Raw genomic sequence first — 65,483 nt, 5'->3', positions numbered from 1 at the left:
CTCCCCAACTCATCCAGCCCTTAAGCCTCCATATTGGCTCCTTCCCCAGTTTACAGGCCTTGCTCGCTTCCTCCTGTCCTCTCCAGTTCCCTCTCCTCGCTGACCAGCTCTGGCTCCTTCTTGCTCTTCTTTGATCAGGCCTCTAGATGGTGAAATCTCTTTTAGTGTCCTTATCAGGCCTGGACAGCCTTGTTGGGTCACTTTACACAGGTATGTGTGACCTGTACTCTGTACTCTGTCTTCCTCAGTCCTGTCAGTGGTTGGGATCGCCTCTTCCTGGCATTCCCTTTCTCCAGGCCTTAGGAAACCTCTGTTCCAGGGGCCAATAACCAAGGTCAGTCAGAGCCTGGACTTTGGCTCTGTACATGGGGATCCTTATGTGTGAGCTCTGAGAACTCCCAGTGTCCTCCAGAACCACTGCTACCTTCTGCAGATTCATCCTTCCACTCCCAGAACTCCAGGGTCACATGCATTTGTGTGAAATAGATACTTCACCCCCTCTCTGATCCACATGGTCCCTTTTAGGGATCTGCTCTGGTTCTGAAGTTCTTAGCAAAGAGAAGTCTCATCAGTTTTTCAAGATTTAGTCCAGCTAGCACCTTTAGTAGGGCACCTTAATCGCTACCCTAGGCTAGCCCCTTGATCACTACCCTAGGCTAGCCCCTCTCACTTATACTCTTTTGTATCTGGCTTTCTTTTGACTGCCAACCAGCTCCCAAATCATGACACAGAGACTTATTATTAGTTATGAATGCTCGCCCTTAGCTTATGCTTGTCCCACTGGCTCTTATAACTTAAATTAACCTGTTTCTCTCCATCTACACTTTGACTTGGGCTTTTTACCTTTCTTTCATTCTATGTGTCCTACTCTGTGTCTGTCTGTCTGGTGGCCCCAGGTGCCTCCCTTTCTTTCTCACTGGTTCTCTCCCCTCTCTTCTCTCTCCTCTCTAGATTCTTCCTCCTATTTATTCTCTCTGCCCCTCCTATCCCTCTGCTGCCTAGCTATTGGCCATTCAGCTTTTTATTAGACCAATCAGGTGCCTTAGGCAGGCAAAGCAACACATCTTTACATTGTTAAACAAATGTAACACACCTTTACATAGTTAAATTAATATTCTACAACGTAAACAAATGTAACACATCTTTACATAGTTAGAGTACTATTTCACAGCACTCTTTAGTGCTGGTTTTGAGCTGACCGGATGGCTCGGTAGGAGAACATGTTTGCTGCACAAACAAGCCTGAACCTGGGAGTGTGATCCCCAGAACCTAGGATGGAAGGTGAGCACTGACTCCCAAAAGTCGTTGTCTGGCTACCATCCTCCGGCCGTGTACACACACACACACACACACACACACACATACACACACACACACACACCGGCCCTGAATAATAACAATAAATAAGTAAAATAAAATAAATTTAAAAGAAAAAGTAAGCATGGTGGCGGTGGCCCATGACTTTAATCCCAGCACTCAGGAGGCAGAGGCAGGGGGATCTTTGTGAGTTTGAGGCCAGCCTGGGCTACAGAGTGAGTTCCAGGACAGCCAGGGCTGTTACACAGAGAAGCCCTTCTCAAACAAAAACAAAACAAAACAAAACAAACAAACAAACAAAGACTAGTATTCATACTACCTGGAAGGGTCATTCTCTCATTTGGTAACTCCTTTACTCCTTCCATCCCCCATCTGAACTTGGAACAGGGGTCTGTTTCTTTTCTCCAACCAGCCTTAGGCTGAGCACAAAGATAATGTTAATGTGGCCCACTCGTGATTCCCAAGGGACAAAGAGCCCAGGATCAAAGGTGATCTGGCTTTCTGTCATGTTGGAAGCCACAGATCGTGGACACTCTCTGGTGAATACTTGGGAAATGGAGGAGACAGAATCAAGACTCTTTGTCCTCACTTTCTCTAAGTTGGGGGCAAGGTTGGACCAAAGAATCTGTCAGTCTCAACTCTCAGGGACGCCCTAGCCAGAGAAGACTGGCCTCAGAGCCAAGCCAGAAGAGGACATCGGATTCCCCTTGGACTAGACCTTCAGGTGGCTGTGAGCCTCCATCATGTGGGTGCTGGGAACTGAACCTGGGTCCTCTGAAAGAGTAGCCAGTGCTCTTAAGCACTGAATCATCTCTCCAGGCCCACCTCTGCCCATTTTCATGTTTGCACGCATATTTCTCATGTATGAGTGCACATTTGTGTGGGTGCACCTGCTGCGCACCTGTGGTGTGGAGGCCTGAGGGTGATGTTGGACTCATGGCTCTTCTACCTTATTCTTTGGAGCAGAGTCTCTTAATCAAAACCAGAGTTCACGGGTAAGGCTAATTTTGATAACCTTGGCTTGCCCTGGGGGATACTTTGTTTTTGCTTCCTGAGGCTGGAATTACAGGAGGGTCACCAGGCCAACCTGGTATTTACTGGTTTTCTGGGGATCTGAACTCAGGTCCTCAGAGCACTGTGCCCTCTCTCATCTCCATCTGCTTTGATCAGCCTGTACCTCAGGATGCTGTCTGTATCCAGGAGCTGAGTCCTCCTGCCTCTGCACTGGCATTCACAGGGAAGCCAAATGCTGCTTTGTGAAATGAGGTGGCCAGTGCAAGGCCCAGGCTGAAGCCACTGTTTCATACAGTATGGCTCTCCCTTAGTAAACACACACCTCCAGGCATGACCTTCTCTCTTCCTGGGCCCTCTTTTTCCCATCAGAATGGGGATTCTACACCACTCTCCTGACTGGTCAGCATTCCCACCAGGTACAGCACAGAAATACCTAGACAGGGCCAGCCTTGCTAATTAACCGTAGAGGTCAGGAGCTTGCTTTGGAGAACCCCCACCCTAAGGTGCCACAGTCCCCAGGCACCCCAGCTTTGGAAGCCAGGCACAGGAGAAGGCTTTCCTGCTTCTTTGCCCCCACTGAAGCCTCCACAGTCAGGAAGGAACCCCACAGACCCACTATCGGGGACTCTGCAACTGTACCATCAGGGACAGGCACTTTCTACAAGGTAGGAAGGAGGGATACTTCAGAGGTAGAGCAGCCTACCTCGCCATCCCTTCCTATGCTCTGAGGAGGCTAGAGTCGGCTCCACTCCCTCTCAGCTTCTGGTCAGCTGCCCCACCCTCCTGCTACAGCACTTGGAGGGTGAGGCGGGGACACACAGTGAGTCCCTTGGAGGGTGAGGCAGGACTCACAGTGAATCCCTTGGAGGGTGAGGCAGAGACAGGTAAAGAATCATGCTTGGGAGGGGCAGGCTGCAAGTTGTAATGGGTGGAACCCCACTTTCCAACCTACCCAGGAAGTTCAGATGGGATTTCTGCAGATTTGACCTTATGGGGGTTTGTGGGGCATCTGGCCAGGGACTTTGGTAACTTTGACTGTCCAGTGTCAGGATCCAGATATATTTGCATATCACTATAATTTTCATACTCCAGAGGCACACGTTCTGGCTTCCTCATGTTTCTCTTCTGGCTTCAGGGCCCAAGCAGTAGGAGCGAGAAAGCCCTAAACAGACTGTTTCTCTGGGCTGGTAAGATGGCTCCATGGATAAAAGGTGCTTGCCGCTAAGCCTGACGGCCTGAATTCAATTCTCAGGTCTGACTTGATGGGAAGAGATAACCAGTTCCCAAAAGCTGTCCTGTAACACCACACTTGCTACTCTTCCAGGGTACTCAGATTTGGTTCCCAGCACCCGCCTTCAGCAGCTCACAACCAGCTGTAACTCCAGCTCCAGGGGATCTGACACCCTCTTCTGGATTTCTCAGGTACACACACACACACACACACACACACACACACACACCCCAAAGTAAATTTTTTTTAGTACTTTATTTTTATTTTATGTGCATTGGTTCTTTGCCTGCATGTGTGTCTGTGTGAGGGTGTCAGAAGCCCTGGAACTGGAGTTACAGACAGTCGTGAACTGCCATGTGGGTGCTGGGAATTGAACCTGGATCCTCTGGAAGAGCAGTCGGTGCTCTTAACTGTTGAGCCATCTCTCCAGCCCTACAAAAAAAAAAAAAAACAAACAAACAACAACAAAAAAAAAAACCAAAAAAAAAAAAAAAACTCACAAAACAAGATGGGTGACTCCCGAGGAGTACCTCTGGTCCCCACATGTATGAGCACATATGTACATTGCACCTGTACACATATAAACACACACAACAGGAACGTATACATTAATTAATTAGTCAGTTAATTAATTAACCAAGACTCACAAACATAAAGAACTCTCTCAACTCACTAGTGAAAAAACAAATAACCCCATTTAAAAAAAATAGATAAGGCGGATGTGGTGGCAAGCTCCCAGAACAAGGGATACTTACCTAACTCCAGCTCTGAAATAAACAAAGAAGCCAAAGAAAGGGCAAAGTTCCCGAACAGACACTCGCCCGAAGCTACACACATGTCCCACAGACACTTGGAAAGATACTTAGTCATCTTTCCTTAGGCATCAAGGAAAAAACTACGAACCAACCCACAAAAAGCCATCACTTCACACCAGTGGGGTGACTTCACTCTGGATTGGGTGGGGGTCGCTGTCCTTATCCTCACTGCAAGGATTCAGCGACCTCTGGGCCTGTGCATCATTTTTTTTTGGCTAACAGTTCCCAAGCTCGTGTTGGTACTTCATCTTTAATTGCCAGACAGGAGCCTCTCTCACATGAGGAGAGTCAGGTTACTCTGAGGTCCCTCAGAAGCACAGTTGAGAGGAAGAGATGGGATCTGCTTGATGAGATCTGCTCCATGGTCCTGTTAGTTCTGTAGGAGAGAGAGTGGAGGCTGTGCTTATGTATCAGGCCGTCCTGGTGCAGTTCTGTGAAGCACAGCACCTCCCCACCGTGCTGGATCTCTGTCTCCTCTCCTCTCCCAGAGGCACCTTCTCTTCTGTATAAAAGTCAAACAGCTTTCTCAGGATTCCTCACACCTCCAGCAGCCCCACCCTAAACTTTGACCTCCCCTTTATCAAGACGGAGCGGATAGAGCTCTGGACATGCTTCTCCCTCTCCTGAACTGAGACGCCTCTTAGGGTTGAGGCTCTCGCTGGGCTAGGGTATGATCATGGTTGGCTGCAGGTCCAGAGCCAAGATTCTTAGCCTCCCCCAGGCCTCCTGTCACCCTATCTCCCGAGGGTGTAGGTCTGAACACACAGCCTGGTTACAGGCCCAGCTTTGATAGCCCCTGTGGTAGTTGTCAATTAAGGCTGGGTGACTGTGGACCCAGAGTTATAAGGGCTGCTATCCAGTTTGTTCAGAGCAAGAAGGAGGTGTCTGCCCCAAATCAGAAGTCTTCAGGGATTAATAAGTAACTAGTACATTTGGTAAAGGTGGTGCACACCTGTAATCCCAGTCCTGGGGGTGTGAGGCAGGAGGACTGTGAGTACGAAGTCATCCCAAGTCATATAGCAGGACCTTGTCTCTTGATGGGTCAATGTGGCAGGTAAAATAGTAACTAGTAATTAAAAACATAGTTATTGTAACAGTAGTACGAAGTCATCATATCCGATGGTTGGTTGCCCAGTAACTGGACATCTATGTACTCATGGTTTCCTCCTATCGGTGAGATAATTTTTGCTATAATCTTTCTCTTTACCTAGCTGCCTTCAGGTGTCGGCTTCGAGGCCTCCACTCCAGATTGAGGCATCCATCTGTCATGTGCTGGGTCCCTCCAGTTTCCCGAGCAATTAGCAAGTCCAGGGACCAGGGCAAGACTAACCCTGACAAGGGCAGGGGACTGACCTCAGTATGAAGGCTAGGGACATTCTGGCTCATGGGTAGGGTCAGGAATGGAGTTCTGTCTCCTCAGGTTGCTGATGGGTTCCTGAATCTTAACACCCAAAAACTAGGTCCTGGGGTGCATTGAGAACTGCAGGTGGGCTCCTTGGCTCTATGTTCCTCTTCCCAGCTCTTGACCTCTGTGACTCTGTGATGTTCCTGGTGTGCCCAGAGTGCCCTCTGCTGGGACATCAGGAACAGTCCGTCTGGGCTTTGATGGGACTGACTGTGGTTATATGTCTGCCCCTCCCTTTTGCACCTGTCCCTGGGAACGATTCTCCCCCTCCCCAACCCCGCCCAGGGCTAATGGAGCCCACCTCTCAGTCTTCGGTCTGCATGGTGGCCACTTTAACTTTTTTTTTCTTTTCTTTTTAAAAATTTATTCTCTCACACAATACATCCTCTTATATAATGCCATTTTTCTGCTTACATGTATGTTTTCATACCAAAAGAGGGCGCCAGACCTCATTACAGATGGTTGTGAGCCACCCTGTGGTTGCTGGGAATTGAACTCAGGACCTCTGGAAGAGCAGTTAGTGCTTTTAACTTCTGAGCCATCTCTCCAGCCCCTATAATGCCACTTTTAAAAGTTACATTTTTCAGGGCTGGAGAGACAGCTTAGGGGTTAAGATTCTTTGCTGCTCTTACAGAGGGCCTGGCTTTGGTTCCTAGCACCCACATCAGTGGCTCACAACCTCCTGTAACTCTAGCTTCTGGGCATCTGACACCCTCTTCCAGTCTGCACAGGCACACACAGCAAAGCATGCACACACATACACAAAAACTTGGAACCCGTGGGGAGAGTCAGGCAGTGAGGAGGTAGAAAGCAAACTAAAAGGATACCCTTCAGTTCCAACCTTTAAGACAGAGGAAGGGGGCCTGGAGAGATGGCTCAGAGGTTAAGAGCACCGACTGCTCTTCCAGAAATCCTGAGTTCAATTCCCAGCAACCACATGGTGGCTCACAACCATCTGTAATGAGATTTGGCACCCTCTTCTGTGTACATAATAAGTAAATAAATCTTAAAAAAAAAAAAAAAGACAGAGGAAGGGAAAATCCATGGTTTAGCACATGGGTGGAACTCTTAACTAATGACAGGAACATTCAGCTGCTGGAATTGGGGAAGGCATTTTAACCGAAATTGATGGTCTTCTAGCCTGGTGTGTGAGGCTGTGGAATGGGGGACTGGTGGACTCTGAGTGCACAGAAGCACAGGAACTGGGTGACAGGACCACCCATCCCTCCTTGAGACAAAGGTTGTGGAAACTCAGGCAATATGAAGAAAACTGTAGAGGTGATGCCCACGCTATTACCATGTCCAAGCGAGGGGCTGTGGATCAAAAAACAGAGACAAGAGACAGTGGGTCATTTGCCTCAGCAGAATGCCAAATGCCGTTTATTGAAGGAGGGAGGAAGCCTTAAATACAGGTTTACAGCACAATGGGAGAAACCCGGAGGTTAGAAGTTCTCTACTGATGTTTTACAATCTTGCATCTAAGCTGTTAAGGCCCAATATGCAGGTTACACAAACAAGGAACTTCCCTTAAGCTTTCAGGAGGGTGGAAACTGGCAGGGAATTAGCATTGGGAGGACATCAAGGTCAAGGTCAGCAAGCAAGGCAACAACTACCCAAAAGGAGGGCCAGGGACCTACAGAAAACCAATCCACTGAGGGACTGGCTCAGCTGAGGTGGGTTTTTGCAGGCTGAGGTCCCCACAGATGACAGGGACTGGAAGTCAATACTGAAGGACAGGCTGTGTGTGCTGCTCAGTTCACTGGGTCAGCTAGGACTGTGCATACCTGAAAGTTAAGGAAAAAATTAATTCAGGGTACACCTGTGAGGGATTTTTGCTAAATTTGAACTAGGAAGGTCCACTTCTAATCCAGATCTTGAGGTGGGAAGACACACCTTTACTCCAGATCTTTTGAGTTGGGAGAAGATTCACCTTTAATCTGGATCTGGATATTGAGGTGGGAAGACACACCTCTAATCTGGGCCACATCTGCTGGGAGCTTTGTGAGGACGTGGAAGAAGGAAGTTTTTGCTCTTTGCCTGCTTGCTCTCACCTTACCAACAAGTCCACTCCTTCACTGGAATTAGAGCCTACTTCCTGGAGATTCCAGAGTATACTGAAGACCAGCTGAGACATCCAAGCCTTGTGGACTCAGCAACTACCCTTCTGTTCACATCCAGCCATTGTTGCATTAGCTAGATAAATGTATCATTCTATAAGTTCTGTTACTCTAGAGAACCCTGACTAATACAAGCAGGGACCTCTGGGTTGAGATGAAGGCTTTACTGAGCTCCTGGTGAAACATTCTCTTCCTGAGGTCGGAGAGGTTCTGGAAGATCTAAATGACACAGACTAGCACAGTCAATTAAATTCAAAGGTGCCGGTGGGGAGGTCTCTGCAGGTGTCATACAGGGAAGTGAACCCCACAAAACCTGGTGCAGAGTGACTTTGTCAACCTGGATCAGACTTCAGGGAGTCTAATGACAGGTGGTTTATTCCCAATGTATTTAGTTCAGTACAATTGGACAAAACAAAAAAGTTTCCTGGTGTAATACAATCTATGGTGCACAAAGACACATAATTACATTGAAACTCAACTCAGGGTACATGTCATTCCCTCTAAGAAGACTGGTTCTAGAGATAGGCTACCTATTCTAGCTTAAAGACTTAAGGGTCTGTCCTGGTCTTAGTCATACAGATAGCATAGAGGTCATTTGGTCTGTTAGCCATCTCTGGTCTGGGTTGGGGGAGCTTGGGGGAGCCTCTGGCTATCAGGGTCATTTAGATTACTACAGTCCTGGTTGTAGGAGCTTGACATGGCCTGGCCCAACAGATGACAGATCACCAGACTGCTAGTCACTTCTGATTCTAAGCTTTCTGGATGGAAGAACAGGTTTTTCATCTTTCCCACTGGAAAGACAATCCTGTCTGTTTAACACTCCTGGTTTCTCTGGAGATCTGTGGGTGCAAGGACCTCTGTGCTATGCTCCCAACAGGCGCTCAAGATTTGAATGACAGGCTAGCATGTCAGTTAGGTTGAAAGGTGAAAAAGCAGACGGTGGGGATTGAGACAGAGTTCCTGGGGAGAAAACCAACAGCCAGCTGTGTGTTTGAGAGTCTTTGGGAGGTGTGAAAGCCTGAGCTACCACCACACGCCAATAGTGTGAAAGAAGGAGGGAATGATACCTTGGTGTAGGCGAAAAGCTCTAAGTTTGTCCTAGGAGTAAGCAGTGACTTCTTCAGAGTATGCTGTGCGCATTTCTCCCCTGAAAGAATGTACTCAGCCCAGGGCCCCACCAACGGCCACGTGTGGCTAATAGAGTCACAGCACCAGCCCAGAGCCTGTGAAGCCGGCTTGAGCAGCAGGTACATCAAGCAGGAGCACACATTTTTCGTTCCTGCCACTCAGGCAAGGGCAAGCCTGCTCCACCTCGCCCACTGGGGCCAGGAGGTGCACAGAAGACACCATGTTAGCACAGGAGTGCCCACAGGCGGTGGTGGGGGATGGCTGGATGGCTTATGGAGGACTGGATGGGCTGACTAGTGTCTCCTATCCATGCAACCGGATCTAATGTTCTGAAGAAACAACTGGCACAAGCCATGGGATCTTTCACCCTGTGTTGATTGTTGCTAACATTTTCTTTTTTTGAAACAAGGTCTCACTCTATAGCCCAGGCTGGCCTGGAAAACACTATGTAGACAAAGGTAACCCGGAACTCACAGAGATCCATCCACCTGCCTCTTCCTCCCAAAGGCTGGCATTAAGGGTGCCCCCCCCATGCCCACCACACCCTCTTAAGTGTTACTTTCTTAAAATGTCATATTCTTCTGTCCATGTTTACAAACCAAGGCAGCATTGCCCCGTGACAGGTTGTTAGTCAGGACAGTGTCTGAGGCCCCACAAACCACACTACCACACAGCTCTCGATTGCATGCCAGAACCAGATGTGACAGTCCCATTGCTGAAGACACCACACGCTTTGGTTCCGGACATCAAGAAATCATGCTGCAACTAAGCCAATTCAGAAGCTCTCTTCCTATTGTCTGGCATTCACAGTGCCAGAAAGCACTATATAGATTGCTAGATAGTGGTCTCTGACAGATCTTTTCCATTCTGGACCCTGTGAGCTACACTGCCAACCATACCAGGCAAGATGTCTCCACTTACGTTTCTTTCTTTCTTTCTTTCTTTCTTTCTTTCTTTCTTTCTTTCTTTCTTTCTTTCTTTCTTTCTTTCTTTCTTCTTTCTTTCTTCTTTCTTTCTTCTTTCTTCTTTCTTTCTTTCTTTCTTTCTTTCTTTCTTTCTTTCTTTCTTTCTTTCTTTCTTTCTTTCTTTCTTTCTTTCTTTCTTTCTTTTTTTTAGCTAAGGATCGAACCCAGGGCCTTGAACTTGCTAGGCAAGTGCTCTACCACTGAGCTAAATCCCCAACCCCTCCACTTATGTAACAGTAGCACAGCTACTGTGGGTACAACCAATTGCTTTCTGAATGGATTTAGGACTGCTTCACAGAAGACTGATGTCTGGTACTGTAAGTCAGGAAAGCCTTTGGATGAAGACATCATCGGCCCCGGTGGGGAAGCAACTACTACATTGTTTTATTAAATGAATGTAATGCACCTTTCAAAATGCCTTCTGATCATTTGTGTTTATGCCTGTGGAATATTGTTACTGTTGGAATATTGCCTTAGACATGAGGGGACCTCCCCTCCCCCACAGAAGTTGGTAGTTACTGTGGAGACTTGTAATTGGTCAAGCTGTGAGGGTAAGTGACGGTTGCTGTGGCCCAGTGGCCCAATGCTCAGTCTTAAGTGGAAGAAAACAATCAGGCATCTGTATTACCCTATCTAAAACTCAAGGAATTCTGCAGAAGGAAGGTGGAAAAAAATGTAAGAGCTGAAGGAAGGGGTGGAGTGTGGCAGTTATTTACTCCCAACTGAAACATTCCTTCCTGAAGGGAGGAGGGAAACCCACGGGACGGGAAACCAACAAAATATACAAGCCTCAAGTTCCCCCAAACTGGCAAGGCTTGGGAAGTTCAGGAAGGTACAAGACTCCCAAGGTTCCTTTCCAAGAGTGCGAGAAGTGAGCAATTGCTGGTACAGAGGTGCCACTCTTCAGTAGAGGTGCCAGCCGCTTGGGCAGGGCGCTCCAGGGAGGCTCCTTTTGTGGTTTGTCATCCATGATGAGATGGGCAGTTGGTGGAGTGGATGGATGCCTGAGAGTCACTCACCCTCCTCTAAGTAACCCTTTCCCTGGGTACTCATAACTCCAATGAAGTCATTAGTTCTCAAAAGCGGAATTGGAGAGAACGGTTTCTTCAGTCTGTTGGCGGTGCCCTGTGTGGGGTGAAGCGATGTTTGCTCATAGCTCCGACAAAAGTCCACAGAACAACCCTGCTCTGCCGCTGCCACCCACGGAGCAGCTCAGAACTCCGTGTGTGTGTGTGTGTGTGTGTGTGTGTGTGTGTGTGTGTGTGTGTGTGTGGTTTGTTTATCAAGACAGAGTTTCTCTGTGTAGCCCTGGCTATCAGGGAACTCATTTTGTGGACCAGGCTGGCCTTGAACTCACAAGAGATCTGCCTGCCTCTGCTGGGATTAAAGACATGCACCATCACAGCCGGGGTGGGGGTGGGGGTGGGGGTGGGGGGTGGAGGGGTGTCAGGGAGCAGACTCAGCATTCATGACAGCGATGACACTAAGCTGCACACTGAGCTATAAGCTCTGAGAGGGAGGAAGTGTGCACTGAGGGTATCAGTGAGAGTTTCCCTGAAGAACTGAAAATTGACTCCAGACAGGAGGGTATCCCAGCTGGAGAGTTGGGGAGATGGGAGCCAAACACACTGATGTAACGTACCAGGACAGAAAATGGATCTATAATGCTGAGCCTTGGGCCACCTGAGGGTCATGGGTCCAGAAGCCGGCTAGGGGATGTGTGTGGATCACTGGAACAAATTAAGCAAGACTCTAACTGTCTGTGACATTTCTAGCTATGTGGCTTGCCATGGGAGACAAAAACATCATGGGCCTCTCCTCCAGGCAGGAGGAGTCCTGTAGCCGCAAGCGAGGAAGATGTGGCTTCTGTAAACACCTGGCAGGAAGCCAGAAGCGATTTCTGTGGCCGTGAGCTTCTGGCGGTTTATTACTCATTTTGGCAAGGCGGAGCCGCTAAACAGGTGTCCTTTCAACACTTCAGAGTGCTGGTGCACACCAACAGGCATGCTGTCAGCGTCTGAGCCGGGTCTCCAACCATCGCAGACATCCCATGTCCCTGTGCAACCCCAGACCTGTGACACCTCCGAATAGGGTGAAGGGACTAAACCATTCGCCTGGGGCAAAACTTGAGACGTCAGCTGAGTGTGGTGGCACATACCTTTAATCCCTGTATTTGGGAGGCAGAAGTGGGCAGACCTCTGTGAGTTCAAGTCTAGCCTGGTCTCCATAGCCAATTTCAGGCTAGCCAGGACTACACAGTGAGACCCTGTCTCAGAAACAAAACAATGAAAACAAGCAAAGAAACAAAGAAAGAAACCCTTAAGAGAAGGCAAAAAGCTCAACCATCCAGGTGAAAGTTCAATGTAATATTTTTAGAAAATATGACCAATAAACTATGGCCCATGGAGTAATTACCTAGTTTTGTGAATAAAACTTTATTGACCTCTGCTGTGGGATGTTCTGTATGTCCTGTGGGAGCCCTTCTTGGGTTCTTTGTGGCGTTACCCAGCAGGTCCGCATAGAGGATGATTAGGACCATGGGCCTGAGTGCAGGTGTCTGAGATGGTCTGCACTTGGCTGTGCTGGGGGATGGTCTGTATGTCAAGTTGTTCTGATTGATCAATAAATAAAACCTGATCGGCTGTGGCTAGGCAGGAATGTAGATGTAACCAACCGTCTTATTAAATAAGAAACACAGAAACAATGTAAAAGAGAAAGCCGAGAGGTCAGAGCTCAGAGCTAAAATCTCACCCTTCCTCCTGCTGTCCCAGCTTCGCGAAAAGAGACCTACTTCCTGTCGGTTCGTATTTTTAAAGTATGTTGTTCTGCCTTCTCATTGGTTGTAAACCCAAACACATGACTGCCTCGTCACTGTCTGAATGTACAGCCCCCTAGGTCTTAAAGGCATATGTCTCCAATGCTGGCTGTATCCCTGAACACACAGAGATCTTATGGGATTAAAGGCGTGTGCCACCACCGCCACACTCTTGCTATGGCTCTAATAGCTCTGACCCTGAACACACAGATATCTATGGGATTAAAGGCGTGTGCCACCACCGCCACACTCTTGCTATGGCTCTAATAGCTCTGACCCCCAGACAACTTTATTTATTAACATACAATCAAATTAATATTTCAGTACAAATCAAAATAATATTTCAATACAATTAGATTACCACCACATTTCCCCTTTTCTATTTTAATAAAAAGAAAAAAAGCAAAAGGTTATGACTAACAAAAGAAAAACTATATACAAAAGTACAATAACTATATACAATATATACAAGTAATAAATACCTAAACAGGTATTTGACGAATCAGAGAAAATAATTCCATTATCTATCCTATTTTGATAATTCCAAGATGTATCTAATGTACTTTCTATCCTAATTAATTTTCAACTATAACTAACTAATCTTCAACCATAACTAACTAATCTTCAACTCCCTCAGAGACCCAAGAAGGGAATAATATTAGCTAACAAAAATAAAAACAGGAAGTGCATGCAAGCAACTTCCAAAAAAATTTTGTGAGTTGACAGAAACAGCCAGCTGCCTGGGCAGTCACCTGAGGTTTCTCCGCAGTGTTGGGGCATCATCTTCAGCCTATAGGCTTAGTGTATCTGACAGACTCATTTGTGAAGTAGGATGTACACAAGGTCAACAGTTCAACCTCACATTGGGTGAGAGCAGTCCACGTACCAGAAACACCTGAATTCCACTAGTGTCCTGTCATGATTCAGGATTTTAAATTCTGGAAATTGTTGACAGTTTTTTAATTCAGCTGTCCATTCTTCTTGGCTGTGTATATATGGCTTCATCTCAGCATCCCCTTCTTCTCCACATCCCTCTATTAAATGCCAGTCTACTTTTGAGAGGCATGAGCTTTCAGCTGCTGTTCCATTGTACAACAGAATCCATCGGCCCTCTGCCTGTTAAGCTGCCTTCGAAGAAAAGGGCACCGTACCTTTTCCGGATGCGAAGGCCACTTCAGGGATGGGGCCATATTGTCCTGGCCTCAGAAGATGCCTTTTGATAAAGCCATAACCACACTTGTTTTGGCAAGAATCAGTAGTCCCTTGTTTCGTGATCTGTCTGTCCATTTTGTCCTGTTGATTCGAGGATACTTTGTTGTCCAGTGGCTAACTTTTGCCAGAATGAAAGTTGACTCCATATGCAGTTTCTTCAATGCCCATATTTTCTCTAAAGTAGATTGGTACTGCCAGGAGCCGACATGTCTCAAAAAAGAAATTTTCTAAGTTATTAAAACATTTTAAATGCCATATTCTGTAGATCTCTGAAGGGTTTGAAGATGACCTGTCTAAAACATCTCTGCTCAATTTTTAAAACATATCTAATATGACTACAAGTTCTATGATAATGTCTAACTACTAGCTTTCATTTCTTTATATCCTAATAGCTGATAATAATAACATTCAAGGATCAGAAATTTGCATTACATTGTTAAATGGATGGAATAAATACAATTAGAAATATACATATAGCATTTTCTAACAATATCAGTTTCAAATTTGTGTACAATATAAAACAATTCAATCCAATGTAAAGTATTTAAAACTAGTAATTGTCTTTTTCTTTTCTTTCTTTCTCTTTTTTTTTTTTTTTTAAACAAGAACTTTAAATCTAATCTCCTTTGCTTAGCCTTTTTCCTAACCCTTGACAATAACTTGTAACCAACCCCCCTAAATACTGAAAATTATCCTAGACCCAAAACCCATTAAAAAGACCAAAAAACCACCCGCCCCACACCACCTCTTTGGGAATGTGGGCGTCGTATTCTTAAAATTGCTTCCTGCTGGGTATGGGCGAAGTTTTCTTTATCCTGAAAGAAAAATTTTAGGTTAATTGTCAAATTCTAGGAGAGGTAACTATATCCTTCATTATCCAGTCTGTGTATAATACCAAAGTTGAGGGTTTATCTCAAGTCCTTATTCAAGTAGTCTTTGAGACTGGATCATCTCAGCTAGTCATCTCAAATTTGCTCTGAGCACATGGTAGTTCAAAGCTGATCTATGGATGATGTTTGTCAGCTTAATGATATTATTATTGTCCACGTGGAATTGTTGTTGTTGTGGGGCCCCATCTTCTTTCTGGAGACTTCAGTTGATATTAGGCCTGGCCGTGATTTCCTGCAGAAAACTGATAAGAGACTCGAACACAAAAACATATATATGCAGCTAGCCTTTTTTCTAGAATTAGTTAGTACTCTATGTGACCATTCATATCTTAACAAAGTTTAAAATGTATATATATATATTTATTAATCTTGTAAATTTTGATATAAAATTTATACTTTGAGAAAAGTTTAAAGAATCAGAATAGAATCAAAGAGTTGAGATTAGTAATAGAATAGTCCCTTAATTAATTTTGCTTTTGTCCTGTACCATAGCAGAAGATGGCTCTTATTCTGGCATGATACAGGGAGTTTGCATTTTCCTTTTAACAACATGCTTGATTTTAAAGAAGGAGAGAGCCATTCTCCAACTCCAAAGTCAGCTTTAAATTTTAATTGAACTGGGACTGTTAGAAGACCAATAGTGTTAAATCTTTAGAGAAAAGCAGAAACAAACATTTAGGAAGACATAAAATTTTTTTAGATAATATATACCCATACACCGTTTCACTCTGTTTCTTGGGATAGATGATTTGTCCCTTTTCTTCAGTTGTCTCATTTGTCCAGTGTTCTTCAGATTCCTTAACCTTCATTCTCCTAAAAGACAAAAACAAAAACCTTTCCCCAAGACTAATTTTGGGGATGTTTCCTTTTGACAAGTTATTATCTGATTAAATGAAAAGGCATGTGTTATTGATACAAGTTAGTTTAAATTGGATGTTCATGCTGGTTGATGAACTATCACCTCCTCTAATTAAGAGGTCTCTCTTGTTCAAATCGAACCTTTATCAATTTTGATGGTACCCACAGCTTATCTTCTCCTGTAGAAACAAAAGCAAAACCACGTCCCCAATGTAATACATACCCTGGTTTCCATTCTGAGGTCAGCACATCCTTAAAGTATATAGGCTGATTTAATTCTGTAGTTTTTTCTATTATCCAATGTCTCTCTGCAGCTGTTGTTCCTTTCTCATTGGCATTCAGAAAATTCAAAGTTAGAAGAGCATTATGCAGTCTATTTCTGGGGGTTTTTGTTACCCATTTCTGTTTATTTAGCATATCCTTTAGAGTTCTGTTTGATCTTTCTATAACTGCTTGACCTGTAGGATTATGTGGTATGCCTGTAATATGCTTTATATTGTAATAAGCAAAAAACTGTTTCATTTTAACAGAGACATATGATGGAGCATTGTCAGTTTTGATTTGTGCAGGTATACCCATGATGGCCATAACTTCTAGCAAATGAGTGATTACAGAATCAGCTTTTTCAGAACTCAAAGCAGTTGCCCATTGAAATCCTGAATAAGTATCGATAGTGTGGTGTACATATTTCAATTTTCCAAATTCTGCAAAGTGAAACACGTCCATCTGCCAGATTTCATTTCTCTGAGTACCCTTTGGGTTACATCCTGCTGGTAATGGCGTCTGATTGTAGAAGGAACAAGTAGGACATTTCTTTACTATTTCTTTGGCTTGTTGCCAGGTTATGGAAAAATCCTTTTTTAAACCTTTACTATTAACGTGATGTTTTTTATGAAATTCTGAGGCCTCCAGCACATTTCCTATCAATAATTTATCAATTTCATCATTGCCTTGTGCTAGAGGGCCGGGCAGACCAGTATGGGATCGAATGTGAGTTATATATAAAGGATGATTCCTTTTCCTGATTGTATCTTGTAATTGAATAAATAGTGAAGTTAATTCTGAAGCATCAGGGATAAATTCTGCAGTCTCAATATGTAACACCACTCTTTCAGCATACTGAGAGTCAGTTACTATGTTGAGAGGTTCTGAAAAATCCATTAATACCAACAGAATAGCATACAATTCTGATTTTTGAACTGAATTATACGGACTTTGAACCACTTTACTTAAATTTTCTGATTTGTAACCTGCCTTTCCTTCTTTGTTGGCATCTGTATAAAATGTACGAACTCCAGATATGGGTTTTTGCCGTACAATTCGAGGCAAGATCCAATCAGCTCTCTTTATAAGATCAATTCTATTGCTTTTGGGATATTTGCTGTTAATTTCTCCCAAAAAATTACTGCAAGCTCTTTGCCAAGGTTCACTTTCTGTCCATAATTTTTCAATGTCCTCCTTAGTTAATGGTACGACAATTTCTGCTGGGTCTATGCCTGCTAATTGACGAAGTCTCATTTTTCCTTTGTAAATCAAGTCAGAGATTTTTTCCACATAAGTTTTTAATTTTTTATTTGGTTTATTTGGTAAAAATATCCATTCCAATATAATATCTTCCCTCTGCATTAATATTCCAGTAGGAGAACGCCTAGAAGGTAAGATAACCAAAATGCAATCCAGCTTTGGATCAATACGATTCACGTGTCCTTCATGCACTTTCTTTTCTACCAAGGCTAATTCTTTCTCAGCTTCAGGTGATAATTCTCTTGGACTATTTAAGTCCTTGTCACCTTCTAAGGTTTTGAACAAATTAGTCAGTTCATCATTTTTTACCCCAACAATAGTTCGTAGATGAGAAATATCTCCAAATAATCTTTGAAAGTCATTAAGAGTCTGTAGTCTATCTCTCCGAATTTGCACCTTTTGGGGTCTAATTTTTTGTAGCTCTATTTTATATCCTAAATAATTAATAGAATCTCCTCTTTGTATCTTTTCAGGAGCAATTTGTAATCCCCAGCGAGGCAAAATTTTCTTTACTTCTTCAAACATTATTTCTAAAGTATCTGCATTTGAGTCAGCTAGTAAAATATCGTCCATATAATGATAAATTATAGATTTAGGAAATTTTTTACGTATCACTTCCAATGGCTGTTGTACAAAATATTGGCACAGAGTTGGGCTATTCAACATTCCCTGTGGGAGGACCCTCCATTGAAATCTTTTAACCGGTTGAGAATTATTATAAGTAGGCACTGTAAAAGCAAATCTTTCTCTGTCTTTTTCTTGTAAGGGTATTGAAAAGAAACAGTCTTTTAAATCAATAACTATGAGAAGCCATCCTTTTGGTAACAGAGTAGGCAAAGGCATCCCAGATTGTAGAGAACCCATTGGCTGAATTACTTTGTTAATTGCCCTAAGGTCTGTTACCATTCTCCATTTACCAGATTTCTTTTTAATAACAAATACAGGAGAATTCCAAGGGCTGGTTGATTCTTCAATATGCTGAGCATTTAACTGTTCTTCTACCAGCTCTTCTAAAGCCTGGAGTTTCTCTGTTGTTAAAGGCCATTGCTGGACCCATACAGGCTTGTCTGTTAACCATTTTAAAGGTAGAGCTGTTGGTGTCTTTGGAAGATCATCAGTTATTGTGCCCTGTTCTTGTATAATATGGATGGCTGGTGACCACTCATTAGAACAATATCTTCTAATATTTCTCTCAGTAACATGTGCTAGTTTATGATTTGTTTCTGAGATTGGAGGGATGTTAATCTGAGTATTCCATTGTTGCAACAAGTCTCGACCCCACAGGTTCATAGTTATGTTAGCCACATATGGTTTTAATTTTCCTCTCTGTCCTTCTGGACCTATACATTCGAGCCATCTTGCACTCTGTTTCACCTGAGATAATGTCCCAATTCCTAACAGTTGAACGTTTACCTCCTGAAGAGGCCAAGTTGGATTCCAAAATTCTGGTGCAATTATGGTAACGTCCGCACCTGTGTCTACCAGACCAGACAACAAAACACCATTTATTTTTATCGTTAATTTTGGTCTTTGTTCATTAATAGAAGTTTGCCAAAAAATTTTCTTTATGTTTTCTCCTGAATTTTCTATTCTCTCTGTTTCATCATTCTGACCAGCATGATTTATTCCAATAGGCATTTGGTTATTTAATCGCTCTCCAGAGCAGGCATTTCCTCTATGGCTGCCGGAAAGGTTTGAACTGGATTTGCACTGGGGGCCTGCCTGAGGCCCCTCTGGGAGTTTCCCGAAGACTGAGGCAAAGGATTACCCTGTCTGTCCTTTGTTGATCTACATTCGTTGGTCCAGTGTTTTCCCTTACCACACCTTCTGCATACTCCAGAAGGAAGGGGCATTCTGTTGCCATTGTTCCTTGAAGAAACATTGTTTCTGGAAATGACCTGTCTACAGTCCCTTTTCAAATGTCCTTGCTTTCCACATCCAAAACATCTAACACTCCTCAAACCTTTTGAAATTACTTCTCCTACCCATGTATCATCATGCTCATCAGCTTCAACATTAATTGTTTCTCTAATCCAATCTTCCATAGGTGCAGATCTTGCCCTTAATGGCCTGATTATTCTTTTGCATGCTGCATTCGCATTCTCAAAGGCCAAAGATTCAATTATTGCCTTACCAGCTTCTGAATCCGAGACCGTTCTCTTTACTGCTGAAGCCAGTCTTTGTAAAAAATCTGTAAAAGACTCTTTTGGGCCTTGCTTCACCTTTGTAAATGACTCAGATTTTTTTCCTGGTTCCTCAACTTTGTCCCATGCATTCAAGGCTGCCGTTCGACATAAAATTAGGGTTTGGACATCATATAAACATTGTGCTTGTGCTGAAGCATATTGGCCTTCGCCCATAAGCTGATCCTGGCAAACTTGTACTCCTTTATCCCTCCATTGTTTTTCTATGTTTTTAGCCTCCTCCTTAAACCAAGTCAGAAATTGAAGTCTCTGGCTGGGTTCCAGAACACCTTGTGCGAGGTCCCGCCAGTCCTGTGGTACTATCCTATTATATGTTGACCAAGTGTTTAACATTTGCTTTACATATGGGGAATGCATGCCATAAGATACTATTGCCTCCTTAAACCTTTTTAAATCCAACATTTCAATTGGAGCCCAAGTATTTTGTGTAGCCATTTGATCAGGCATCTGCTGTACTGTTACAGGATAAATTAAGGGTGACTGTGTGAAAACAGGCTTTCTTTCTGCAACCTTATGATCCCGACTTGAAACAACTTCACTGTTAATTTCTTCTGTCTGAATTTTTACAGGTTTAACAAGTTCTTCTAACGCTGTTATCCTGGCACTTAAATTGACTATCTTTTTAAATATTAAAATGTGGATTATTATAGTGATGAGGTGCATAATTCCACCAATACTAATATTATATAGTTGTTCCATTGCCAGACTGCCTAAAATTTCGAACAAAAACCAATTTTCTTCCAATGCACACATAAAACCCATTTGTTTTTTAATGTGGAAAAAAAAATTCTCTTTTAGATAGTTTCCTTTAAAATATCTGATATATTATGACTTACCAAATCTGCGTAGAACAGTAGAAATCCGAGGGGATTTTCAAAGCAGCCACCTAGTGTCCCAGGTGTAAATCCAGAAAGAGAGAGAGAGAGAGAGAGAGAGAGAGAGAGAGAGAGAGAGAGAGAGGAAAGAGAGAACGCACAAGAAAGCGTAGCCGGCTAAAGCTTAAATGCAGCCACGTGTTCCCTCTTGTGCCGAGTCAAGGCTTGGGTCTGGCTTCCTTAAGCTCCGACCACGTGCGTTGGCTTTACAGGCACAGGGCCCTGTTTGGCAGGGCAGGTCTGAGTTGTTTGTAGCACTGGCTTTAGGCAAGCTGCTCACAGACCTAGGCCCGGGCTAGAAGTTGCTACCCGGACTAGGACGCCAGCAGCTCGGACTAACAAGCCGATCGCCACCGGCCGCCGTGTGCCGCCGCTGCCGCCGCCGCCGCCGCCGCCGCGGGCCGCCTGCCGCCCTTGCGGGAAAGCGGACCTGCCGCCAAGCCAAGCAGTTTTTAATGGATTCTTGTCACGTTGGGCGCCAGATGTAGATGTAACCAACCGTCTTATTAAATAAGAAACACAGAAACAATGTAAAAGAGAAAGCCGAGAGGTCAGAGCTCAGAGCTAAAATCTCACCCTTCCTCCTGTTGTCCCAGCTTCGCGAAAAGAGACCTACTTCCTGTCGGTTCGTATTTTTAAAGTATGTTGTTCTGCCTTCTCATTGGTTGTAAACCCAAACACATGACTGCCTCGTCACTGTCTGAATGTACAGCCCCCTAGGTCTTAAAGGCATATGTCTCCAATGCTGGCTGTATCCCTGAACACACAGAGATCTTATGGGATTAAAGGCGTGTGCCACCACCGCCACACTCTTGCTATGGCTCTAATAGCTCTGACCCTGAACACACAGATATCTATGGGATTAAAGGCGTGTGCCACCACCGCCACACTCTTGCTATGGCTCTAATAGCTCTGACCCCCAGACAACTTTATTTATTAACATACAATCAAATTAATATTTCAGTACAAATCAAAATAATATTTCAATACAATTAGATTACCACCACACAGGAAGGATAGGCGGGACTAACAGAGAGGAGAAATAAAAGGACAGGAAGGCAGAAGGACTGACTGGCAGCCGCCGCCATGACCAGCAGCATGTGAAGTCGCCGGGAAGCCACCAGCCACGTGGCAAGGTATAGATTTATGGAAATGGATTAATTTAAGATAAAAGAACAGTTAGCAAGAAGCCTGCCACGGCCATACAGTTTGTAAGCAATATAAGTCTTTGTGTTTACTTGGTTGGGTCTGAGCGGCTGTGGGACTGGCGGGTGACAAAGATTTGTCCTGACTGTGGGCAAGGCAGGAAAAATCTAGCTACAGACCTCAGGTCTGAGATTAGAGTAAGAGGGAGACAAGGAATGTAAACATCACCATGGATTTGCTCTTTATTTACCGTTTTGATAGTCTGACCATTGTGGGGGTTTGCCCTGATGTTGGGGAATGTTATAATAATAATGTGTTGTGCATCTTGGTTACTGAGCTGACACCCCCTCTTGCCTCAAGCTTGGTGCCCACCTTACTCTTATATTTTTGGTGTGAGCCTAGCCTTGACTGGCTGAGCCATCTCTTCAGCCCCTGCCCACCCTCCGCAAAGCACCTGTTTCTCCACTACCTGACCTGAGAAGCCCTGGGAGTCTAGATCCGCAGCAGGTGTGCATGCTTTCCCAGGGAGGGCATGCTGTTTCAAAGGTGGGGAGAAGGGCTGAGAAAGGTATCCGCCACAACACCTGCTGATGGGCCAGTCTAAAGCATCTTCAGGGAAGGTGGAAATGGAGACAGAGGAGTGATAGGCAGGTCTCGACCCCTGCTGAGATACAGAAGACACAATCAGGCTCAAGGTGTTGTGGAGTATCCACCAGAGAAGACTGCTAGGACATGGGTTTGAGCCAATAGAAGAAAGTCTTTATTTGCCAGCCAGTGGCTACATTGGGTGTTCGGGTTCCCAGTACAGCACTGAGTCTTTCTCAGGGTGAGCTTTTAAAACACAAAAACCATATTCTTGACACACTTCAGTTAACAAGAACAGTTAGCCAGAAGCAACTACAGAAGCCAAAAAGCAAGGCTGGTTTTTGTTGTTGTTGTTTTTGTTTTCATTTGGATGGAAAACGTTTTCATTTTGGCAGGTGGTACTGTCTATGTGCTGTTTTGTGGCCTGAATAGGACTTCCATCACGGAGGCAGTTGTGCTAAAGTCTGGGGACCTGCTAAGGTCTGTCACAAAGGGAAAGGTAAGGCGTGACAGGGAAGTAACAGGACAGCATCCTGCTGGTCACACACGCAGCCTCCCTTGACTCAGGATCTGAGTGGTCCTCGTACTCACTTTGCGAGAGTTCCTGCAGTCCTTGTATCAGCTGTTTACAATGTGGTAGGTATCAGGTGTTGCGAGTCTTTTTCTGTCCTGCCGGCCAGCTCCCAAATCATGACAGGGAGACTTATTATTATTATTATTATTATTATTGTTATTATTATTAATTATGAAAGCTTGACTGATAGCCTAGGCTTGTTTCTAACTAGCTCTTATAACTTAAATTAACCCATATCTTGAAAAATATCTAACATGACTATAAATTTAATTGTTATAGATGACAAACTACTAACCTGTATTTCTTTATTATTCTAAATAGCTTTCAAGGACCAAAAGGTTACATTTTCAAGTGAGCTGCATAGATATAATACCTTAAACAAGAAATAGAAACATATACAGTATAACAAAAATAACCTTAAATTTGTATCATTTTACAAAAATCCATATCAATGTTAAATATTTGAGACTAGTGGTTGTTAAAAGTAAACTCAACAATTACTTTTTTAAAAATCTCATTTCTATATTATATCCCCCCCTTTTTCCCTTTAGAAAGAAATTCCAGAATCTCCTTTGTTCAGTTGTTTTTCTGACCATGACCAGTAACAATTTGTATTCACCCCTCCAAACAATGACTCACCCAATGACCCACCAAATGACCAAAAACCACCCACCCCACCTCTCGGAATGTGGGTGTTGTATTCTATAGGCTGCTTCCTGTTGTCTGGGGGTGCTGGTATCTTTAGGGGATCCTGAGAAAATTGGGCTAATGGTCAAGTCCTGGGAGAGTTAGCTGTATCATTTGTTGTCCATTCTCTATGTAATGGGAAAGTGCAAGGCTTAACTGAAGTCCTGGCTGGAGTAGTCTGTGAGGCTGGACCATCTCAGCCGCAGCCTTGAAGCTGTTCTGGATGCAGAACGCTAAGGAAACTGCAGCAGAGGCATCCGAGAGGCTGGGTCACCTGGGCCACCCGTTTGCATTGGTGTCTGGTCCCCTTGTTCTGTCTTGTAGTTTTTTAAGGTTTATTTCTTTATGTCTGTAGCCAGAATTTTCAGGGGATCTCCCCCAATCAAATCTGATCTCTATCAACCTTGAATGAATCCACAGCCTTTTGTTTTCTGTGGAAACAAAAGTATAACCTCTTCCTAATGTAACATTTTTTGACTTCCATTTTGAAGTTAGGGCATTTTTTAAATATATAGGTTGGTTTAATTTAGTAGCTTTTATAATCCAGTGTCTCTCAGCAGCTGTTGTTTGCTCATCAGCAATCAAAAAATTGAAAGTCAAACTCGGGAGGCAGAGGCAGGTGGATTTCTGTGAGTTCCAGGCCAGCCTGGACTACAGAGTGAGTTCCAGGAAAGGCGCAAAGCTACACAGAGAAACCCTGTCTCAAAAAACCAAATAAATAAATAAATAAAATAAAAAATAAAAAAATTGAAAGTCAAAACAACACCATTCAGGATCCAGATTCTCGGTGTATTTTCCATTTTTATGCATGCAGCTTATCCTTTTTATATTTTTATTTTTTTCTTTAAAGACTTTATATTGCTATTTATGAGCTATTTTTTCTATGACTATACTCATTTTCTTTTCATTTTTAAGCCTATACACATTTTTTAAAAACACTATAACTATTTAGAGGTTCTTCCTGTCTGGGTCTGCTTTACTGTGTATCTATAACCTTTTCTGTCTGTATGAACAAAACTTAAACTGCCATGCAGCTTAGCTCATGGCCTGCTAGTGGCTCAACTCTGCAGGCAGTGGCCGGGAGATGCATCTCTGTACTGAGACCTTCATGAGAGACTGCAGGACTAGGAAGCCGAGTTTGGCTGTTTTTCTGTTTGGAACCTTTTTTTTTTTTAAAAAAAAAAAGCTTTCTCAGGTCTTACGTGGAAATACATGACCCCATGTTGGATGCCATTTGTTATGAGTCTTCCACTGTCCTGCCTGCCAGCTCCCAAATCACAACACGGAGACTTATTATTAATTATGAAAGCTTGGCCAACAGCTTAGGCTTGTTTCTAACTATCTTTTATGACTTAAATTAACCTATATGTTTTAATCTACATTCTTTTACCTGACTTGGCTATCTTTACTTTGTAATGTCCACACTGCTTGCTCTGTGTCCTAGCATCTCCCCCTTCTTCTTCCCAGCATCCTCTCTGCCCCCAAAACCCTGCCTAGCTATTGGCCATTCAGCTTTTTTATTAAACCAATCTGAGTGACACATCTTCATTGTACAAAATTATTCCACAACCATCAGGCATGCATTAAACACCGGAGACACAAAGATAACCTAAGCCTGGTGAAGTCACACATGAAGTCTAATGTAGAGAGTGCGCAGGAGGGACATTGTACAGAGGGTGTTATGGATGCAGAAAAGAGGCGGCACCTGGCTTAGTACAGGATTCAAGACCAGCTCCCTGGAACTCAATTAGCTGTGTCCCAAGGAATGAGCAGGAATAAGACAGGTATGAGTGTGGATGTGGAAGGATCCAGGCAGAGAGAGGCATTGGCAAAAGCCAGGAGGTGAGATGCTTTGGGAGGAAACAAGGAGTGGGGATGAGTGCGGGGTGGTGAGGAAGGTCAGTGAAGCTGCCAGAGACTGATGCTCAGAGGAACAGTCAAGGGCTAGGGGTAGAGGACTGGGCCCTCGGGGCAGGATGAAGGCAACCCCAGTTCTCCTGAACGGGTGCATGTCCTCTCCCAGATTTCCTTCCAGGAAAAGTGCGACAGAGACTTTATAATGCTCTGGAGTGCCCAAGGTGCCAGGAAGGACCTCAACCAGGGCATCTGAATAGCCAGCCCCCTCCTTTGGTGGAGGGATGGGTGAAAGGTCTATTCCACGCTGTGTGACCTTCTGGTCTCAACTCCCCCCGCCCTTTGTCCATCTATGGGGATGGGATGATGAGATGCCAATAGCATCTCTTGGCCCTTCTTGGACCCTTGACTCTGGCCAAACTTGAAGTAACATTACAAAAACAAAGCCCGGATGGGTGTGGTGGCACATGCCTTTAAGCCCAGCATTTGGGAGGCAGAGACGGGAAGATCTCTGAGTTCGTCTGCAGAGTGAATTCCAGGATAGACAGGACTACACAGAGAATGTCTCAGCACAACACAACAGAACAAAACAAAGGGTAGACTGCTTGGGTTTGAGTCGAGGCTTCCCAAGCACTTTGTCTGTGTGACCTTGGGCAGTCCTCCTAACCTCTCATCCCTCAGTTTCCTCATTGTGCTGTGGGGATGATTAATATGCTATGAGGATTAAATGCTAATATGCTCTTCATATTTCATTTTCTAGAAACATGGCTGGCACTAGGCAAGTGTTCCTTAAAAGCAGAATTCCTTGGCTGATGAGTTGGCTCAGCAGGTAGACGAACTTCCTGCCAAGTCTCATGACCTGGGTTTGATCCCCAGGACCCACAAGATGGAAGCATAGAACCAACTCAGGCAAACTGTGCTCTGACTTCCACACATGTACCATGGTGTGTGCACACACACAGACACACATAAATGGTAATTTAAATAAAGCTATCTATCTGTCTGTCTGTCTGTCTATTTATCTATCTATCTAGACTGTTTAGCCCTGGCTGTTTTGAGCTTATGTAGATCAGCTTGGCCTCAAACTCACAGACATCCACCTGCCTCTGTCACCCAAAAGTTGGGATTAAAGGCATGTGCTGCCACATCTGGCCAATCTTTTTATATGGAATAATACAGAATATGAAAAACATTTTTTTTTTTTTGAGACAGGGTTTCTCTGTGTAACCCTGGCTGTCCTGCTGGCCTCGAACTCACAGAATCCACCTGCCTCTGCCTCCCAAGTGCTCGGATTAAAGGTGTGTGCCACCACCCCTGGCGAAAAACTTTTTTCCTTTTTAAAAACTTTTGTTTTAACAAGTGTGTGTGTGTGTGTGTGTGTGTGTGTGTGTGTGTGTGTGTGTGTGTGTACAGGGGTGCAGGTGACCTCTGAGTGTGGAATTCCCAGGAGTCGGTGTTACTGGCTGTCATGAGCCAAGTAACATGGGTGCTGGGAACTGAACTCAGGGCCTCTGGAAAAGCAGGAAGCATGGTGCTCTTAACCACTGAGCCATCCTCTACCCCTGCCCACCAAACACTCCTAAAAATGAAGTAACCTAGGGATTCTACTTTCCTTCCTTCCTTCCTTCCTTCCTTCCTTCCTTCCTTCCTTCCTTCCTTCCTTCCTTCCTTCCTTCCTTCCTTCCTCCTTTCTTCCTTCCTTCTTTCCTTCCTTCCTTCCTTCTTTTTTTTTCTCCAACAAGATCTATTTAGCCCTGACAGGTTGTAGACCAGTCTGGCCTCAGCTTCCTGACTACCGTGATTAAAGACATCTGGCACCACAGCGTGTCGTGGTGAACTTGCTCACCCCACACTCAGCACTAGGGGAGGGGAGAGGCAGGAGGATCAGATGGTCAAGGCCAGTCTCAGCCACACTGACTTGGAGGCCAGCCTTATTACAGAATGGGAGCCTGTTTCAAAACAAGATGAAGCAAAACATGTAAAAAACCCAACCCGAACCAAAGATTCCCATTAGAGACTCTCCCACCGGCAGATGCAGCTCAGGGGTAGGGCCGGTGTGGGGTGGGGTAAAGCTAAGCCCTAACTTTTGTATCTTCCTCTCCATCAAAGAAATTTCCCAAGTCTGAGAGCAGGAACTGGAGAATTTAAAGGTGTAGGTGGCATTCCAGAGTGAGTTCCCACCCTGGCTTCTTCACCTGAAGTGGGAATGGAGTGGGAGGAAGACACAGTCATTCTAGAACTCTTGCTGACCTCACTACACTGTAAGTCCCCTTCTATGATACAAAGCTAAATTGACATTAATATATTCACACTTACCGGCTGGATACAGTATAATTCATGCACAGTGATTTTTTGCTGTGCTGGAGGTTGAACCCAGGGCTTTGAGCACGCTAGGAAAGCACTCTACCACGGAGGGACATCCTCAGGTGGGTACCTGTATCATGTGCACTGACCACATGGAAGTAATCAGAAGACCCATTTCCTCCAATAGGATTTTTACCCTCTGAGACATGTTCTTCTGTGAAGTGGTGTGCTAAGCCATGGTCAGGGGGACCTCAACATTTTGTTTTACTGGGTTGAAGACACTCCCTCTAGTGATAACACATGGAGTCCCCAAATAAGGAATCCCCAAATGAAGAACAACTGTTTAAAAAAGTAAAAGATACAAATTTTCAGATGTGTGTCCCAGGTACCATGGCTTCTCACACACCATCCTGTAGCTACATGTCCTAGGGACCTGGGGGGCGGGGGTGCAGGCGTTGGCAAAGCAGCTCCCTACAGGAAGCAGCAATCCTCCTGCCTCAGCCTCCTGGATGCTAGAATTACAGGTGTGATCCACCACATGCCCTGCTGGCTCTCTTCCTGATCCAGGAGGAATGACAGTCGGACGGGAAGGCACGATCGAGGCCTAAGGAAAGCCTCTCTCCTCAATACAGAGGAAGAGTTTCAGAGCCTTGCCCCCTACAGGAACAGCAGCCCATGGGAAATAAGTCAGGAGCTGAGGGAAGACTCCAGGTAGAAAGGCTACCTCTCAGTCACAGCCAAGGCTTGCTCAGAGGTGTCACAGGATGGCACCTCAGGAGACCTTCAAAGCACAACATTGCTCTCCTCACCCCGAAAGGGGTGCCTCAAGGAGAAAACAGGGTTATTAATTTCTCTGGGTACAGGCAGGGCAGGGGTTGAATTCCCAAGTGCCCTCGTGGTGGGGTACCTCCTAGTCTGGCTGTCAGCTGCCTTGCCCTGGGGGCCTTTCTCTTTCTTATGACCTTTATCAGTTCGTGGATCATTAACTTGGTGGAGGCCTTGCTTTAAACCCGCAGGAACTGTGGCTGGCTGAGTCTGGAAATTCAGAGTACTTTCCTAATGGACGGGAACCCTTGACTTGGGGGGCAGGGGGTGGGCAGGGTCGCTTAGCAGGGGCCTGTACTGGCCTTGGATGAAGTTACACTGCACAGAATTCCAGGCCTCTCATTGGGCAAGTTAGATTACAAAAGCCTACCCAGGTGAGTGGAGTGGGCTCATCAGGGTGGGGGGCAGGGACCCACTCTCATAAATCATAAAGATGAGGGTGGGAGGTAGAGATTGCCCCCGCCCCATCCACAGCCCTCTGTGCTGCCAACCACCACTGACTGGAGACACTCTGCTCTAGTGAGGTCAGCTGCTCTGCCCACCACCTCTCACCTGCACCTCCGTCCTCGGCCCACTGGTCCTGCATCTAAGACAGGGCTGGGCTCCTCAGCCCTAACCTTCCTGTCCCCAGAGAAGCCAGAACTCGGACCAACTCTCCAGGGTCACTCACTTCACAGAAGGGCCTCCTGGAGAGAGAAGCCGCTTGGCTCAAGTCTTGCCTAATCTGAGGCTTCACAGCCTTTGAAGACAGTGGGAAGGGACAAGTATGAGCCCGAGAAGCAAGGCCAAGGGTTGCGGATGGAGTAGGGAGCGGGTAGTGCATAAAGCAGGATTTTGGTTTCTGAAGGACATAGGCTATCCCCATCCCTGGGGCACCTCCAGTCTGGTTCAGGTCAACTTATCAGGACTTTCCAGGCAGGCGGCAGATGGCGTCCAGACAGGGCTGGGAAGCAGGTGGGCCACCCACTTTTATCCTGGACACAGGGGAGCACACCAGGGCCCACCACCCTCTCAGCACCCCTGCTCAGCCAGTACGTAGAGTCTAACTTTATTGGCAGCCAGCCTGGGCCGGCGGGCGGGCGCTGCCTATGCCTCGGGGTACTGCTTGAGTGTGAGCGAGGCCCCGCTGCTGACCATGACCGCGGGGTACAGGGGCTCCAGGAAGGAGGTGAGGAAGCGGTAGAGGAGGCTCACACCGCCCGCCACACCATAGAAGGACAGGCAGCCGGCGCCGAAGTCCAGCTCCACGCCGAGCGTGTGGTGGTAGCAGCCGTGCAGCACCGTCTGCGTGTTGTTGTGCCACACGGAGAACTTGAGCGAGTCCCACTCCAGACACCACGAGTAGGGGTTGCGGCCCAGCAGGTAGACGATGTTGCGGCGTGAGCGACTGCCCAGCAGCGGAGGGCTGTGGCGGTAGGTGACACCCAGGCACATCCACGAGTTGGACACCTCGGCCTCCCAGTAGTGACAGCCCTCGGACAGGCCCGGGCAGCACAGCACCTGGGGCCACTGCTTGAAGCCCACTAAAGGGGTGTTGGTGGTCGAGGGCTCCAGCAGGATGCCCAAGTTCAACACCGAGTGCGTTTCCTTGAACAAGAACAGCTCCTCGTTGGCCGTGGCGGGGTCGAAGTTCAGGTTGCAGTAACCTGGGGTTGGGGATGGAGACACAAGGGAGCCAGGGTTATTGTTCCCAGGGCCGGGAGCTAGCAAGGGGCAGGGACAAAGGACTCATACCGCTTCCAGCCCAGGTTCCTGGAAGTGGCACCCTCTCTCTACCTATTGGTTTATTTATTTATTTTTTTTAAACAATTTTTTTTTTAGATTTATTTATTATGTATACAGTGTTCTGTCTGCAGGCCAGAAGAGGGCACCAGATCTCATTACAGATGGTTGTCAGCCACCATGTGGTTGCTGGGAATTAAACTCAGGACCTCAGGAAGAACAGCCAGTGTTCTTAACAGCTGAGCCATCTCTCCAGCCCGTACTGGTTTATTTTTATTTATTTTACTTTTGTGCTTCTGAGCCCAGCTTAGCCCAGGGTGACCTTGAACTTGATGCTGCTGCCCTGCCTCAGCCTCCCCAGTGCTAGATTACAGACATGAGCTGCCACACTACTCCTTAAAATAGCTCAGTTTAGCGGGACAGCGAGGGCAGTGCAGGCCTTTAATGCCAGCTCTTGGGAGGCAGAGGCAGGTGAATCTCTGAGTTCGAGCCAGCCTGGTTTACATAGTGAGTTCCAGGACATCCAGGGCTACACAGAGAAACCTGTCTCCAACCTCCCAGCGGGCCAAAAGAAAGCCCAACTCAGGTGAGGCTGTACCAGACAGCCTGGAGGAGTAAGACCCTGGGCAACCCCCCCCCCCCAAGATCCTAACATAATCACCTTTCTTATTTGTTCAGGAATGAGACTGGAGGAGAGTGAAGGGTTCCTGGCCGAGATGACCCACAGGTCAGATGTTCCCTATCAGATGTTCCCTATCTGACCCTCAATATCTCAGAAGCCTTGGGATTTGGTCCTAGGCCAGGGAAAGGGCGTATAGGGACATCAGATCTGGAGTTGGAGGAATAAATAAGGCCTACTCCAGTTGACTTGGCTAATCCCCCAGGGAAGTTGGCAGCCACCCCCATGAAGTCAGGAGTCATAACACACAAGGCCCAGAGAGCCACAGAAGAGCTGCCTTTGAGGTAGAAACAGACAGGGTCTCCCTCTCTTCCTATCAGGGCCTTGCGCCCAGGCTAAATCTGAGGTCCCCAGTCTGCAGTGAGAGGTCAGGGTGCTTCAGAAGCAGGGGGGGCAGGAAGGCACAGCCCCCAGGGGTCTCCTTTTCCCCTCCCCCAGCTTGGCCTCTGCTTTGAGAACTCACGCTGGAGTAGTGTTTTCCTGTCCACAGCTCGGGGCAGCACCTCGTAGCAGTTTATCTTGATGCCTGGAGAGATGGAGAAGCTTTGCTGAGGACCCCCTTACAGCCCAGCATCCTTCCTGAGAGGGACTTGGCCAATCCCAGAGCCCATGTGACCTGGGAGGGGTGCACACAGGCAGGCAGGGCTCCACAGTCACTGCCCCATGGGGAGGTGCCACTCCCAAGCGACAAGATGCAGACTTCTCAGAGACTGACCCTTCAAGAGCAGCTGGTTGATGAAGCTACGACCTATGTCCATCAGCCGGGTGCGGAGCTGGGCCAGGGTCTCTGGCAGCTGAAGGAAGCTCTGTGTCTCCTCACAGTTGGCGCCGATCAAGGGTTCCATGCAGGCCGGGATGTGCTTGAGTCTGGGGAAGTCCTGTTATGCAGAAAGGGGTAGCTAGTACCCCTTTAGCCATGGCTCAGGCACCTGCCAGGGGCGCCTCCATGGACAGGTGGAGGAGATGTTGCCCATTTTCAAACTTGAGCATCTGTCTCCTCCTAGTTGATTGGAAGGGTGTTGATGGTGGTCTGGCTGCTGGAGAAAACAGCTGGAGGATTTCAGTTGAACCTTTAATTGCTCAGAAAGATCATTGCCAAGTTCATCCTGTTGTCCAGAGATGGACAAGGGAGGAATGACCTTTGACATCTGTCCAGGAGTATGAGGGCAATTTAAGGAAGGAGATCCATGTTAGGAGGTCCCAGACATAGGGCTTGGTCCCTGTGCATAGAGAAAGTCGCTGCCACTATCTGGTCAGCCACCCTGTCTGGCACTTCCCCATCCCTACATTCACCTCCCACCTCGACCTTGCAGTAACATCAGACCATGGCTAGGGAAGAAAATGAATTTCAATACATAGACTGGCTTGACCTCACTTCTGGCTGTGGTTTTGGGGGAGATTATTTTACATACACCGAGTCCCAGGGCACTCCCCATCTTCTCCTGGGACACAAAAGCAGGGAAGTGAAGGGAGAGCTGATCTCTGCAGGCAATACAGGAAAAGCAGCGGGTGTTGGTGAGAGCTCGGGATGCTGACCTGGGGCTCTCCCAGTCAGAGAAGTGGGCGAGGCAATGCAGATTCACACCCTGATCACTTTGTCCCAGGTCTGGGTACATCCGTGTGTGTGTGTGTGTGTGTGTGTGTGTGTGTGTGTGTGTGTGTGTGGTGGAGGGAAGCCAGGAGGGGAATAGGGGGTCTTGCCTGTAGGAACTGCTCATCGCTTCTGTTGGTGAGCAGGCTCTGGAGCCAGACGCTGTCCCCCTCCAACTTGAGGAGCCGGCTGTGGCTTTGCTGGATAGAGTTGCCCAGCTTTCTCAGGGCAGTCGCCTCCTCTTTCTCCACAAAATCCAAGACCTTTATCTGCAGCTGTTTAATCTCATGAAGGATCTCTGAGAAGCAGTTGTTCACCTCGTCTCGCACTGTCTGAATCAGTTTCTGGGGTGGGTGTGTAGGGGGACATCCCTGAATTCCAATCCTATACCCAACTCTCCTGGTCCCAAACCAAGGCAGGCATCCCCTCCTTCCCCATGATCCCCTGCAGTTTCTGGGAGGTCCCATGAGCTACCAGGATGCCTTACCGAGAGAAAGCTTACTCGTCCCTGGTGCTTCTGGCTGTCAGAGGCGATGATGAGCATCTGGTTTTCCACATTGGCCTGAATCTTCCGAACTTCCACCTGGAATGTGTGGTGGTAGGGCAGAAGTGAGTGAGGGGCAGAGGAAGAGCCAATCCAGGAAGAGATAATTCCCTGTATTCACAGGCTTCCGTGAGCCTAAAACCGGGGCTGAGGGGCAGATGTCCTGTGATTTATGCTGGCTTTTGTGTAGTGCATTCCTGCTGAGCTCCTGGCCTGGCTCCGGAGAGCAGCACCTAGCCCTAATCCTCCCTTTGTTTAACCACAGCTTTTGTTTCTCTTATCGTCCTATGTGAATCTTGTCTGAGAGTCAAGGATCAGAGAGTCTCCCAAGGATACAAGGCCTATGCAAAACTTGGTTCAGGAAACTCCGAAAACTGTGGTCCCTGAGAAATCAAGTCATTTGCACTTGGCATTTTGTCTCTGGGAGCTCCTTTTAGGTTGCTTTGAAGGTACGGAAATTAACTGGCTAAACTGTAAATAGAAAGAAATAAAAATGCCCTAGGCAAAGGGATAGTGCTTCAGTCCTTCAAGGCTGGACCCCCCTGCAGCCATGATAGGCTAGATTCATTCTTAAGATGCTTCTGAGTCTTCTTTCCACGGATCCGGATCCGCGTGACACACAGCGACATCTTTGTTCTTTCACTGCCCCAGAATCTGCTTCCTCATTCATAGGAATCAGTTTCTTTGCTCCTAAAAGTTATGGCCACAGGACTTCAGGACGCAGGAAGAGGCTGGGAAGGGTTCAATGGCTTGAACTAGGTAGGAAGTGGTGAAACCACACTCCTGGGTACCAGGGCCATGCTGCTTAACTCCATACGCCCACGGGTACTTGTATTAGAATAGGAAGAACAGTGCTTGGGCAAGTTCCTATAGGAAGATGGTGCTGGCCAGCCTGCAAGTCCAGGCAGGGCTTCCTTCTTTCCAGAGGCTCACAGGGAAACCGCGGTCACTTGAACTAAATTATGTGTTTAGTGATGCCATTGTTTTTGTTTCTCTGATGTAAGTTCCTGTTCTTACCAGACTGATGATGGTTGATTATGTAAGGACAGCAGGGCTATCGAATGTACCTGATGGGCTAGCTAAAATCTAAGGAGCTCACTTCTAAAAAAAAGAACAACATATATATTAAAAAGTATACATATATGGCCAGGCATTGGTGACGCACGCCTTTAATCCCAGCACTTGGGAGGCAGAGGCAGGCGGATCTCTGTGAGTTCGAGGCCAGCCTGGGCTACCAAGTGAGTTCCAGGAAAGGCGCAAAGCTACATAGAGAAACCCTGTCTTGAAAAACAAAAAACAAAAAACAAAAAACAAACAAACAAAAAAAAAAAAGTATACATATATATTGAAAGTAGAAGAGCGAAAAACCAGGTGCTGAGGAAGTGTAGACAGGAGTATCTCCAACCTTATAGGGAGCTCAAGACCAAACTGGGCTACTGGAGACCCCGCCCTTGAGAGGAAGGGGCTGGTAGGAACAGAAGGAAGAGGAGAGGAAGTTACCTTACGCTGCAGTGTGTGTGTGTGTGTGTGTGTGTGTGTGTGTGTGTGTATACACATGTGTTTGTGTGTGAGTCTACCTGTGTGCACAGGTGCATGTATATGTGGAAACCAGGTATTTCCCTCAGTCACTTGCTGCTGTATTTTCTTTCTTTAAAAAAAAAAAAAAAAAAAGCTGCGAGACAGAGCCAGGCGGAGGAGCTCTGTGAGTTCAAGGCCAGCCTGGTTCACAGAGTGAGTTCCAGGACAGCCAGGGCTACACAGAGAAACCCTGACTTGAAAAACCAATAAATATATACATTGTATGTATATGGGTGTTTTGTCTGCAGGCATGTAGATGCATCACATGCGTGTGTGTGTGTGTGTGTGTGTGTGTGTGTGTGTGTGTGTGTGTGTGTGCGCGCGCCTGATGTCAGATCTGGAACTGGAGTTACAGCGGTTATGGTGCTGGGAGCTGAACCCAGGTGCTCTGCAAGGACAGTGTTCTTAGGTGCTCTGTCATCTCTCCAGCCCCTCCTCCCTCTTTTTCTGTAGCAGGGTCTCTCACTGAACCTAGAGGTCATTGATTCAGCTAGACTAGCCAGCCGGCAAGCCTCTGCTTCTCCGTGCACCACCATGCCTGGCTGTTTGTACATGGGGGCTGAACTCAGGTTCTCTTCTCGTGCCTATAAAAACAAGCACTTTACTTACTGAGCCAGTTCCCCAGTCTGGTTTTTATTTGGGCGTGGCAGAGCTTATTTTATGTGGCCCGTAAAAGTTCAGGCTGACCTTGAACTTGGGGTCTTTTTGCCTAAGCCATTTAAGGGCTAGTGCCCCGTGTTTGTTTCATTTGATTATCATTTTTTATGTGTATGGGTGTTTTTACCTAGATGTAATGTCTGTGCACCCTGTGTGTGCCTGCTGGCTGTGGAAATGTAAGCCACCATGTAGGTATTGGGAACAGAACCCAGGTCTTTTAACCGCTGAAATGGGGTCCCACTATGTAGACCTAGTTGGCTTGAAACTAGCTACATAGACCAGGCTAACCTTAAACTCAAAGCCCTGTTCCTGTTTCAGCCTCCGGAGTGTTGGAAACAGATTACAGGGGTGTATGCATTGTGATTAAATCTTGATAATGTTGAAATAAACTTTTTTTAAATGCTTGTTTTTACTTTCACAATAACCTGTTCCTGCGCGACCTGTCAGAAGGCTCATTTCTCAGAAGCTGTGCCAGCTGCTAGAGCGTTCGCCTCCTTCTCTTGAGACTGCAGCGAACACAAGTGCATAGGGGCCTAGGAGCGTTGCTTAAGGAAGCGGTCACAGGGTCCCCTCTAGTGACCAGACATGGTGAAGGGGTAGGGAAGACTGCGGGAAGAGTTAGGAAGGAATTGACGTTTCTTCCGAGGCGTCATTTTTTAAACATTTTATCTGTCATTTTATGTGTATGGATGTTTTTCCTGCATGCACATCTAAGAGGCCTCTGGTCCCCCTGGCACTGGAGTTACAGCTGTGAGCCGCCATGTGGGTGCTGGGAATCAAACCCAGGCCCTCTAGAAGAGCAACCAGTGCTCTTAGCTGCTGAGCCGTCTCTCCAGCCGCCCCTTCTATGGCTTCTTGAGAGAAGCAAGCCACAGGGGTTCCTGGATACATCTTTAATGGAGACTGCTGCAAGCAACCTTTCCTACCCTGTCACCGTCTGTTCACATGTTCTGACATGCAGTTCTGCACTTTCCTTGTTAACCTAACCTCCTTCCTATACCGTCACATGGCTCGTCATGCTAGCAGCTGCCTAACTTAGAAAACGATTACTGTGGGGTATGTGCACATGCCAAGGCTCACGTATGGAGGTCGGGGCTCATCTTTTTTCATTTTTCACTCTTTTTTTTTTTTTGAGACAGGGTTTCTCTCCGTAGCCCTGGCTGACCTGGAACTCTCTCTGTAGACCAGGCTGGCTTCAAACTCAGAGGTCTCCCTGCCTCTGCCTCTCAAGTGCTGGGATTCAGGTGTGTACTACCACCACCACGCCACCAGACTTTTTTTTTTTTTTTTTTTTTTAAAGACATAGTCTCACTATGTAGCTCTCTGGCTGTCCTGAAATTCACTATGTAGACCAGGCTGGCCTCTACTTCCCAAATGGTGGCATTAAAGGCATGAATCATCACAACCAGCTCTCCTTGCACTTAAATGCAGGTTCTGAGGATGGAACTTAGATCATCAGGGTAGAAAGCACCTTTACCCTCTGACCCATTTCACAGCCCTGCCTATCTGCCTTTTGAGACGGCTTCTCCTGTCGCTTACGTTGCCTGGGCTCTCGAATGCCTGCCATCGAATCTCAAGCAGTCGGTGCTGTTAAGCCTGGGTCGAGCTGAGATTCCTTCCTCCAGGGAAATGTGCCAGCCTCGGAGAACCCGGAGCACCCTCCTGCTCACCCCTCCTCACCTCCTTGCGGGCCCGTTCGTCCTCCAGCGGGGTGGTGTCGTGGTTCTTGTGCTCCTCCAGCAGGCAGGTTCCGCACACGCAGCTGCCCTCCGTGCGGCAGTAAAGCTGCCTAAGCTTGCGGTGCTTGCGGCACAAGCGGTTCTTGAGGTCCCACACGGGCTCCAGCAGCTGGTGGTCCTGGAACAGCCGGTCCTCAAAGTGGCTGCGCAGGTGTTTCTCGCACAAGGAAGCCATGCATTGCAGGCATGACTTGACTGACCTCAGCTTTTGTGGGGAGCAGAAGTCACAGGGCACATCTGTGGGGCCAGCCAGGTTCCACAAGGGCCCTGAGGTCTGGCCCTTGGCCTGGGTGAAGCACGCCACCATCTCCCCGAGGATGACGTTCTTGCAGAGGCGGGGCCTAGTGGGAAAGGTCTCTCTGCACTGGGGGCAATAGTATGTCTCCCCGATGGCAGCCTGGTGGTCCCAGAAACTCTGGAGGCAAGTCATGCAGAAGTTATGGCCACAGGCGGTGGTGACGGGGTTCCGGAACACCTCCAGGCAAATGGGACAGAGGACTTGTTCTTCCAACATGCATTGACTGCTGTTGCTCATCAGGAGCTGCATTTGAGGAGCTCTGGAGGACTGGGAAGGGAGCTGCAAGGGGACTTGGTCCTGCCCTGATCCTGAGAAGACAGGAAAATCCAGGCATAGCAGGGGGCGGGAGCAGGGCATGTCCCTTTGCACCAGGGACATGTTCTTTACACCAGCGGCCTGCTCCTTTTCACTGCATTTTTTCTCTCAGAAGTGGCTGCCTGACCATGGGGTACCAGGGCTGTGTCATCAGCCAGTCTCCACGGGGATGGACATGAGACTCCTATTTCCTGGTCTCAGCCTCAGTTAGGGATAAGCCAGAGAAAGGAAGGAAGGACAGGGTGACAAGGGGAAGGGGCCACTTCCTTGGCACCCAGGAGGGGAGGTCAGAAACTTGAACTCACGTGAGACTTTCGGCATGTCAGCGAGAGTCCGATAGTTGCTGTCCTGTGCCAAGAAGGAAAGACCCACAGATACTCAGGTACCAAGACCTGGCCTGACTCACTCACTCACCTCACTCACCAGCTGCTGAGAGTGTCCCCCACCTGTCACCTCGTGTCCTACCTGGGGACTGATGATTGCCACCTTCTCACTTTCCCCTGTGGCCGCTGTTTCATGGTTTTCCTATCCAGATGCCCTTTCTTTGAGGATGGCCCAGGTTTTGCTGATGTCACAATTCAGGTGCAGCCAGCCCTTGCATCCTGCCTGTGATGTCATCAGGGCACAGGTGTGCCACAGGGCAGGCTGCAGCGCTGTGCAGTGCTGATGCATTTTGCTTCCCCGTGGATGGATTCTCAGCTCCGGAGTCTCCGTCTCTTGTGGCAGAGTAGCTACCGGCAGCTAGGACCACTTGCGGCTGATGTAGTATCTGCTCATGTTTCTGACCAAAGAGGGAAAATGGCCAGTGAGCAGCAGGAGGGTCTTGGGAGCTTGTTTCTTCTCTCTGGAGTGTGATTCTTGTGTTAGCATTCCGAACTTCCCCTTGGGGACTCGCCCAGCATCCTGATGTCTTCTTACATAAAGCCCCGATTAAGAGGAAAAAAAAAAACTCTCCTCCTCCTCCCTATCTCTCTCTCCCTCTCTCCATCTCTGCAAGGTGCATACCTCCATGCTCTCTCTCTCTCCTCCCTTTCTCCCTCCCCTTCTCCCTTTCCCCTTTAATAATAAAACTTTCCATGTGGATGCCATGCCTGCATGGTGTGAGTAACTTTCCACCATGCCCTCTTGGCCGCAACTCGCATGGTGTGTTTCCTTGGCTCAAACCCTCCAAGGCCTTTCGAGCACCGTTTCACAACAGTGAGTGGAAAGGACAAGGCCTCTTTTTGCTCTAACATGCAATCCAAGCATTATTTGGTATTCTTCCTTCTCCTCTTCTCTTCTTCAAAGATTTATTTGTTTTTATATGTATGAGTGTTTTGTCTGCATATGTATATGTGCACCATATGCATGCAGTTCCTGAGGAGGCCAGAAAAGGGTGTCAGATCCCCTAGAACTGGAGTTATAAATGATTTTGAGTCACTGTGTGAGTGTTGGGAACTGGGCCCAGGTCCTTTGCAGCAGCAGCTAATGCTCTTAACCCTTGAGCTGTCTCTCCAGCATCCGCCTTTCCTCCTCTTCCTCTTCTCCATGCTGGTGATCACACCCAGGGCCTTACACAGGCCAGGCAAATGCTGTACCGTGGAGTGACACCCCCAGCCTAGCCCCAAGCGTTATCTCGATGGGCAGTTCTGCTTTCACCTTGTTTCCATCCTGGGAAGGAGAAATCGGGGATTCACAAGCTGAAGGGAGCTGCCATCACCCTGGTTTACTCGTCTCTTGAGTCTTATTTCCTGTCTTTCTGAACCCCACAGGAAAAAGCCTCTAAGAAGTTTCGGTCTGTCTATCTGCCTCAGAACACCAGCCTGACTCCTCTTGTTGTGCAGAAGAGGGGGAACAGAAGCCCGCCTCTCCTCATTGTGGGGGTTCAGAGGAAGCATTTCAGCATCTCCTCCTAATTACGGTGCCTACTGCAAGTTCTTTGTAGAAATCTTTTTTTTTTTTTTTTTTTTTTTTTGGTTTTTCGAGACAGGGTTTCTCTGCGTAGCTTTGCGCCTTTCCTGGAGCTCACTTGGTAGCCCAGGCTGGCCTCGAACTCACAGAGATCCGCCTGGCTCTGCCTCCCGAGTGCTGGGATTAAAGGCGTGCGCCACCACCGCCCGGCTCTTTGTAGAAATCTTATGTGAGACCAATGGAGTTCTTTTTCTTTGGGGTGCTGGGCATCAAGCCCAGGGCCTGGTATGTATTAGACCCCAACTTTTCACACGATAGGCCTTGAAAAGTTTCTGGACTCCCACTGACCAAAGATGCAGCATGCATTCAGGACCTTGTGGCAGCACTCAGCTGCCTTGCCTTACGCAACTTCCCTGAGGTCTGCACACCCACCACGTGCTGTTTGCTGGATGCCTGTCATCGCCCCACAGAACCACAAACACTGTCTCACACACCTCGGCTCCGACTGGGTACTGTTGTAGGTCGTGAACTGCAGTGTTTTGACTGTACATATGACGTTGTTTTGCTCTTATGGAAACAACATGGCTTAATTACAAAACCACAAAGTTTTACTACTGCATTCCTCAGGATGTGTCAATCAGGATTCCATTAGAGCGTGGTGTTGAGGTTTGAAATGGTGATCCTGTGCATGCTGGGTAAGCCCCCATCAGCTGGGGTAGCTCTTCAGCACTCTTTTAGCTTCTATTTTGTGTAAGGGTGAAGTTGCCCAGACTGGCCTTGAACTCATGGCATATCTAAACATATCGTTAGTTCCCTATCCTTCTGCCAAGTAGATGACACTCGGGGTATGCTGGTCTTGGGCCCAGCTCCTCACCCCAGACCTTAGAGTATGTTTCACTGTGTTATCTAACAGGATCATCATCGTGCCTTGGTTTCCAGTGTCTGGCATTCCAGGCATGGACAGATATGGCTGCCTTAGGGTTTTTGTTTTGTTTTCCAAAGGGATTAAAAATAGAAGATTGTGCCGAGCGGTGGTGGCGCACGCCTTTAATCCCAGCACTCGGGAGGCAGAGCCAGGCAGATCTCTGTGACTTCGAGGCCAGCCTGGACTACAAGTGAGTTCCAGGAAAGGCACAAAGCTACACAGAGAAACCCTGTCTTGAAAAAACCAAAATAAACAAATAAATAAATAAGAAAGAAGATTGCATTTGTTTTTATGCATAGAAACATTGTGCCTGCCTGTCTTTCTGTGCACCACGTTCCTGTAGAGGCCAGAAGAGGACATGAGGTTCCCTGTAACTGGAATTCCAGATGGTTGTGAGGCACTATGTGCGTGGTGGAAATCAAACTCAGGTCCAGTGGAAGAGCAGCCAGTGCTCTTACATCTGAGCCATCTCTCCGGCCCCCAGTATAGATTTTCTCCTTCCTTCCTTCCTTCCTTCCTTCCTTCCTTCCTTCCTTCCTTCCTTCCTTCCTTCCTTCCTTCCTTCCTTCCTTCCTTCCTCCCTCCCTCCCTCCCTCCCTCCCTCCCTCCCTCTCTCCATCTCTCCATCTCTCTCTCTCTCTAGATTTATTTATTATGTATACAGTGTTCTGTCTACATGTATGCCTGCAGGCCAGAAGAGGGCACCAGATCTCATTGCAGATGGTTGTGAGCCACCACGTGGATGCTGGGAATGGAACCCAGAACCTTTGGAAGAGCAGCCAGTGCTCTTAACTGCTGAGCCATCTCTCCAGCTCCCAATAATAAATTTTCAAAAAGCAAAAGCAACAAACAAAAAAACCCAAATCAGGGGCTGGAGAGATGGCTCGGCACTTAAGAGCATTGTTTGCTCTTCCAGAGGACCCGGGTGGGCTTTCTGTACCCTCATAACTGGATGTAACTACAGTTCCAAAGGATCTGATTTCTTCTGTCTTCCTTGGGCACCAGGCATACACAGGGTGCACAGACACAGAGTCAGGCAAAACACCCATGCACATGAAATTATGGATATATCAGTTGCTAAAAAAAAAAATTCTGGGGCTGGAGAGATGGCTCAGTGATTAAGGGCACTGGCTGCTCTTCCAGAGGAGGAATTGGGTTCTCAGCCCCCCACATCAGGCAGCCCACAACTGCCTGTAACCTCAGCTGCAGGGATCCAACGCCCCTCTGACATCCTCATACACAGACATGTACAAGTACACACACACACACACACACACACACACACACTTCAGCAGAACATGAAGCCTTTAGTCCCAGCACTCAGGAGGCAGATGCAGGCAGATCTCCCGAGTTCCAGGCCAGCATGCTCTAGTGAGTTCCAGGACAGTCTGGGCTGCATAGTGAAACTCTGTCTCAAAATAATTAAAAAGATTCCAGGGGATGGAAGTGTATGTACAAGTACTTAGCAGGTGTGTGTGAGGACCTAGGTTTCCCATCACCACAGGAAAAAAAAGAAAAAAAATTCAGGTTCAGATTTCAGCAGATCTCTCATACAGTGCTATGCTGTTCCTGTTGCTAGGCTGCAGGAGACCCACTGTGGTTGACTGGCTGGCTCTGCCTGGGTCATAGTCATCGAGTACTAAGCACAGGAGAGGAGAAATGAAGATACATTCTGAGGCCAAGGAGAACACCATATTCCTTCAGAACAGATTTAAGATTTCCGGGGAGCTGGAGAGATGACTCAGTGGTTAAGAGCACTGGCTGCTCTTCCAGAGGACCTGGGTTCAATTCCTAGCATCCACATCAGGCTGCTCACAACCACCTGTAACTCTAGTCCTTAGTGATCCTAATACCCTCTTTGGCCAGTGCGGGCGCCAAGCACACTTGTGGCGCGCATATATATATATATATATATGCAATACTCATACAAATTAAAAGAAATAGGGGCTGGAGAGATGGCTCAGTGGTTAAGAGCACCGGCTGCTCTTCCAGAAGTCCTGAATTCAATTCTCAGCAACCACATGGTGGCTCACAACCATCTGTAATGAGATCTGGTGCCCTCTTCTGACCTGCAGGGATACATGCAGGCAGAACATGGTATACATAATAAATAAATCTTAAAAAAAAAATTAAAATTAAAAAGACAATGACCAGAGGCCATGGGAACTGGAATTCCTGAGGCACCTTGGTTCAATTAGAGATTAGTAGAGCCCTAAGCTGTCTGGAGAATGGCCCTGGCCAGATGTTAATGAAAAATAAACACAGCTGGGACAGTTATCCAATTACCCCAAATGTATAGGGAAAGCTGTGCCCAAGATTGAGATGCAATCATGAGATCACATGTACACATAACATGGAGATGCACGGTAAATGGGGAGACTCATAGCTGTTATTGCACAAGAAGTTTCCAACAAGAGACAGCCAGTTCATTCAAAAGGCAGTAATTCCATCCTTGCGTGATGGTTTCCTCTAACAGAACCCTTGGTTCTGATAGGTTGGCCTTCTGAACTCTAGTTGTCACCTACTGTATACTCTCATGGACTTTCGCTACCAGCAGCTCTCAATACCAAGCCTCCCTCCAGTCCCGCCGAGGCCTCGTCTGCTTCTGTCTCACCCTGCTTCAGCTATGCTCTCAACCTGTGCCGAGGGCTTTCACCAGCGGCCCCCCTCCCTGCACCCCTGGGAACTAAGGGGTGCAGCCCTTCTGTCAGAATTAGCAGACACTACCAGAAACCTGGGCTCAGAACGGGGTGTGCCTCTTTGAGTTTCCTTCTGGATGAGGCCTTTCTTTGCTACTCCGAATGCTTGAGTACACAGCCTCCCCCCCCTCCCTCCCGCCCCACACCCCCAAACACACTGATTTCAGAATGAACGCTGGTCAGAATATCTGGCCCTTGGTTATCAGTACCTCAGTATTTACTATCCCCTCACTGGCCGGCTTCCCCTCTCCCACCATTGCTTGTTCAAATGCCACACCCAGAGCTTCACAGAAGCGAGTCTCTGCGTGAAAGCAGATGGCTTTGTCCCTCCCGCTGGGAACCGGACATGTGCCCAGCAGAGTGTCTTTGGATCTGCCTGCCATCACTTAGTCTACGGTTTGTTTTCCATTCCCCACCACCTCGAAGACACCCACTGCCACTTCCTCCCTGTCTCACCTTTTACAGGTTTCTGTCCTCTTAGAGTTCCGTCCTAGGGAAGTTCACCCACACTGCCAAGGCATCTCCTGTGATGGTGCCCGTCGGTGTGAACGGGCTGGTGCAGGGCTGTTGAAAAGGGTGAGCAAAACCCTCTCGACTTGAGACGCTGAGAGTGAAAACTGCAGCCAGATCCAGAGCACCTGACACGCGCCATATCACTGTGCAGAGAAATGTGAATCACATCCATTGTACGCCCGCCCTTTACTAACAGATTCCACAATGTTCACCTCTGTTGGAGGTTTGACTAAACAAGTACCCTCTCCCTCTCTTCCCTCCTCCCTGCTGGATGCAACTCAGAAGGCCCAGAAGGAACGAGCTGGACCTGCCACAGGTGGATGCTATGTTTGAGGGAGGCACAGGCCAAGAGGACTCACCCTTTTCAACAGAGCCACCATATGTTATGGCTGTGGTGAATGCTAAGAGAGAAATAAAGGTAGCAGCTGAATAGCAACCCTAACAATGGTTAGGAAAGTGCTACTTGGGGGCTGGTGAGGCGGCTCAGAGGTTAAAGGCCCTTGCAGCCAAGCCAGAGTTTGATTCCTGGAACCCTCCATCTGTGGAGGAAGGAGAGAGTTGATTCCTGTAGGGTCCTGTGACCTCCCCTGGGTACTGTGGTGTGAGTGATTCCCCTATAAATAACACTTGCCAAACAAACAAGTAGCAAGCTATACTCAGCCTTACTATGTGCAATCTGAGAGTCCCCAACATTAAGATTTTTTTAAAGTTCGTGGCATGGGCTCATGTAGCTCAGGCTGACCTCAAATCTGCTGTGTAGGGGAGCTTGATCTCCTAATCTTCCTGCCTCTCTTTCCTAAGGGCAGGGATTACAAGCACGTGCCATCATGTCTGGCTAGAGCTGTTAAGGCACTAGAGTTATATCATGAGGACCTGTGAGATGGATGATGAGTACAGGTGTAGTATGCAGACCTGATGATCTTAATACATTGCTGGATCCCACAGATGGTAGTCAAGAAACAGCTCATGTACATGTACCTGCACACCCATAAAATACAATGTCAAGAAAAAAAAGAGATTTAAAATGGAATTTGATGTGAGAACTTTGATTGGCTTAAAAAAGAAAAGCAGCATCTATGGGGTTGGAGAGATGGTTCAGTCAGTAGTTAAGAGCACTGGCTGCTCTTCCAGATGATCTGGGTTCCATTTCCATAAGGCAGCTCACAACTGTCTGTAGTTCCAGTCCCAAGGAAGCTGATGCCCTCCTCTGACTTCTGTGGGCACCAGACACACATGCGACACATTCCGTCAAAACACTCATGCACATAAAAGTAAAACACATTAAAAAGCACCTAAATGTTTGGACAATTTGGGAAATTTGAGTAAAAACTAGATATTTAGGTCATACTGTGGATTTGTTTCTTAAGACAGGGTTTGATGTATCCCAGGCTGGTCTGTAACTTACTATGTAACTGAGAGTGAACTTGAACTACCGATCCTTCTGCCTCCAGCCTCCATTTCCCAAGAGCTGGGATGATAGGCTTGCGCTGCTGAGCTCAGTTTTGCATTGCTGGGAAGCAACCTAGGGCTTCCTGCATGATGGGCAAGCGGTCAAACTGAGCTACATCCCCAGACGCAGATACTGTGGAATGTTTACTTTTATAGCTGTGACATTGCTACTGCAATTGTGGGGAAGAAGATTTTTATTCTTTTGTTTTGTTTTGTTTTTTTGAAACAAGGTTTCTCTGTGTAGTTTTGGTGCCTGTCCTAGATCTTGCTCTGTAGACCAGGCTGGCCTCAAACTCACAGAGTTCTCTGCCTCCCAAGTGCTGGGATTAAAGGCATGTGCCACCACTGTCCAGCAAATATTTTTATTTTTATTTATTTTTTTCAGAGCTGAGGACCAAGCCCAGGGCCTTGCACTTGCTAGGCAAGAGCTCTACCACTGAGCTAAATCCCCAACCCCAAATATTTTTATTCTTAAAAGATGCTGGCTGAAATACTTTAAGGTTGAAGTGAGACAAGGTCTACAATTACTTTAGACAAAAATGCCCCAGTAATGTATGTATAAAACAAAGACAGACGTTAACAATGGTTGAGTCCCAATGGATGGTAGGTACATGTTCAGTGTCTGTCAACCTTTTTATATATATGTACCTTTGGTGTGTGTGTGTGTGTGTGTGTGTGTGTGTGTGTGTGTGTGTGTGTGTGTGTGCGTGCGCGCGCGCGCGCGTCCAGAGGACAGAAGAGGGTGTTGGATGCCAGGGAGTTGTAAGCCTCCAGCCTGGGTGCTGGGAAGTGAGTTCTTGTTTGCTTCCATCACTGACAAACAGCAACATCTCGTGCTTTGCTGTCAACAGCTGGTTTGGAAGCAGGGTTGGTTCAGGTGGGAGTTGCAGCTTTCCTGGGCCCTGGGACAGCAGTGGCTGCATTCCTCCACAGCACCTCCTGACATGTTGCTAATCCAGCCTCTTCCCTCTGCTTGCATCCATCCCTGCAGCGGGGCGCTCGGGGGGGGGGGGGGGCCCTCCCTCACTCCCACTAATTGCACTAACCAGCTGCCTCTGGGGTGACCCTGCGACACTGCCTGTCTGTTCATTCATCTGTGTGGCTCAGCTGCAGCCCGCACAGGGCCTTTAGAGGTTCCCCTCACCCCAGGCCTGTGATCAACACCTGCACTTGGTTCTCACCACCTGCCCATCCCCTTCCTCTGCCTGGTAGACATGGGCACCTGCTCCTCTTTCTCTTCAGCAGCTCCTCCCTGTTCCTCCAGCTCTGGCCGATGCTGTCAGCAATCTCGGGCCTTTCCATTCCAGTGTCAGGAAAGGGAAGGGGAAGGCCCAGCGTGCCTCGGCAGTTTGAGCAGGCGGGATGGGCGGGGCGCTAAGGAGCACTGAAGAACAGGTACAGAAAGCCTGTCCCGAGAGCAGATGATATGAAATGGCTACAGCAGCCGCGAGCTAGCAAATGCACACAGGGTCCGAGACCCAGTGCTCGTTTCTTCTTTTTATTGACAGGAAAGTCACATTTCAGACTTTGTTCAGACATATGAACAGTCATGAAGGTCAGCTCTCAGCAGTGACTGGCATGGTCCTAGAGGCGTGGGACAAAGGCCATCCTGAAAGGTGGTGTCCCTTTGTCCCAACCCCCCAGAGGCTTGATGCTCGCTAGGTGGTATTCTTGTACAGGACTAGCTGGGGCTCTCTGGAATGTTCAATGAGGATAACACTCCCCATACTCCATACTCCTTGCTGAATGGGGGAGGGGGGGAGGATAGAGGCACCAAAGCCTGTCCAGAGTCCCAGTCTCAACAGACTGCCTGGTGTGCCTGAGAAGAGCTGAGGACAGGGGACTTCACAGGGCGAATGAACAGAGGCTCCAAATGGAGAGCTTCTTCCAAATTGACATCACTTGCTGACTTGGTCAAAAGACCCTTTTCTCAGTTCTAGCTCTCTGGGCAGATCACCCACCCTCTAGTTTTCCCTGAATACACACATCTCTCTCTCTCTCTTTTTGTTTTGAAAGAGACAACGGTGGATGCCTGGGGCCCTCTGGAAGGGAGACCACTTCTGAAGGCAGGCCATCTAACATGGCACAGCTGTCCAACAGTAGGCCAGCTGGGCTGGGGTGCCAACACCAGTCGACACGCAGGGGCCTTGGAGAGGTGTACCTCGATGCTATGCTGCAAGGGTGAAGGGAAGGGCCTCCTAGGAACAGCGAGGTCCTCTGGGCGGTCAGTCACATGAGACAGCTGGCACAGAACGCTGCTGTTCCAGAAGTCTCTACTCTCCAGCTCTTGGTAAGTAGCTGTGCTACAGGATATAGAGATTTTTTTTTTGAGATAGGGTCTCACTATGGAGCCCTGGCTGTCCTGGAACTCACTCTGTAGACCAGGCTGGCTGTCTTTGAGCTTACAGAGATCCACCTGCCCCTGCCTCCCAGATGCTTTGACGAAAGGTGTGTGCCACCACACCCAATGAAAGCAGAGAATCTTGGTGTTGAAAGCACCCATGGGTGCTGGGCCTGGGTCAATCTGAGGGAGCATTCCCTGTTTTTTTTTGTTTTTTTTTTTCTGAGACATGGTTTCTCTGTGAAGCTTTGCGCCTTTCCTGGGTCTCGCTCTGTAGACCAGGCTGGCCTTGAACTCACAAAGATCCTCCTGCCTCTGCCTCCTGAGCACTGGGATTAAAGGCGTGCGCCACCACCGCCCGGCTTTTTATGGCCTTTTTTTTTTCCTTTTTGTTTCTCTGTGTAGTTTTGGTGCCTTTCCTGGAACTCGCTCTGTAGACCAGGCTGGCTTCGAACTCACAGAGATCTGCCTGGCTCTGCCTCCCAATGCAGGGATTAAAGGCGTGCACCACCATTGCCTACATTCCCTGTTTTGTTACCACATGTCACGGTTTAATTGTCTAGGAAAAACAAAGGAGACCCTGGTCCCATCTTCCATGAATGCTTAGACTCCAAAGTTCAGAGAAGCAGGACCACGTCAGCTCTAGGCCGACAGCTTCAAGAGGATTTGTAGCACTCCATCGCACAAGCACTGAATCCTTGCCTGCCAACATTGCATGCCCAGGTCAAAGTGTGTTGTGGGGGTGGGTGGGAGGTGGTATCAAAAATGCAGGGAGTTCACAGACTGCCACCATGCATGTGAACACACACACATACACACCTGGGGATTATTCTGCATGGCTGCTTTACCACAGTTGGAAATCAAGGAGAGACACAAGTATCTCCGATCAGTCAGTGCATGTTCAATAGACAATCACAAAAACACCACCACGTTTAGCTATGACAACATGACACATTTGGCAGCTTCCACAGAAACAGCCTTCCTCACCCCAAGCCATACAGAGGGTCCACAAAGTCCTTTTTCTTTGGTCCAGTTCAAGAAGCTGGGGGAGGAAGACGGGGCCAACCAGGTAAGAATGCAGATACGGTTACGGCAACCGCTTAGGCCATCGTCCGCCCAGCGCTGCTCAGGATGCTACAGCCTCTAAGCTCCTGCCTGAGGCTGGGCCATGCGGGCCCCACTGGGGACAGACACCAGGTGAAGCTACTCGCAGGGACAGGCCAGTGCTCAGAACCAGGAACAGCAACCAGTCCCTCCAAGCACAGCACAGGACACCTCATCCTCCTGCCTCTGGGGCTCTGTTCATAGGATTGCGGGTCCTCTGGCAACTCCATTCTGTACCCCAAACCTCGACTCAGCACGCTAAGGCTGGAATCCCCTGCATCCCAGCAACTTCAAAGAATGCCTCAGTCAGGGAAGAATGGTCATGGCAGCTGCCAGCATCCATCCCGGCGCACGCAGGCTGAGATCAGGGCACAGCTCAGGACAAGCCTCCTTCCTCTGTTCTAGCTTCCTTGGACTGTTTTCAGAGAGCTAGGCCTTCCTCCTTTCCCCCCAGCTCCCCACAAGGCTCCAGCCAGGGACCCATCCTAGATGCTGTTGTGAAGGTCTGTCATAACACTGGCTAGAAAACAAAAGTAGGATTCTGAAAAGGGGCCGTGCAGCCAGAGGCGGACTGTCGTCTCGGTCCGAGGCGGGTGGGCTCCTCTGGTCTCAGCGGACACCACTTCTCTGGGACCAGGCTTTGCAGCTTGGCTCTGCAGTAGCTCAGTTACTGTACAGGTGCAGGATTCCCTTCACAGCTGCTCAGTCGATCGCTCTCTTGCCTTCAGGGTTCTGGAACTTCAGATCCTCCGTTTACATCCGTGAGCCTCTCTCCTGAAGAATCTAAGAGTGGAAGATGGTGGAAGACAGTCAGCTGAGCAACTGCTGAGGGAAGGAGAGACTAAAGCATGTGCTCACCCTGGGAAAGGCTGGGTCTCCAGCACCAGCTCGGGGTGTGGGCACTGAGGCACAGGATACAGCTGAAGACAGTGAAGTAGACTAGATATCATAATAACGATTTTAAAAAGATTTTTAAAACCTGCAGCTGCTTCCTCTGGCCCTGTGGGCAGCTCACAATCTGTTGTCAGCCCATGTAGCAAGGCAGGCAGGCTCGGAGCCTCAACCTCATTGGGTGCCTGAGTGCAAAGAGCTCTCTTGCCAAGCACAGGGAGGTTGCTGTGGAGGAGAAGGTTCTGTGCTGGTGGATCAAAGTTTTCTAAGTTAAAGAAAGCAGTTAAAGTCACCACACACTCAGGCTCTTCAGAAGTGTGAAGTGTGCGTTTGTAGGGCACAGTGGGGGAGGAGAAGGAAACCATGGGCTGTCGAGGAGCCAGGCAGACACTGCCTGACTGCATCCAGCAACACTGAGAAGTGCCCTGAGTGCAAAACTCCGCTTCCTCAGCATCCTGACAGGATGCAAAAACTCCCCTCATCTAGGCACAGCTCCTGTGACACTGACTGCTTTTATACGTGTGTGTGGTATAAGCGTGTGTGTGTGTGTGTGTGTGTGTGTGTGTGTGTGTGTGTGTGTGTGTGTTGGTGGGTGTGCATGTTTGTGCGGCAGTCAAAGTCCAAGCTGGGCATGTTCCTTTATCACTCTCCACCTCACTTTGTTTTCTTTTTGGAGACAAGGTCTTGCACTGAAGCCGGAGCTCACCAATTTGACTCTGCTTGCCATCTCGCAAGGCCCTACAAAGCCTGGTTTAAATCCAGCATCCAAGAGAGCATGAGAGAAACTCGCAGTGGGGAAGGAGGGAAAGGAACCCAGTGGCAGCCGGGGCAAAGCTGGAGAGAGGCTGGGCACAAAGGAGGCAGAGGACAGCCTGGGGAAGCCATGTCTTACCTTGGCCTTTTCGCTTGGCTCTATGACGATGCCGTTGGTAGAATTATTTAGTTCTCTGGAGACAACACAGAGGAATTCTGCCTGGTCTTCATTTCCATAGTTATAGGAGGAGCCAATGCTGATCAGCTGGCAAAACAGGAGGGTGATAACTAGATACCCGTATACACAGGGGCTTAAAACACTCAAGTCCTGGGCCAGGCATGGTGGGATACACCTACCCAGCACTCAGGATGCAGAGCTAAGCAGATCTCTCTGAGTTTGAGTCTAGCCTGATCTAAATAGTTTCAGGGAAGCCAGGGCTATTTAGTGAGACCCTGTCTCAAAAAACAAAACAAAACAACCAATCAAACCAAAAAGCACCCCAGTACCACACAAGTCACACCAACTGGACTGTGTAGTTTTATGCCTCAAAGGATAACAGTTCTTGGGGACAGCCAAGGTCCCTGGGAACAAGTGGATCCCGATCTAGCTATCACCACGGAGTTCCATCCTGTCCCCTCACCCAAGCACCTGACACTACCCCAAAGGCATCAAGAAGCATCAACATGAGGTAAGATGAGTATTTCTGCAGGCACTCCCTCCAGCCCTGCCTGGTCCCACTGGCTCTTTCTCCATACCAGAGACCAGAACCCAGAACCCAGAAAGACCTGGAAGTACCAAGCGAACCACTCTGCAGCCATCAAAAGCTGCATGCCATGGTACTTTAACCCTTTGGGAGAAACAATTCAGCATTTAACTCTAACTTGGAAATCTGCACATAGAGACGCAGGCAAAGAGCGAGTGTGGCCTCACAAGCACAGCCTGAGGTTGGGGCACTGCTGCTGCAGAACTGGGAGCCCCCATGTCCAACTTCCTCATCCACACCTTGGAGGCAATAAGAACAGACCTCACCCTCCTTCAAGGCATTAGAAGATTCCATGTGAGGACTAGAGTGCAGCTCACTGGGAGGGCACTCGCCTAGACTGTGTGAGGCCATGGGTTCAAGAGCCAGGGTCGTGATAACACTAATAAGTAACATTTATAATTAACCATTACCTTCACCAAGAATATTCACATATTGTTTTAAATAACCTCTGCTTAAGATTACCTATCAGGAAAGAGTTGTGACGATAAGCCCTGCAGTGTCTGGCCACCCACGGCTGACTGGGCACTAGGGGCCCATGTGACGGGGCCGGTTCTGCAGCGCAGAGTGAGGCATCTCTGCCTCTAGCTACAACTAGCAGTGCTCACGCAAGCCGTAGCATGTGCTCTGTAAGTGAGCTGGTGACAGTGCAGCTGGCCGGAGACTCCACAGACAGTCATCTCCACACCAACGCTCACCCCGTGCAAGCTCAGCTTCCTGGAGAGCCGCGGCAACAGAAAATGAACTAGGCTGCCATCTACTGGAAGAAAACGGTAAAATCCAGATCCTGGGGGCTTTGTTTTCCTAACCTCAATTCTAAGCACAAAGACATGACGGGAGAGAATGTTGGGAAATGACTGTGACACACGTCTGTGTCTGGTCCCTTCTAGCACCCCTGAGGCCCATCCATCCAGAACACTAAGTTCCTGATGAAGCCAGCCTTCTTCAGGGCTCACAGAACGATGTCAGCAGAGCGCTTCTGAAGGAATGTTTGAGGTAACAAAAAGCAAAGGGAGGTGCTTCAGGTCTATAAGCTCCACGACCCCGGGCACTGTCAAGTTCAAACGCTGGATGTGAAACCAAGAAATGTGGTCCTCCTCCCAACCCTTCACAACCACCACTTGCCGCTGAGCAGGTAATGCACACCAAGGAGCTCTTTCCTACTTCTGAAATGGGGTTGCACCTGCCTCACCCACCCCACTCCCAGGGCGACTGACTGGCTGGTTGTGGCTCCCTGGGAGGAGGTGCTGGGTCGCTGCTCTTGGAGAAATATACCTGTTCGAATTTCCAGCCGTCAGACATGGTGGAGACCATCTGAGTGAGCTCTTCCTCTTGACACTGCAGGACCCTGTACACGTGCTTCACGGGGCCCTGCAACAAGAGGCAGACGAGGATAGCAACATGGGGGCCCACCAGGACCCCTCCACCGCAGCTGCCTTGGGGGTTCTGGGACCACCCAGTACCTCTCTCTCCAAACAGCACTGTGGGTTCAATGAGAACTCATCAGCTCTAAGAACAGAAAGCAAGCCCAAGGGCACAAATCGATGTGGACAATGACCCTGAACTCCAGAGGACAGTTGGTGTGAGCAGCTGTGCCGACCACACTTAGAGCGACCACTCCCCAGTCACTGTGAGCAGGAGTCAAGTTGTTTTTAAGTGGTTTATATGTGATTTGGATGCTAAGATATATACCATCCCAAAGATCTGTGATATTGGCTAAGTGGTTTATATGTGATGGTCTAGACTGGATATAAATGATTATGGAATGACCTTTTTGAAATAAAAAAATTATTTATGTGTATGAACGTGTATACCATTTGTTTCTCGATGCCCATGGAAGCCAAAGGAAGATGTGGAATCCCTTGGAGTTGAAGTTACAGGTGGTTGTGAGTCACCCAACACAGGCGCTGGGAACTGAACGCCAGCCCTCTGCAGACCAGCATGCACGCTTAGGCATCTGTTCAGCCTCACCCTCTTTCCTTTTGGAGAAAGGGTCTCACTATTTAGTCCTGGCTGTCCTGGAGTTCACTATGTATAGCAGACTGGTCCTGAACTCAGATCCATCTTCCTTTGCCTCCCCAGTGCTGGGATAATGGCATGTACCACCACGCTTTGTAAGTTTATCCTAGATGTCCTGGAATTCACTATTTATCCCAACCTGGTCTCAAAGTCCTGCTTTTACCCCTGGCTCAGTTTCCCATGTGCTGGGATTATGGTCTGCCACCTGGCAATGGGGAATTGCATATTAACCTATTATCGTATCAAGAAGAAAACACATATTGTAATTGTACAAATACTCATTAGCTTCCCCCTTGCTGACCTGACCTGGAAGCCGTCAGCCGGTGTTTAACAGTGCATTCCTGTTACAGAGGTATGGGTTACAGAAAACAAAAAAAACAACATTGATTTGTTGCCTGCACTCCTGGCAAGCTTCCCAACCCCTAGGATTCCCTGAGTAGCTGTGGTGGGCGTGGACACATTTGTAATCCTAGCACTCAGAAGGTTAAAGCAGGAGGACTGAGCCCAGGCCAGCTGGGACTGCACAAAGAGACTGTGTGTCACCACACCGAGGAACAAAAAAGGGGCTTTTGGGGCTGGGGATGTGGCTCAGCAGCAGTCACCGTCTATTATTTGTGAGCTCCTGGGATCCATGCCAGGCACCTTAAAAGATAAAACAATAAGGCTGGCGGTGCTGGTGCTGGTGCTGGTGCTGGTGCTGGTGCACGCCTTTAATCCCAGCACTCGGGAGGCAGAGGCGGGGGGAAATTCTGAGTTTGAGGCCAGCCTGGTCTACAGAGTGAGTTCCAGCACAGCCAGAGCTACACAGAGAAACCCTGTCTTGAAAACCAAAACCAAAACAAAACAAAGACACAATGACAATAAACTAAAGAACAACCACTACACAGTTCTAAGAGGGAACATTTTTTGAAAATACAGACAAATCCCCTGACAATTCCCTTTGGTTCTCTCCATACGTCTACCCACACATTTTAAAAACAATCAGGTTTACATTACAAAATTCAGAGCATCCCAAAAGATCTGTGAGACTGGCCAGAGTAGCCAAAGTCCCTACTATCTAAGCTGCCATTAATCCCCTTTTTCCTTCCAGAGTCAACCCACCAGTGCTCCAATAAGAACCAAGACTAATCTCTCTCTCTCTCTCTCACACACACACACACACACACACACACACACGGAACAGAAAAGTACTTAGACCGTGTGAGTCACTAAAAGAGACAAGAGGCCACAGTAAAAGGGAGCTTAGGACCCCCCATCTTAGTTTCGCTTGAATGCCTGCCACGCACAAGGGACAGTGCGCACATTCAAGGTACATCTGGAGATCTGAGGACAGGGAAGACGGAGTCTCTGACTATCAACCCATCTCTCAGAGTCACTGCATAAAAAGGACAGAAGAAAGATCAGTCAACATCAAAAGGTCTTGACATTCCTGGAACAAAAAGGCTACCAACAGGGTATGAGTCCTCAAGCCGTCAGAATCTGGAGGACTAATTAAGTTAATTGCTGCCATCAAAAAGAAATCTTGGGATGCTCTCAAGGAATCAACTAATGGCAAAGAATACAGAACATGATTTGGATGGTTTCAGATTATGCAATTCAGGGTACCATCAAAATTTCTACTAAGCAATCAAGTTTATTTTAGAATGTGGGAAACTGGGAATAAAGCTAGACTTCTGAAACATCTATTTATTAAATATCTACAAAGCAAAAGATGCCATGGAAATGTAGGATGGCAGAGACTAGAGAACACAGTCTGATGTCTACCAAGTATAAATCGACCAGTAAACATCAACAAGAAGTCTTCTAAGCACAGGCCAGAAGTCTATCTCTGCTAACAAACGCCTGGGAAAAGTGGCTCAGCAACCCTGGTGGCCTTTTCTTTAGTAGTGACAGCCAAGGCTGTGACAGAGTAAGGAAAAGAGCCACTGCTGGAATAAGGTGGTGTAAGAAAGAAGCATGCCATTCAGACAGGTGGTCACGGAGGAGCACAACCTGCCTGGTCCTGCAAATCTGGAGCTGCCGTTTCTTACACACAGGAAAGGGAGAGTCTATTTTCTTCGGTTAGACTCCACAAGGACCTTCTCCTGTTACAGAATCGCAAGGGCTTCACACACTACAGAAGCTGCTCACCCACGTGATGAATGACATGGGAAGCAGGCTACGTCTGCCCTACCATCTGCCCTCCCCCAACAGGAGGCATTTCTGTTATCCCAGCTACTGAGCCAATATAAAAATCCAGATATTGTGATAAGAAGAGACTGGATATCATCTTCTCAGTAGCACGATTCACACATGTTTTTCAAGTGGCTTGCAGAACCTGATGTGAGGTGATCAGAGCTTAAAGATGGTCCTAGTACATAAGAGGAGCAAGTGAGACTATGGGCTTTCATACTGTGGGAGGCAGATGCTCCGTCAGCAAAGACAAGCTTTGCTGGGCCGGGAATTCCAGCACTAGGAAAGCTGAGGCAGGAAAGTGCAAGACCAGGCTGGCTACAACCTGGAGAACAGGCGCTAGATCTAGAGTGGCTTGGCGTTCCCCACCAGCACATGGTGAACAGTAACACTCTATCCTAAGGGGTGGGGCTGTTCTGTGTTCTGTTATTTCTCCTCAGTATCCTCACTCTGAGCCATTCTGGCCCTCCAGCTCTGAGGAGAAAGGGACCCTTTTCACATCACAGAGATAGATAGATAGAGATAGAGATAGAGATAGAGATAGAGATAGAGAGAGAGACACCACTGGAGAGGTTTGCCCTTAGCAGTTCCAGACACCTTACTTGTGAAGTTCTGTTCTCATTGTCTCGTATCCTTTCCTTAACCAGCCGCACGAGAGATGCGATATTGTAAAACTCTGCTTCCTCCAGCACACCTAGAACAAGGACCAGACCGAAGTCAGAGATGTGTGAGCTCACCACGAAAACAGCAAGACAAGGCCTGCAAAGAACTGCCGGTGGCAGTGGTGGTGATGCACACCTTTAATCCCACCACTAAGGAGGCAGAGGCAGGCAGATCTGTGAGTTCAAGGTCAGCCTGGTCTACAAAGGGAATTCCAGGACAGCCAGGGCTACACAGAAAAACCCTGTCTCAAACAACAACAAACAACCAAAAAACAAACACCCCCCCCCAAAAAAAAAAAACCAAGAAAAAAAAGAAAAAGAGAAAGAAAAAAGAACTGCGTTTTTCAAACACAAATCTCATCTCCCTTTCATCCTAGGAAATTTAACTCTGCCATATAGGGCATGCCCATAACCTTTCCCACATTAAAGTAAATAAAACACAGGGGTTTTCTTGTTTCCCATCTTATGCACCTGTGCATTAGCTATCCATATGTCACCGAGTTCTTGGAACCTGCCACAGTGGATAACTCCTGACCTTGCAGTATTTACCTGTTTTCCCTAAAAAGGGCTGGTGGACAGGTGCAGGTATATAAACTTAAGAGTTTAATAGGGTAATTATTAGCTGAACAAAATTAAAAGGCCATCAGGGGTGGCAGAATGCTTGCCTAGAAAGTTTGATCCCCGGCTGACAAAAAAAGGCGTGTGTGGAGGACAGCAATCATGACTTCTCAAAGATCCTGGGACAACTATGAGATGTATGCTCCTGCACTGGGAAAAAATGTTCTAATGAACATTATCACAACAATGGACAAACTGGAAAGAAGATGCAGATAAATGATCAATATTAAATTTCCTTATACATTTCCTATTACTCAAGTATGAATATGAAATGATTTTTTTTTTTTTGCTTTTTTGAGACAGGGTTTCTGTGTAGCCCTGGCTGTCCTGGAACTCACTCTATAGTCCAGGCTGGCCTCAAACTCAGAGATCTACCTGCCTCTGCCTCCTGAGTGCTGGGATTAAAGGTATGGGACACTACCTACCGGCTTGAACTTTTTTTTAAAAGGCTTCAGAGAGAAAGAGAATGAGCAAGAATTCACAATTGCTCTCTTTACTGGCCATCCTCATTAATGAAGTGGCTTGCCATTACAAGCCTTCCTATCCAGAGGTTTTAGATCAGGGTCTTGGATTTAGGAAAGGGCCCCAAATTTCCACTGAATGCCTCAGGAGACCAGGTAGGCCTTTTACATGGAGGACTAGACCCACTTACAGACCCACTTACAGTCCAAATGCCCTACAAAGCCAATCGACAAGGCAACCAGAGGCACAGCTGACAATGAGCTGCAGAGTGAATTAGGTCAGAACAGCTTCACAGGGAAGCATGAGACCAGAGTCTTAAAGAAATGAGGTCAGACCTTTATTAATATTATTTTTGCAAATCCAAAGGAAAATGGGGAAATAAAAATAACTGAATGCCAGAGATGTGGTGCTTCAGGCTACGGACACTCACTGCCAGCAAATAAAATCAGTTCTGCAGGTTCAAAAGCCTGAAGTAATCCGCAAAGCAAAGCAACCCAGCTTCCCACTACGGCAGCTGAACGGAGCCCAGTGCAGCTCCTTCAAGGCTCTCAGGACAAGCCCCGGGAGCTGGAGGCTTCCTGCTTACTTCTCGGATCCAGCATCACATCTGCACAAGTCCAGTGAGGACCCCAAACAAACTCAAGCCTGCGAGGCAGCTCTGGTGGCCTGGAAGTCAGAAACCACTCAGTGAGGTGTCCTTACCTTCTTCTGCCAGCTCCTTGGTGATGATGAGCTTTCCATGTCGGAGGTAGTTCAGGATAGGACCAAAGTAGGTGGGGTCTCGGTCAATCAGATACGCTCCAGTCTCGTCCTGTCGACCAAACACAACCTTTCAGGAATATTTTCTAAATTGTATTTCCTCCAATCTGTCAGTGCACTCAGGCAACAGATTCACTCCATGCTAAAAAAACAGATGTCAGGTGTGGTGGTACATCCTTTAATCCCAGCTCTTTTTTTTTTTTAAGTGAGGCCTGTTTTGCTACAGTTTACTTATCTTTTTTTTCCCCCCCAAGACAGGGTTTCTCTGTGTAGTTTTGGTGTCTGTCCTGGGTCTCTCTCTCTGTAGACCAGGCTGGCCTCGAACTCACAGAGATCCGCCTGGCTCTGCCTCCCGAGTGCTGGGACTAAAGGTGTGCGACACCACCTCCCGGCCCAGTTTGCTTATCTCAAACTATTGGCCAGAAGGCTGGATTTAAGATAATTTCAGGTCTGGTGTCATAGATGCACAGTCATCCTCATTGCTAGGCCTTTATTTACTGGGTAACATTCTTCTGTAGGATACCAGGAGATGAAGGAAATACCATAGCTGTTGTGGAACATTTTGATTCTTCATTGCCCCTGGACTACATTCCTAATTCTAAGAAAACCTCCATTCTATTGGCAACTCTCCTGAGCCCAAGGCCAACATCAGTGGGAGTCCACACTGCCAGCTGTAATCACACACCCTAGCTCTGTGCCCAGAGGAAGTGTGGTACTGCCAGGGCTTGGCTCTGGGCAGCTTTAATTCTACTCATCTTTACAGTAAAAGAAACAAGAAACTGGCTTTGTGGCCAGAAGGAAGATTTAGGGTATATAAAAATAACTCCCTATAAACAGGAATTCTAACTCTCTTTAGTCAGGATGGGTGAGGTTCCCATCAATTTGGTATCAGAGGAGAACAGACGAAATTGCTAAGTGTTTATGCAAGTCTAACTTAACCACAGGAGTGCTTTATGGCATGGAAGGCGGTGTAAGCTACAGCCAATGCATCTGAGAATCAAAGATGAACCTACAAAAGTTGCAGTTCAAACTGGAAACGAACGACACGTCTTGCCACCCCTCAACCTTTCCTTTGGTCAGCGGTCCTCCACCTTGTCTAACGGTATTTATTCCCCGGTCTACATATTTGCTGAGTCCTAACTGGTCAGCCTAGATTTGCATGGGCAAGTGCAATCATCTTCCCAAGGAATGCATTTACTTCCAAAAATGTGCCGAAACGGCGATTGTTACCCCATACAAGTTCTGGGACCAGCATTTGGGGGAAGTCGTGCAACCCCACCAAGAGCACCTCCAGCAGCCTTCAGTGGTGGAGGCTGTCTGTCGTTAAACCCCAAGTTTACTAAAGTGACAAAAGATGTGGTCGTTCACCCTGACCCAGTTCTGAATGCACCTGGCACCAGCAGCGGGGGCTGTACCGGAGCCAGGGAAAAAACTCATGCACATCTAAGAAGGTGGGATCCTCGGGAGGGGCAGAGAATGTCAGCCGAGTACACAGGGGGGTCCCGTGGGTGCAGGTGGACAGCGCCTGGAAGGAGCCGCTGAGAAAAGGGCGGGGTGCGGAGCGAAGCCGGAGGGAGTGTGCCTAAAGATGAAGGGGGAATGGGGAGGGGAGATCCTTCCGAGGCCGCAGGTGCTAACCCGGGGGGCGAGGGTGGACTGAGGTCCGGGTTTGCAGGGCCTGCTGGAGGGAAGCGCGCCCCGGAGATCGGAAGGCTAGCCTAGAAGGGGTCCCACAGCCCGGGGGCGCGCCCGAGGGCGGGGCGCACCTTGTCCGAGTCCAGCTCCGGGTCCTCCTGGCAGCACAGGCGGCAGAGGAAGGACTTGGGCTCCCGGCCTAGGGTCTGCCTGGTGGTCACGAAGTAGGTGCCGCCCACGTTGAGCCGGACCCAGCGGGCCGCCCCGCCGCCCCCCGCCCGCTCCGGAGGGCCGGGCCCCGGTTCCAATGGCTGCGCGACGGCGGCGGCGGGCTGGCGGCCGTGTCCGCGGGGCGTGGGGCCGGCCGGCCGGGGGCTGGGGGGTCCGCGGCCCGAGCTGCCCCCGTCGCCCACCGCACTCCCGCCACCCCCTCCCAGCCCCGCCATCGCCGGGTCCAGCTGCAGCTCCGCCATCTTGGGCCGCCGCTGCCCGCCCGCCGCCCGCCACCGGGCCGGCCCATTCCTCGGCAGGGAGAGCCGGGCCGGCCCATCGGCGGGGGTGGGGCCGGGGGTGAGGGACGGGAGCGCCCCCAACCACCCGAGGCTGCGACCGCGCAGGCGCCGTGCCCGCCTCCGGGGGCGGGACTTCCGGAGGCAGGCTCTATGTTCATTGGCTGACGGGTAAAACAAGGCCCGTCCATTGCGCTTTCGGATTAGCCGAAGGGAGAACTTCCGGCGGTCCACTTCCGTTCCTTCCTGCTGGGGACAGCGGTCCGCCGGGGTCGGTGAAGGTGAGTGGGCTTCGAGGTACCGAGTCCCATCTCCACGGGCTCTTCTGCGCTCGATGCTCTAGGCCTCGCTTTGACGCTTTGTTCCACCTCCGCGGAGGACGCGGTGCCTTCAAGCTGCCCCGCTGGCTGAGCTCCCGAGGTCACTGCTTCGCCCTGCTCACCTTCGCCGCGGGGCGAGCCTGGGGCCTGGCCATGGCCTGGCCAATCACCATTGACTTAGATGTGGCCACAAACCGTGTCTCACACTGTGGCGCACTCAGGAGTGCAGTGTGTGGGTCGGGGAACCATCACATAGCCATAGCGATGGCTTTCTCAAGGGGCAGGACACCCGGTCGGTTGCAGCGCTCCGTTCTCCCCTCCCTGAGGAGGTTGTAGGATTCCGGTAGTACTGTGGGTAATACTGAGGTTGCCCAGGTTCGTTTACCGGTTGGTCGAGTAACCATTGGTCATTCCTTATTCTCACGGCCTGTTCCAGGCGCTGGAGATCAACCAGACAACAAGACCTTGTCTGTGACTCCTGCGTCCCCTCGTGCCTAGGAAAGTGCATTTTTGGCATCTTTAGTTCACCTGACAGTTGCCTTAGCCTCTCCCCTCCTAGAGACGTCAGCTGTTCTAGAAGGGGAGGAAGGAAGAGGGCACTGGCGTTTGACAACCTTGATCTTTAGGAGGGTATCCTCCACGTCGCCTGCAATCCACTCAGCTTGTACAGACGGTTTCCACTTGACAAACCTCGATCGTAGTGGTTTCCTGTATTTTGTCTTGTTTCGGTTTAAAGACAGCTGCAGTCACTTCTCTCACTGTCGTTTGTGTAAAAATGCCTCGGAAAATGCAAGGCATGTGTGCTGTGGACAGTATGACGCGACTGTGAAGGTTCCGGTGTAGGGCAGGGGTTGAGAGTCCCCCGAAGTCTGTATGAAACTAGGGCCAATTGATGCCCACAGTGACACTTGGTGTTTTTAACAGCTCTTTCCCCCAGTTTGCAGATGAGGAAATTCTGTCTTCTCTTTCTGAAGCTTTGTCAAATTTTCTCTGTCAACTTTCTGTATGGTGGGAAATCAGTGGATAAGGCACAGTTGTTATTTAACTTTTGTACAGTGTATGAATGCCCTTTAGCAATGTTTGCAAAGACACATGTAGAGCAGAACGTAGAATTGGGTTTCTAATGATAAAGCGTCGGCTGGAGGAAAGGTTGAAGCAGGCTATCATGTGTCCCAGGGTGGCCTTGAACTCACTGTGTAACCAGAGATTGACCCTGAACTTTCATCCTCCTGCCTCCTGTGTCAGCTTATGTGGTGCTGGAGATGGAACCCAGGGCTTTGCCCACGCTCGGCAAGCATTCTAACAACTGGGCCTCAAGTCCTCATTCCTTTGGCTGTTGAATAGACCACCAAATGCTTAAACCGTGCCGAGCTATCTCTAGAAAGATTTGTATTTCTCTGAAATGCTCTCCTTCAGGGGTTCTCTCCAAAGGCACTGTTTAATCTGACCTGCTTTGTTTTTTAGGATCCCAAGATGGCTGCGCGTAAATTTGCTCTAAAAACCATTGATTGGGTAGCTTTTGTGGAGATTATGCCCCGAAACCAAAAGGCAATTGGAAACTCCCTAAAGTCCTGGAGTGAGACCCTCCATACCAGGTGAGTATGTTGTGAGAAAGAGCCACCCCCCCACCCCCATACTTGCCCCTGCACCTGAAGCAATGTTTTGACATTTATTACATTTATTTAGTGTGTATAGCAGTGCACATCTGCCACTGTGTGCCATGGAGCACGTGAGGAAACAGAGGAGAGCTTGTGGGTGCTGGCTCTCGGCCTTCCACCATGTGGGTCCCCGGTATTGAAGACATGGCCTCAGGTTTAGCCATAAGTGCCCTCACCCACTTGCCATCTTGCAGCACTACGAAGGCATTTCTAAGTCTGACCAAGTAAAGAAATGGATGTGGTGGTCCTTCAGAGAAATGTGTGCCGACATTCCAGTGTGATAAGGACTAGGGAGATTGTTGTGTGAGTAGTGTCTGTTGCTTGTGGAATAGTCCTGACTTTACTTTTCCATATGAGCAGGTTGGCTAATGTGTCTGAGAAACCACCAGCAATTGACTGGGCTTATTACAGGGCCAATGTGGCCAAGGCTGGCTTGGTGGATGAATTTGAAAAGAAGGTAGGCCTTCAGATAACTAAACTTTGATCTTATTAAGGGATGGTAGGTGGGAAAAGTGGGTGTGGCCAAAGGCCCCGCAGCAGTGGGCTTAGAACCTGTCTAGTCACAGTCCCGGGTTCAGCAGTCCAGGGTAGCCTTGCTCCTGGGAGCTAGAGGGCTGCCAGGGCCAGCTCTTCTCCCAAGTTCCCCTTCAGGTCCCGTACCTGCCTCCTTTTCATAAGCTAACATGTTCCCCTTCTTGCACCTCCCTGGCCCTTCTGTCTCCTTCTCTTCTTTTAAAACAATTAATTTCATGTGTATGGGGTTTTTGCCTGCCTGTATTTCTATGTACATGGCTGGTGCCAGAAGCTTGATGAGGCCATCAGACCTCCTGGAATTGGAATTATAGACTGTCTTGAGCTGCTGTGTGGGTGCTGAGGATTGAATCTGGTTCCTCTGGAGGAACAGCCAGTGCCCTTCACCTCTGGGCCATCTTTCTAGCCCATCAGTGATCTGTCTTGTGATGCTTACACATTAAGTCTCAATGTCCAGAGTTCATTTGCTTATTCATTTGAAGATGCTTCTAGAAGGCCTGCTCTTTGTAGCTTAGCATACAGTGCCAGGGCCGTAACACTAAACAGTCTTCTAACAACCCTTTCTACCTTCATAATGCAAACATGATTCCTGCCAGGCAGTCCTTGAGGGTTTGGGGTGAAAAAGAATTTCTTAGACTGCAAGGTGCTGAGTGGCTGTGACCAGTCTCGTAACCGTTTTCAGATGAGGGAAGGGACACTTGCGATAAAGAAGTGGGGAGGTTTCCTGAGTGATCAGGGATAGGGCTGGGGAGATCTTCCAGCTCTTCCTACCACAGTACCAGAGATGGGAAGGGATGGGGTGTTTTCATGTGGTCTGTAAGAGTCCTTCGGGCTCTTGGGTACGAGGGTGACTGCTTTGTTCTTGTTTCTAGTATAATGCCCTGAAGATTCCAGTGCCTGAGGATAAATACACAGCCCTGGTGGACAGTGAGGAAAAGGAGGATGTAAGTAGTGGGCACGTTATTTGTTTGTTCTGGGTTTTTTCCTCCAAAATTGTCTTTTTTGTTTGTTTGTTTGTTTTTTGTTTTGTAAGGTCTCACTGTGTAGCCTTGGTTGGCCTCAAAGTCATGCTGATCCTCCTGCCTCAGCCTCCCAAGTGTGGGGATTATAGGCATGCACCACTATGATCAGATCCTGAAGTTTTCTTAATGACTATTGTCATTAGTAGGAAGGGTAGACAGTGAGTCAAATGGAAGGTTAGAGTGTTGTAGGAACCAAGAGGATTGCTAATAAATGCAGCAGCATGAGTGAATCTAAGATAATGCTGGTTAGAAGGAGCCAGCGAGCCTGGGCCTGGACGCGCACACCTTCCTATGCAGCCCTCTGAGAGCAGAGGCAGGTAGATCTCGCAGTTGGAGGCCAGCCAGAGCTACACGGTGAAGCCTTGTCTGTACAGATCTCTAGAAAGTGCAGTTAATCTTTAGTGACGGATGGCTGAGAGGCTGCCTGGGGAGAGGTGGGACGAGCTAATAGGTAAGTCCCTGTTGTGAGTGTGACAAGTGTGTCCAGTGATTACATCATCTGTTGGGAGTTCTGTAAACACATGCATCTCAGTGTCAGTTTTACACCCAGCAGATCTGGTAAAAACAGGACCTCGGTTTTAAAAAACAATCCATTCAGCATTCAGATATCTATTTGTCTGAAAATACCTCAGGTCAACATTGGAACCTGGCCCTAGGGTCATGTGACTTGCCGAGACTCTGCAGTGACCAATCCTAAGCTGCTCTCCTGCCTGGCTGCTTTGTGGGTGTTGAAAAAGCTGTGGTTTGCCCCCTTCCAAAGCACTCAGGCCAGGTCAGCATGCTCTTCTTCAGATAGCAGGGAAATGGGCAGGCTGGAGCTGCTCGCGCCTCGGGGCAGGCTGTCACTTGGTTTCAGGAAAGTTTCTCCTTTCTCTTCAAGATGAAGACCTGTGCTGCGTTTGTGTCTGAATCCCAGGCCAGGATCCGGCAATATGAGGCGCAGGTGAGGATGAGCCATGGCCTCTATGACACGTTGTCTCTGTCACCCTTGGCAGTCACCGACTGTCCTTGGATTCTTGTTTTGTTCTTGGTGGCCTTGCTTGTTTCCTAGGGCTAACTCATGCCTGCTCTTTCTAGCTGGAGAAAATAAAGAACATCGTCCCCTTTGATCAGATGACCATTGATGACTTGAATGAAATCTTCCCAGAAACCAAGCTGGACAAGAAGAAGTACCCGTACTGGCCTCATCAGCCCATTGAGAACCTGTGAAACAGGCCAGGAGGGAGCGCCAGCTTTTCATTCTAAAACTCTGGACATTAAAATAAAACATTTACATAGCGTGGGGTGTTGTCTTTCAGTGGGTGAACAGTTCTGAGGTGGCCCCACCAGAAGCATTTTATTCTGAGGAATGGTCATCTAAGGGACAGACTGTAGGGAACCAGTTACTGTGGCCTCAGGGCTGCTGAACCTTGAACAGCAGAGCCTGTGACCACACTATGGTGAGGACAGTCTCTGACCTGAACATGTGCATTCTGCTCTCTACATCACACACGCACACACAATGGGAACATGAAAAAGTTAAGGTGGTTGGAGGAGACAGCCCTGAAGTTAGGACCTGTGCCCAACACAGTTGCTGAGTTAACTGTCTTGGGATTCTACTGTTCTCACAAGCATCCGGATCTTAATGAGAATTAAAGAGATAGCCTGGGAAGTTTCTAGATATCTAAGCACCCCCATCTCACCTGCTATAGCTTAAATTCTGTAGGGAGAGCATGGCCAAGCGAGGGTTCGGATGCACAGTCCAGAAAATGGATGAGTCAGTGGCCAGCAGGGGCTGGAACTCCGCTCCAGTGGGGTGCAGTTCCATAATTTCGGGATAAATTGGTGTGGTAGTCTGCTGTTCAGGACATTAAAGGCATAGCCACCTGTGAACACCTGTGAGCTCCATGTCAACAGCTCTGCCACCTTGTCTACATTTGGGGATAATCCACCTTAGGAGACATTGTTTTATCAGAATAACTGTTCTTGCCTCAGAAGTCTAGAAATTACGGCTGTCCCACCTCCGTGAAAGACAAAACACCTGAGCCGTATTGGTGCACGCCTTAAATCCCAGCACTTGGGAGGCAGAGACAGGCGGTTCTGAGTTTGAGGCCAGCCTGGTCTACAGAGTGAGTTCCAGGACAGCCAGGGCTACAGAGAGAAACCAAAAAAAAAAAAAAAAAATGAAAAAACAGCCAGGTGTGAGGGTGCACTAATCCCAGCACTAGGGAGGCAGAGGCAGGTGGATTTCTGTGCGTTTGAGACCAGCCTGGTCTACAAACCTATCAATCTTTTGTTAAAGGAACACAAGCAGAAATTGAGGAAGTGAGGACATTGCGTTGA

General features: G+C 48.0%; 3 protein-coding genes across 4 annotated transcripts; 1 reads left to right on the top strand and 2 right to left on the bottom strand.

Moving 5' to 3' along the window:
* Positions 1–29,377: 29,377 nt before the first annotated feature.
* LOC102920619 (E3 ubiquitin/ISG15 ligase TRIM25-like) lies at positions 29,378–38,319 on the bottom strand. Its single transcript, XM_015990742.3, has 8 exons — positions 37,934–38,319; positions 37,774–37,816; positions 36,797–37,461; positions 32,825–32,920; positions 32,448–32,681; positions 31,462–31,624; positions 31,210–31,272; positions 29,378–29,991 (listed from the first exon to the last, which is right to left on the bottom strand). The coding sequence occupies exons 2-8, from the start codon at positions 37,787–37,789 to the stop codon at positions 29,432–29,434; spliced, it is 1,797 nt and encodes a 598-aa protein (XP_015846228.1). The 5' UTR covers positions 37,790–37,816; positions 37,934–38,319; the 3' UTR covers positions 29,378–29,431.
* Positions 38,320–48,166: 9,847 nt separating this feature from the next.
* Kctd2 (potassium channel tetramerization domain containing 2) lies at positions 48,167–59,667 on the bottom strand. Its single transcript, XM_006997755.4, has 6 exons — positions 59,253–59,667; positions 57,430–57,538; positions 55,588–55,679; positions 52,070–52,165; positions 50,173–50,298; positions 48,167–49,172 (listed from the first exon to the last, which is right to left on the bottom strand). The coding sequence occupies exons 1-6, from the start codon at positions 59,592–59,594 to the stop codon at positions 49,143–49,145; spliced, it is 795 nt and encodes a 264-aa protein (XP_006997817.2). The 5' UTR covers positions 59,595–59,667; the 3' UTR covers positions 48,167–49,142.
* Positions 59,668–59,779: 112 nt separating this feature from the next.
* Positions 59,780–64,443, top strand: Atp5pd (ATP synthase peripheral stalk subunit d). 2 transcript variants are annotated; one of them, XM_006997748.4, is made up of 6 exons: positions 59,780–59,911; positions 61,415–61,545; positions 61,969–62,065; positions 63,012–63,083; positions 64,042–64,104; positions 64,239–64,443. In XM_006997748.4, exons 2-6 carry the CDS (start codon positions 61,424–61,426, stop codon positions 64,368–64,370), a joined length of 486 nt encoding a protein of 161 aa, XP_006997810.1. In that variant the 5' UTR covers positions 59,780–59,911; positions 61,415–61,423; the 3' UTR covers positions 64,371–64,443. The 2 variants fall into 2 exon arrangements, with proteins under 2 accessions (XP_006997810.1, XP_042139025.1); XM_042283091.2 differs by having other exon boundaries at positions 59,911–60,050.
* The last annotated feature ends 1,040 nt before the right edge of the window (positions 64,444–65,483 follow it).

Source organism: Peromyscus maniculatus, chromosome 8 (genome assembly GCF_049852395.1).
Source record: "Peromyscus maniculatus bairdii isolate BWxNUB_F1_BW_parent chromosome 8, HU_Pman_BW_mat_3.1, whole genome shotgun sequence".
Lineage (NCBI taxonomy): Eukaryota > Metazoa > Chordata > Mammalia > Rodentia > Cricetidae > Peromyscus > Peromyscus maniculatus.
This window is presented reverse-complemented; position numbering and strand designations above follow the sequence as displayed.

Coding starts and splice junctions, on each gene's coding strand:
- Kctd2 (XM_006997755.4), bottom strand. CDS start 59,594: ATGGCGGAGCTGCAGCTGGACCCGGCGATGGCGGGGCTGGGAGGGGGT. Junction 57,539..59,252: donor CGGAGCTGGACTCGGACAAG/GTGCGCCCCGCC, acceptor TTTGGTCGACAG/GACGAGACTGGAGCGTATCT. Junction 49,173..50,172: donor AGCCAAGCGAAAAGGCCAAG/GTAAGACATGGC, acceptor TTCCACTCTTAG/ATTCTTCAGGAGAGAGGCTC.
- Atp5pd (XM_006997748.4), top strand. CDS start 61,424: ATGGCTGCGCGTAAATTTGCTCTAAAAACCATTGATTGGGTAGCTTTT. Junction 61,546..61,968: donor AGTGAGACCCTCCATACCAG/GTGAGTATGTTG, acceptor CCATATGAGCAG/GTTGGCTAATGTGTCTGAGA. Junction 62,066..63,011: donor TGGATGAATTTGAAAAGAAG/GTAGGCCTTCAG, acceptor TCTTGTTTCTAG/TATAATGCCCTGAAGATTCC.
- LOC102920619 (XM_015990742.3), bottom strand. Junction 32,921..36,796: donor ACGAACGGGCCCGCAAGGAG/GTGAGGAGGGGT, acceptor CACACATTCCAG/GTGGAAGTTCGGAAGATTCA. Junction 31,625..32,447: donor GCGATGAGCAGTTCCTACAG/GCAAGACCCCCT, acceptor TCTGCATAACAG/GACTTCCCCAGACTCAAGCA.